The 72089-nt window shown below is 43.2% G+C and overlaps 3 long non-coding RNA genes across 3 annotated transcripts; all 3 read left to right on the forward strand.

Moving 5' to 3' along the window:
• Window positions 1–22810: 22810 nt before the first annotated feature.
• Window positions 22811–26770, forward strand: LOC142733407 (uncharacterized). The gene is made up of 4 exons (XR_012880104.1): window positions 22811–22905; window positions 23627–23732; window positions 25816–25912; window positions 26658–26770. It is a non-coding gene; the product is annotated as an uncharacterized LOC142733407 (long non-coding RNA).
• Window positions 26771–27838: 1068 nt separating this feature from the next.
• Window positions 27839–29845, forward strand: LOC142733516 (uncharacterized). The gene is made up of 3 exons (XR_012880198.1): window positions 27839–27936; window positions 28682–28799; window positions 29793–29845. It is a non-coding gene; the product is annotated as an uncharacterized LOC142733516 (long non-coding RNA).
• A 941-nt stretch (window positions 29846–30786) lies between these two features.
• Window positions 30787–31840, forward strand: LOC142733622 (uncharacterized). The gene is made up of 3 exons (XR_012880227.1): window positions 30787–30896; window positions 31214–31285; window positions 31727–31840. It is a non-coding gene; the product is annotated as an uncharacterized LOC142733622 (long non-coding RNA).
• The last annotated feature ends 40249 nt before the right edge of the window (window positions 31841–72089 follow it).

Consider the following 72089-nt stretch of genomic DNA (forward strand, 5'->3'; position numbering starts at 1 on the left):
GGATTGAAAAATGTTGGGGAATGCAGGGTGTTTCAGTCGTGCGGCATCCTTCTTTAACCCGTTAGTGACCGGCCCATCGTGTTTCTACGTCGGTCACTAACGGGCCTTATTCCGATGCCATAGACTTTTTACGTCGCGGCATCGGAATAAGTATACAGAGCAGGGAGATGTCAAATCTCCCTGCTCTCAGCTGCTAGAGGCAGCTGAGGGCTGGGAGCGTCCCTGCTCTGCCGTGTGAGATCGATATTAGTATCGATCTCACACGTTTAACCCCTCAGATGCGGTGCTCAATAGCTCCCTCTCTCTCCCACCGACACCCGGCGATACGATCGCCGAGTGTCTGTGTCTCTAATGGCAGCCGGGGGTCTAATAAAGGCCCCCAGGTCTGCCTGGAGTGAATGCCTGCTAGATCATGCCGCAGGCATGACCTAGCAGATGCCTGTCCGTGTTAAACGGACAGGCAGTAATACACTGCAATACAAAAGTATTGCAGTGTATTATAAATGCGATCGCAGAATCGCATATTATAGTCCCCTAATGGGACTAGTAAAAAAGTGAAAAAAAAGTTGAATAAAGTTAATAAAAAAAAAATGTGAGAAAAAAATGAAAAACCCAGCTTTTCCCCTAACAAAATGCTTTACTATTAAAAAAACAAAATAAAGTTAAAAAGTTACACATATTTGGTATCGCCGCCTCCGTAACCACCCCGACTATAAATCTATTACATTATTTAACCGGCATGGTGAACGCCGTAAAAAAATTAATAAAAAACTATGGAAAAATTGTTTTCTGTGAATACTGACTTTAAAAAAATTTGATAAAATGTGATCAAAAAGTCGCATCTACTCCAAAATGGTACCAATAAAAACTACAAGTCGTCCTGCAAAAAAAAAGCCCTCATACAACCGCATCGGCGAAAAAATAAAAACGTTACGGCTCTTCAAATATGGAGACACAAAAACAAATAATTTAGAAAAAAAAGTGTTTTTACTGTGTAAAAGTAGTAAAACATACAAAAACTATACAAATTTGGTATCGTTGCAATCGTAACAACCCGCTGAATAAAGTTATTGTGTTATTTATACCACACGGTAAATGGCGTAGATTTAGGACGCAAAAAAGAGTGGCGAAATTTCAGATTTTTTTCTATTCCCCCCCAAAAAAAAGTTAATAAAAGTTAATCAATAAATAATATGTACCTAAAAATGGTGCTATTAAAAAATACAACTTGTCCCGCAAAAAACAAAACCTTATACAGCTATGTCGACGCAAAAATAAAAAGGTTATAGCTCTTGGAATGCGACGATTGAAAAACGTAAAAAATAGCTTGGTCATTAAGGTCCAAAATAGGCTGGTCATTAAGGGGTTAATAAATGCGTCTCTTGAACAACGAGGACGTCACAGGAGAGTTTAAGGGCTTCTTTCCACATAGTAGAGCATTTATATGGGTTATTCAAGCCATTAACATTAATGGAAGCAAATTTAAGCGCCATGTCTATAAGGGCGGGTTCACACATGGCGGAATTGCACTTAAATTCCGCTGCGGACACTCCGCAGCGTTAATCCGCAGCGGAGCCGTTTCTACATTGACTTTCACTTTAATTTAGCAGTGTTCGTTTACACGATGCGTACAATTCCGCTGCGGAGCATAGGCTGCGGAGCGGAATTTGGTGTCCGCAGCATGCTCTGTCTGTTGCGGAGCAGTGGCGGACTCATGGCGGAATTTCTCCATTGACTTCAATGGAGATTCAAAGTTCCGCAATGAAGTCCGCAGCTGTCATGCACATGTCATGTGTGCTGCGGATGCGTCTTGCTTTTTTTACTTGACATTTCTTCATTCTGGCTGGACCTATGTATTTCTAGGTCTACAGCCAGACTGAGGAAGTCAATGGGGCTCCCGTAATGACGGGAGCGTTGCTAGGAGACGTCAGTAAATAGTCACTGTCCAGGGTGCTGAAAGAGTTAAGCGATCGGCAGTAACTGTTTCTGCACCCGGGACAGTGACTACCGATCCCAATATACATGTATCTGTAAAAAAAAATGAAGTTCGTACTTACCGAGAACTCCCTGTTTCTGTCTCCAGTCCGGCCTCCCAGGATGACGTTTCAGTGTAAGTGACGGCTGCAGCCAATCACAGGCCAAGCACAGGCTGCAGCGGTCACATGGACTGGCGCGTCATCCAGGGAGGTCGGGCTGGATGCCGAAGGAGGGACGCGTCATAAAGACAACGGGCGGTAAGTATGAATTTCTTTTACTTTCACTAGGGAAAGTGCTGTCCCTTCTCTCTATCCTGCACTGATAGGGAGAAGGGAAGCACTTTTCCCGCAGTCCGCAGCAGCTAGTCCGCATCAATTTTCTGCACATTTTGTGCAGATCCGCTACAGAATCTGCAACGCAGATTCTGTGCGGCATTGATGCGGACAGTTGCGGAGGAATTCCGCCATGTGTGGTCATGCCCTTAAAAGGTGTGCTGCTGTTTGCGGACACATGAAAATAATCGCACATCAAATTGGCCGTTCAGGTGTACATACCAATGCAGTATAGATATCATCAAGCAAAAAGACATTGTGGAAAAACAAATAGCTACCTTGGCAGGTCTGCAGATACATGTGACAAAGAGGAATAAACCAAAACAAAGTAAGAAAGAACATTAAAGGAAATGTGTCTGGACACTGGCTGTGTTCAGAACGAGGAAGGGGGAAAACAGTCATCTTGAAGACCGATATCGTGAACGGCAGTGCATCCAAATAAGCAAGCCACCTCAACGTCGTGGACGATTGCGTGATCGAACCCTGTGCCATTCATCTGTGACAGGAGGAGGAGCAGCTTTCGGCGTATTCTCCAGTAAAATGACCCGGATATTCCACAAGTGAAGGAGAGATATGCCATCTTGTATGGATTTGATGATGTGTAAGGAGTCGTTCCTGTGGACAAGCAGGCGAACAGGAAATCCCCATCTGTAGAGAATTTTATTATCTCTGTGTGCAGAGGTGTTGGGCGAAAATTGTCGCCTGAGTTGCAGTGTGGCAGCCGAGAGATCCGCATAGACGGAAACCATCAGATATTGTGTGGGAAACGCGTCTTTATTCCTAGATGCAGACATGAACAAGTCCTTAATGTGGTCGAAATGAAAGCGAGCTAGCACATCTCGCGGTACATTGTCGGACAGGTGTTTCGGCTTTGGAAGCCTGTGTGCTCTATCAATGATAAGGTCCCTAGAGGAGCAGTTAGGAAGTAGGGCTTTGATGAAATCCTGTATGTAAGGGGTTAAATCTTTGGTAGCAACGTCTTCAGGAACCCCTCTGAATTTAACATTGTTCCGACGCAATCTATCCTCCAAATCAGCAACCTTAGCTTGTAAATGAGAAAGATCTGTTTCAAGATCATAGTGAGCGTCAATGAGCTCGTTATGTAGTGAGCACCCCCATCTTGGATTCCACATGTTGGACTCTGTCTTCTACTGCCTGAAGTGATTCAGACAGAGGTTTAAGCAGCTGGACAAACCCAGAGTGTATGGGTCAGTGGAGGAGGGTAAAGTAGCGAGAATGTCCCCTGGTGAAGGAGGGTCAGAGGCCACATCGCCATTGTTTCCTACCTGGTCCTCGATGAGGAGAGGAGGGGACTTGCAAGGAACCCATGTTACAGGGCGTCTGGAGCTACAAGGAGAGGAGGGCTGGGACGAAGCGCCACGTGCGTCTGTTCCAAGATGGCGGCTCCGGAGGTCCGGCAAGGAGAAGTTCGCCCGTGCTAGCTGTGCTGGGCTCTGCGGACTTGTTGCTTCTACTGTCGGCGGCAGAGCAGGGACCGAGCTGCTTCTTCGAGGCGGAGCAGAGGTGAGGGAGCATGGTGAGCCCGGGTCGGACGTCAGAAATCCTGCGCGTGTGCTCCCTCCAGCGCCATCTTGTTCAGATGGGCGTCCGTGGGGGAAGTAGAAATCCAGGATTTTAGCCAGTTTGGCCGCCGATTTTTGTCTCCTAGGCATCATGAGTGAAAGGGACCACAATCACGGGCACAGGTAGGTGCAAGCAAGGTGTTTGTCGGTGGTATGTCGCTGTGGGCCGCTGATGCAGAGAGGAGCCGAGCTCTCAAGCAGCCATTCACTCCGGCAGCCAAGCCACGCCCCACTATACTATATTTTTAACCATTCTCCTTTAATCTTTTTTTACTTCAAACATCTCTACATTGGTATAAAATAGAATAAAACAACATTTATTTATGTAATATTAAACTATACACAGTTTTGGCAGTGTAATTATGATTTCATTACAACTTATTTCTTCTTTGCATATGTATCATAAAAAATGGTTTCTGATCTTTAACCCCTTCCCGACATTTGTCGTAAGTATACGTAGTGAAAAGCCAGTGCTTCCCGCAATTCGAAGAAAAACTTACAACAAAGAAGCTGAGTCTGTGCCATCATCTGAGTCTGTGCCATCATCCCCGGGTGTGAGCTGTATGTTACAGCTGACACCCTGATGTAATGGCGGAGACTGAAGTTAGCTCAGATCTCCGCCATTTACTCCTTAAATGCAGCGTTGAAAAGCGACCAATCCCCACCCCACCTACGAGATTGCTGGGGTGCCGATGGCTGCAATGGCAACCGAAGGCCTAATACTGGCTGGAGGGGGGGCCTAAAAGGCTTCTGGTTGCGACAGGAAGATGGCACAGGCTCTGAGGCTGAGCGGCGGGTGTCAGCTGTATGTCACAGCTGACACCCTGCTGTAACGGCAGAGACCGAATCTAGCTTCGATCCCTGCCATTAACCCCTTAGTTGTAGTGATCAAAAGCAGAGGCAGAGCCTAATCGGCTTGCTGTCAGTGAATGACTGACAGTTCTAATACATTGCACTACATATGTAGTGCAATGTTTTAGAATAGACATCATACAATTGGACCTTCCAGTCCCCTAGTGGGAAAAAAAAAAGTGTAGAAAATAATAGTTGTAAAAAATAAAAGTTTCAAGTAATAAAATAAAACAATCATCCTTTTTCCCTCATCAAGTCCTTTATTATTCAAATAAAATAATAAACCATACACATTTGGTATTGCCACGTCAGTAACGGCCTGAACTATAAAAATGTGATGTTACTTATCCTGTGTGGTTAACACCGTAAAAAAAAAAACAATCTAAAAAACAATACCAAAATTGATGTTTTTTGGTCAACTTGCCTTCCAAAAATTGGAATAAAAAGTGAACAAAAAGTCGCATGTATCCAAAAATGATACCTATAAAAACTACAACCTGTCCCACAAAAAACAAGCCCTCATACAGATTCGTTTACAAAAAAATGTAAACATTACATTATTTTTACAAAAGTAATTTTATTGTGCAAAAAGTTGTAAAACATAAAAAAGTGCTATAAATTTGGTATAGTCGGAATTGTACTGACCCACAGAATAATGTTAATATCATTTATAAATGAAAACTAAAAAATTATGCCAGAATTGCAGTTTTTTGGTCACCTTGCCTCCTAAAAAATAGGATAAAAAGTGTTCAAAAATTCGCATGTACCCCAAAATGGTACCAATCAAAATTATAGATCGTCACACAAAAAAAACCAGCCCACATACCACTACGTCTATGAAAAAATTAAATAAGTTAAGCCTCCAATAAGTCATGAAAGAGAAAATATGCAGTTTTGCAGGCCCGAGGGGAACATTTCTTCTTTTTCAAGAGTTGATTTATCAAGGCCCTAAAATTGGGAACCAGGATGGGGAGGGCCCAAACATATCTGGTGGAAGTGAGGGTGCCCGTATTATACCAGGACAATACTTTCCCAGCAAAAATTCCTCAAACTGCAAAGGTGCGGAGTGTGGACCAAAAGGGGAATAAGAAAGTACCGCATTTATCATTGCAACACTGTCCTGTGCATAAAGAATTGTATCACAGCGTAACACACATCCATGGATCATTTTATCATTATACTCTGATGCACTCCGCACAGCTTACATATGCCCCCATATGATAAACCCATTTAACAGGAAAACTCCAAACAAAAGCACTACCAAGCAAAATCCACGCTCCAAAAGCAAATGGCGCTCCCTCCCTTCTAAGCCTTACACTGTGCCCAAACAAAAGTTTACTTCCACATATATGGTATCGCCATACCCGGGAGAACTATTTTAACAATTTTTAGGGTGTGTATCTCCAGTGCCACAAGACGGGCATGATATATATTTGCCACTGAAATGGCATATCTAGTGAAAAATTGCAATTTTTACTTTGCCCCGTCCGCAGTGAAATCATTTATGGAAAATACCTGTGGGGTCAAAATGTTCACTACATCCCTTGATAAATGCCTTGAGGGGTATGGTTTACAAAATGTGGGTCACTTTTGGGGTTTCTTTTATTATTTCACATCAGAATTGTGAATCAATACTTTGTAAGTCGCCAAATTAGGCCTCAATTTCGAATGGTACTCTTTCACTCCTGAGCTGTCGATTGTCCAGGCAAAAGATTAGTGCCACATGTAGGGTGTTTCTAAAACCTGGAAACACAGCATAATTAGAGAGCTGTCTTTTCATGGTGGCACAAGCTGGGCACTAAATATTGGCATATCTATGGAAAAATTGCCATTTTCACTCTGCAACATCAAGTGCACACTAATTTATGCAAAACACCTGCGGGGTTAACATGCTCACTACACCCCTAGGTGAATACCTTGAGGGGTGTAGTTTCCAAAATGAGGTAACTTCTGGGGTGGTTTCCACTGTCTTGGTCCCACAGGAGCTCTACACATGAAACATGGTGCCCAGAAACAAATCCTTCAAAATCTGCACTCCAAAAGCCAAATGATGCTCCTTCCCTTCTGTGCCCTGCCATGTGCCCAAACAGCAGTTTCTGACCACATATGGGATGTTTCCGTACTATAGAGGAGCTGATTTACACATGTTGGGGTGCTTTTTCTACTTTATTTGTTGAGAAAATAAAACATTTTGAGCTAAAGTTGCATCTTATTGAATTTTTTTATATATTTTTTTATTTTTCACTGGCCAATTCTAATAAAAACTATAAAAAACCTGTGGGGTTCAAATGCTCACTGCACCCCTAGATGAATTTCTCAGGGGGTGTAGTTTCCTAAATGGAGTCACTGTAATGGTACCTTAGAGGCTTTGCAAATGGAACATGGTGCCGAGAAACCAATCCAGTAAAATATGCGCTCCAAAAGCCAAATGGTGTGCCTTCCCTTCTGAGCCCTAACAGCAGTTTATAACCACATGTGGGGTATGTCCGTACTCTGGAGAAGTTGCTTTACAAATGTTGGGAGACTTTTTCTTCTTTATTCCTTGAGGAAATTGTTGTTTTTTTTAGCTAAATCGACGTCTTATTGGATAAAATTAAGTTTTTCATTTTCACATCCAAATTCTAATAAAATCTATGAAACATGTTCACTATACCCCTATTTGAATTCCTTGTGGGTGTAGTTTCCAAAATTGGGAATTTTTGGGGGTATTTCCTTTGTTTTGGCATCACAAGACCTCTTGAAACCTGACATGGAGCCTAAAATATATCCTTTAGGTGCTCCTTTACTTCGGAGGCCTGTGCTTTAGGGCATGACCACACGTAGCGCAGTCCGCAGCGGAAATTCGCAGTGTACACGTTTCTCCATTGCCTTCCACAGCTTTTTAGTTGTGTTTGTTTACACTTTGCGAACAATTCCGCTGTGTAGCATAGGCTGCGGCGCGGAATTTGGTGTCCGCAGCATACAATGGTTGTTGCGGACGTGTAGCGGACTTGTTGCGGACTCATTGCGGAATTTCTCCATTGACTTCAATGGAGAGTCAAAATTCCCGCAATGAAGTCTGCAGATGTTATGTAGATGTTATGTGTGCTGCGGAGCATATTGGTTTTACTAACATGACATTTCTTTATTCTGGCTGGACCTATGTATTTCTAGGTCTACAGCCAGACTGAGGAAGTCAATGGGGCTCCCGAAATTACGGGTGACTACGTGTGTGCACCCATAATTACGGGTGACAACGTGTGTGCACCCGTAATTACGGGAGCGTTGCTAGGCAACGTCAGTAAATAGTCACTGTCCAGGGTGCTGAAAGAGTTAAGCGATCGGCAGTAACTGTTTCAGCACACTGGACAGAGACTTCCGATCACAAGATACATCAACCTGTAAAAAAAATCGAAGTTCCTTCTTACTGAGAACTCCCTGCTTCTTCCTCCAGGATGACGTTTCAGTCCAAGTGACGGCTGCAGCCAATCACAGGCTGCAGCGGTCACATGGACTGCCGCGTCATCCAGGGAGGTCGGGCTGGATGGCGAAAGAGGGACGCGTCACCAAGACAACGGCCGGGGTAAGTATGAATTTATTTTTACTTTTACTAGGGAAAGGGCTGTCCCTTCTCTCTATCCTGCACTGATAGAGAGAAGGGAAGCCCTCTTCCCCTCAATACGCAATGGCTAGTCCGCATCAATTTAATGCCCATTATAGGCAAAGCCGCATCATTATCTGCAACGCAGATTCTGTGCGGCATTGATGCGGACAGTGGCGGAAGAAATCCGCCACGTCTGGGCATGCCCTTAGTCTATTAGCACACTAGGGCCACACGGGATATTTCCAAAAACGGCAGAATCTGGGCAATAAATATTGAGTTGCTTTTCTCTGGTAAAACCTTCTGTGTTACAGTCAAAAATGGATTAAATATGAATTTCTGCAAAAAAAATGAAATGTGCTTTAATTCTTGTAAAACGTCTAAAGGCTTAAGACACTTTCTAAATGCTGTTTGAATACATTGAGGGGTGTAGTTTTTACAATGGGGTGACTTTTGTGGACTTTCTAATATATAAGGCCCTCAAAGCCACTTCAGAACTGAACTGGTCCCTGTAAAAATGGCCTTTTGAAGTTTTCTTGAAAATGTGAGAAATTTCTGCTAAAGTTCTAACCTTTGTAACGTCCTAGAAAAATAAAAGGATGTTCAAAAGACAATGCCAATCTAAAGTAAACACATAGGAAATGTTAATTAGCAACTATTTTGTGTGGCATAACTATTTTTTGCCTTATTTTGGTGTTTTTCACAATTAAATACTGAATGTATCGACCACATTTTACCACTAACTTAAAGTACAATGTGTCACCAAGGCAAGCTCAAAATAAGTAATATAATGGAGTTCAGAGAGAGAGAGAACATCCTTTAAGTAAACACACACACACACACACACACACGCACACACGCACACACGCACACATGCACACACATGTACATGTTTGAAATTGTTTTTTTGTATTTTGTAATAAAAATGTGCATCAGTGTATTTGGTGCAACTTCCTTACTTTTATTAGAAATTATGTTTTGAGATACAGCTGCTTTGTATCCTGAATACAGAGTTGCTGAATCTAGTACTGACACCTGTATCCGTCAGGTCCATGGTACTGATGGGTTCTCATGTTAGCGGGTAGCTGTTACCGATCACATCTAAGATCATAATTTAGATGTGATCGATTACAGGTGGATCCTATGTGTCTAAGACCCACAGGACCCATGGACACTGAACCCATCAATCCCGCTGAACTGATGGATACAGATTTCATCGCACGACCTGGTGCAGAGGTGATTTGGAAAGGGCAGCATTCATGGGGTGGCTGTCCGAGAGTGCACTTACAGTGTAATTCCCCCTTTGTACAGCATTCGATTTTTATGACTAAAATTCTGGGCTGATTTTTATCTTTATATGGGTCAGAGCTCTGTTTTTCTCTTACAGAGCTTCAAACACCCTTCACACAGTAATAGGGAGGAATGTATTAAGCACTCTATGTCAGTTTTCTGGCATAGAAAACGTGCAATTTGCGCAAAACTACATTTTTACACAAAAATTTAGCGATCTTTAAGCGGGGACGTACTTAGTGGCAGGAGGGCAGGGACACCTGCAGCCTAGCAAATGTACTACCGTTTACGCTAGAAACTAGTGTTAATTATAGCGCAAATCTACGCCAGCAAATCTATGCCAGATTTGACTTTATGGCGCACAATCAACCAGAGACACGCCTAATTTATAAAGAGTCATGCGCCTCTTAATAAATCAGGTACATCTTACTCCAACATGTTTCAGATTAAGACTGGCATATAAATAAACTCCCCCCATAGAGTTAAACAATAGCATAACCAGCTGCCTGCCGCCACCACTGGGGTGGGGGGGGGGGGGGGGTTAAGATCTTACCGAAGATGGACTTATTATTGTTCAATAGAAGCTGTAAAAATCTTCATGCAGCTGTGGCTGCTGACTGTCAGAAATTTATTTGAACTATATGGCTGTGTGAAGAGAAGCAGGTGACCTGGAGCTCTATAACAGAAAAAAGAAGCTCCAACCGTTTACATATTTACCTGTCTGCGTTCCTGCGCGGTCTATTCTCCCCTCCAGCCACTGCTGCCACAGTGAACAGCCGCTTGGCCAATAGAGAGACAGGATTCAATATTTAAACCTCTGTTACATTGGCCTCAGGGCCAGTTATAAGGTTTATTCCCTAGTTCGGTTCCATTCTACTGTGTTTCCCTACATAGTGATAAAACTCCTGTTCGACCTACTTGCTTTTGCTTCGCCCTTTTGTACCACATACCCGCCTCTGCTACATGACCATTACGGACCCTTGACTTCTTGGCTATGTTACAAATTTTTCCTTCATTAACTTTTCTCTAAATCTGAAATATCCTGAGATGTATGCCGCATCTCGCCAACAAACATGTATGGGAGAAATGAATAGGAGAAGGCTGTAATACTGTGAATCGCCGCTGCAAGTGTGTCCACGATTCACAGTACGGAGCAGGTAAGGAATGAAGGGGAAGCAGTGCTCACATGAGCGCCACTGCCCCTTTAAAACATCTGATTGGCGAGGGTGCTAAGAGTCGCATCCCCATCGATCAGATATTGATGGCCTATCCAGAGGATAGGCCATTAATTTCTTCTAACTGGAAAATGCCCTTAAATTAGCATTATAAACTTTTTAAAAAGGGACATATGTTACTAAAAACTAATTGAATAGTCTTAATATATGAGCGTATGACTGAAATGTAAGTTCCATAATTTATTTAGGGTTTAGCATTAAAGAGCAAAATGTTTTATATATGGATCCAATAAGAAGTCATGTAAAACACATCATTAAAACTTATTAAAATGTCCCGAATTTCTTGTTTTAAATCTGGTCCAAGTTTAAAAAAAAATAAAAAATACAACAATTTAACTATTCAGACATCTTTAAGTCTAAACAGGTCTTCCTCCCGTTGACCAGCAGATGCACTTCATCTATTGAGACAAGAGGTGATCCCTCTTGGACTCTAAAGGCACTAGTAAATTGAAAAAAATAGAGAAAAGTGATTGCAAAGGTTCGCTCACCGCGTTTCCACTGCGTCACTCCATGTGTTAGTTGAGTCCATGTCATAAATGGCAAAGGTGCTCGAAAATATCCCAAGAAGAATCCTGAATCTACAGCAGGTATACAAGGCAATGGAGAAAGAAAAAAAAAATGGTGTATCCAACACTTTTGTAAAAAAAAAATAGCCTTTATTTGGTCAATATAATCATAGCTATGATAAAGAACCCCAGAGGTTTGAAACGCGTAAGCGTGGTCCCAGGATTTTCATTTTAATTGTTCTTATTTGTTGTTAAAATGACCAAATAAAGCCTATTTTTTTTACAAGAGTGCTGGATACACCATTTTTTCTTTCTCCATTGCCTCTAAAGGCACTTACCTATCTCTAAACGGGTGCCCCCTGATCCCATCCTACCTTCTGCTGCTGTCTCTGGGCTAAAGCCGAGCATATTTTGCTACATTGTTTCCAGAACATTCATAGAAATGAAGGCAAGTTACCGAAACAGCGTAGCACAGGGGGCACTATTCTAGGGAAAGGTGTAGCTTCCTTTAGGTGGGACCCGCATCTATCGGACATGGTTTGTTACTTGTTTTTAATATTTATTTCTTGGTTACTTTGCCATTACTGTTCGTCATTTATTGTGCTGGTCTATTTCATTAGTTCTTAATTTGTCTTCTGACTTGCCATTACTGCTTATCTACAATGCACTATCTCATGGTATAGATGTTATGGCCAGTAGCACAGTCAGTATTTTTTCACTGTGTGGACTCTTTTTAATTTTTACTTTTATACTACCATTTGTATTTTTAAATTATATCTCAATGAACATTTTTTTTATTTGAAATGCTTGTTTAAGTTAGGACTTTGGTATTTGACCAGTTATATATTGGGCACATCCCTTTTTGGTGTTATCTATCGGACATTTATGGCATATCCTGTGGACTTGCCATAAATATTCGAGATGGAAATACCCCATTAAGAAACATGTGATAGAGTTCATGAACTACAGATTATAGAATTTCACGACCCTCATCTAGAACCAGAGCACAGAGTGATCCCAGAGTGTCAATGCATTTGTGGCATTGGAAAATTTAACAGTTGCAGCCAAATTCCTCCACAGATTCCACTTGATTGCTAAGGGTGCTATCAGCGGGACACCATGTGATCAGCCTATTTTCAAGTGACCCTTCTAATGAAAAATAAATATTTGTTTTAATAGGTTTTTATTGAATATTTCTTATGAGTAACAGCAATTGTGCCTATAAGGCCACATAAACAACAGAGCAGAACAGAAGGGCCATCATGGTCCAGTATCTAGGATTATTCAGCAAGGAACATATGATGTCAGCGACGTAAATAGAAGTCGATGTCATATATAGGTAAATCAGGGACAGGGGCGTAGCTAGGGGGGGCAGGCGGGGCATGTGCCCCGGGCGCAACTTAGAGGGGGGCACCAGCGCCACCTCCTCCTGCACTATAATTGTACCTGTGTCTATAGGATACAGGTACAAATAGAAGCAATGAATGGCCGGGTACATTCCGTGCCCGGCTATTCAGCGCTTTTGTACCAGTGAAGCGACTGGTACCTTTTGTACCAGTGAAGCTTCCGTCGATGAAAGGCGCTGACTGACTGACAGGGAAAGTCATCCTGCCCAGCCAATCAGCGCCTTTCATAGACGCTTTGTTCAACCCCCAAGAGACCTGCACAGAAGAGAGCAGGTCTCCATTGCTGCCGGCAGGCGTGGGAGCGGGATTAAGGTGAGTTTGAATTGTTTTTTTTTTTTAATTGTAATCAAAAAGTGTGTGACTTTATCTATGGGGGTGGCTTTATCTACAGGGGGGCTTTATTTACAGGGGGGCATTATCTACAGGGGGGCTTTATCTATGTGGGGCTTTATGCTGGGGTGGGCTATCTATGGAGCACCATATACAGGGGTGGGCTATATTTACAGGAGGGCTATATACAGGGGTGGGCTATCTATGGAGCACTATATACAGGGGTGGGCTCTATCTACAGGGGGGGCTATATACTGGGGTGGGATATCTATGGAGCACCATATACAGGGGAGGGCTATATCTACATATCTAAAGGGGGCTATATACAGGGGTGGGCTATCTATGGAGCACTATATACAGGGGTGGGCTCTATCTACAGGGGGGCTATATACTGGGGTGGGCTATCTATGGAGCACCATATACAGGGGTGGGCTATATCTACAGGGGGGCTATATACAGAGGTGGGCTATCTATGGGGCACCATATACAGGGGTGGGCTATATATACGGGTAGGCTATCTATGGAGAACTATATACAGGGGTGGGCTATATCTACAGGGTGGCTATATACAGGGGTGGGCTATCTATGGAGCACCATATACAGGGGTGGGCTATATATACAGGGGGGCTATATACAGGGGTGGGCTATCCATAGAGCACAATATACAGGGGTGGACTATATCTACCGGGGGGCTATATACAGGGGGGTGGGCTATATCTACAGAGGGGGCTATATACAGGGGTGGGCTATCTATGGATCACTATATACAGGGGTGGGCAATATCTATAGGGGAGGCTATATACAGGGGTGGGCTATCTATGGAACACTATATACAGGGGTGGGCTATATCTACAGGGGGGCTATATACAGGGGTGGGCTATATCTACCGGGGGGCTATATACAGGGGTGGGCTATATCTACAGGGGCGCTATATACAGGGGTGGGCTATCTATGGAGCACTATATACAGGGGTGGGCTATATCTATAGGGGGGCTATATACAGGGGTGGGCTATCTATGGAGCACTATATACAGGGGTGAGCTATATCTACCGGGGGCTATATACAGGGGTGGGCTATCTTTGGAGCACTATATACAGGGGTGGGCTATATCTACCGGGGGGCTATATACAGGGGTGGGCTATCTGTGGAGCACTATAGGGGGAGCTATTTGTGGGACACTATATACAGGGGTGGGCTATATGGGGGCACTATCTATGGGGGGCACTATCTACAGGGGGCTCTATGGGGGGCACTATCTATAGGGGGCACTGTGTGTGTGTGTGTGTGTGTGTGTGTGTGTGGGACACAGTGTATGGTGCTATCATAATTAGAGGCGTAGTGTGTGCTATAATGAGAACGTTATCTTTGTTTATAGGTGTAGAAATGTTGGAAAAGTGAGAAGCTGAAGACATCTGAGCAGCAAACTGCAGAAATGGGCTGTGACCGGGAGAAGTCATCATAGAGGTCTGGACCGGATGGAGAAAAATAACTAGAATCTGAGACGTCACCGGTGAGTCACTTAATGTAAACGTTTATTCTGTCTCTAATCAGTACTGTAGTCACTGTATGATCTGCAGCGAGATGATTATGATATGATTTATTTTTTGTGAAACAGCAACTCCCAGCATATCCTTCTCATTGTTCGGGCCATGCTGGGAGCTGCAGTTTTACGCCGTACATACCTATACGGCAGGGGTTGCACTAAATTGAGTTGTATTTGTGCTGGTGTTGTATTTATGTACTGCGCTGGGTTCTGGTGTTGTGTATAGAACTATATTGCTTGTAAAATGTACAAATGTTTTTATGCTAGAGTTACATAAAAAGAAATGTGGAAAAGAAATGACACGTCATTGATTGGTAGAGAAAACAAACAGGGGGAAGGAGATGTCGGGAAAGAGGTGAGGGGGGGCGCCAAACTGAATCTTTGCCCCGGGTGCTGGAGAACCTAGCTACGCCTCTGCTCAGGGAGACATCATATCATATGAAGTGGTACTTAAATGACCAAGAAAAAACAACTAGAGAGAACATACAAGAAAAGAAAGAAAACAAACATAGAAAAAGAAAGGTTGAGAAGACGAAGGAAAGACGATAGGGTAGGGGCTGTCTCCGTCTCTGTCCAGTTCAGGTGGGTGTACGATTGTTCCATTGGTTCCAAATCTTCTTAAAACCTATCTAGAGTATCAGATAAGACATTAGAGAGGTGGTCAAAAAAAGGAATATTTGAAGCGAACAAACAATATTGTAAAATAATATACTGTATTTTTTGGACTATAAGACGCAGTTTTTAGCAAGAATAAATCTTGCTAAAAAGTCCCTGCGTTTTATGGTCCACAGTCAAGGGACCCGGGTCCCCTGACCGCTTCATTACTTACCCCCTACCCAACCCATGACGTTCCGGCACTTCATGGAGCAGGGGGGGATGTTGTATGGAGTGTTTTATAGATGACACGCTGCTCTAACGGCCAGGAGCAGCGATTGAGCTGTTCCTGGCCGTTTAAAGGGGTTGTGCCATAAAACACATGTATCTCCTACGCTGTTTCAGTAACTCAACATGTAACCGAGTGGCCGCTAGTTCTAGTCCCCTTGGCGAATTAATAAAATGTGTAAAAAAAAAAAATATTAAAAGTTTTAAAAAAAAACTTTTCCCTAAGCACAATGTAAACAAAAATGTTTTTATATCACTGCATCCGTAAATGTTAGAATCGTTTTTCAGTCACCTTAGCGCTTAAAAAATAAAATAAAAAGTGATAAAAAATCGTATTTACCAAAAAATGGTGCCAATAAAAACTACAGCTCGTCCCGCAAAAAATAAGCCCTCACACTGCTCAATGGATGAAAAAATATAAAAAAGTTATGGCTCTCAGAATGTGGTGAAACAAAACAAATTTATTGTTTAAGGCCTCATGCACACGACCGTAAAAACACCCGTTATTGCGGGTCGTAATTACGACCCGCAATAACGGGCCCATAGACTTCTGTTAGTCACGGGTACCTTCCCGTTTTCTCACGGGAAGGTGCCCATGCCGTTAAAAAAATAGAACATGTTCTATTTTTTCATTTTACGGGCCGTGCTGCTATGCTTTATAATGGGAGCACGGCTCGCAAAAGCGGCCGGCTGCCCGTGGCCGGCCATGCCCGGCCGTGCTCGTAATTACGAGTCGTATGCATGAGGCCTTACAAACACTTTTTTCTTAGTAAAATATGAAATAATACATTTTATTCTTATTTTCTGTTGTCTAAATGTGTCTTATGGTCAGATCCGTCTTATAGTCCGAGAAATAGGGTATACTGTAAATAAAATGTAAGTGCGTTGTCCAGAATAAAAAAAACCTGGCTGCTTTCTTCCAAAAACCTTCCTTTAACATGAACATTGTTTTCTAGTGTTACAATAAATAGGGTCAATATTAAAAAACAAAAACTGATGTTTTGGGAAAAATAATACAACACAAATTGTAAATTTGAATAAAAAATTAAAGAAAAAATAAATAATGAAGTCAAATCCTAGATGACCCGATTTCTTAGAGAATATTTATAGAATTACTTCCCTAAAAACACTGGCCAAGTATGACTACCAAACAGATGTAGTCATTACCACAAAGCGTTAACTCAAATGACATTAGCTGAAATAGCCCCACAAAGAAATCAATCTTATTCACCGAGCCATTTCATTAAGTTATTTTAACAAGATATTTAGTTAGTATTAAATACATCTAATTTGCTTAATGTAAATTAATGGACTAGTAAGTAATATCTCTAATGGATCTTGAACAGAGCCTTTCAGCGACTCCTACTATTACAGAAGCTTTGTATTACACAGTGCAGATAATGACTCTTACTTACTGTACAATACATTGAATTTTGCCATTTTTTATGCAGTTATGTTAGTTATATTATGCAATAATACAAATCTGGTGACTTTTATAATCCAATTTTTTTTACATAGTATTACTAGTCCATTCATTGCTCAGTAGGGTAGGTCAGTAAAAGGAAAAGGATTCTGTGTATTTTTTTTTTTTAACAGCAATTGTTTCTTCTCAGTTCTGTTCTTATTAAAGGGGTTATCTGGGTTTGTAAAACTGATGGCCTATCCTTAGGATACGCCATCAATATTAGATCGGTGGGGGTCCGACCCTCGGCACTCCCGCCCATCAGCTGTTTAAAGAGGCTGCCGCGCTCGTACGAGAGCCGCAGCCTCTTCATTAATTACATGGTTCTCCTCCTCGTTCGTACATGTGCGGTCCGTTACATTATATTTCCTAAGGATAGGCCATCAATTTTACGAGCGCGGAAAACCCCTTTGAACTTGTCATACCAATAGCAGTTTTTTTAGGAAGAAATGTCTTGACTAGAGAAGAGCAAATCTCTTCAACTGATATACCCACTAAACAGAATGCAATAGGAGCATCGAATGATCATATTCTCTTAAAGCGACTTTCCAAGCAAAAACTAAAACTCTTCTTTTTCTTGGAGGGGATGTGCCCACCTTCACAGTAATACTTCCATTATCCCCACCAATCCGAAGATCCATTGGGGTTCTCAATATGCCACTCCTGCAGCCAAGCTTTACACTCCGGATACGGGCAGCAATTGTAAGACGCTCCTGGAAACCTGTACAAGAACTACATGCATCAGTGCGAAAGAGGTAAGATCATCTTTAGGGGTGGATTGGGCACCATTTCTCTGAGCAAAAGATGTTCAGCTTTTGCCTGGTGGGGTAACTATAAATTTACCAAAAGTAAATTACAACCTGGCAAATTGATTCGCCCCCTGAGCAGTGAACTGGCAAAACTAGAAACAGGTGAAAAAAAGGTTCATCTCTAGTCAGGATATCTCAAAGTCTTGCATTGTAATGGCGTTTTAGCTATATATACTGTATAGCGAAAGAGTGATTGTGACTTTTTAAAGTTTTGTCTAGTATGATATTGTTAAGCTAGAATACAAACTTTTTACTGTTGCTGTTAGTGGTGTACAAACATGAGAGGGCGCCCATAGCGAAGATCCAACTGGACCCCCTACTATGGTTTTCCACCCAGAATATAAGGTGAAAATGCATTAAAAAAAATTGCACTTACACTGCACTGTTGGAATAAGGCCCTATAGAGATTTTCTGTATCCATGGCAAAAGATTAATGAAAATTGTATTTCAAGATATAATCTCATATGTTTATGAAAAAGAACCAGAACTAAAAGTAAAATCCCCAAAGACAGTGGTGAGTATGAATTATATATGTATATACTGTAAATATGTTTACAGTATATATGTTCTAAACGATAGAGGACAGCATTGGGTTTATTTGAGGCGTAGACTGTACATATTCATTTGTGGTATCAGTTTCTCATTCACGAGGGACATTACTTAGTGGTTTGTGGTTGTAAAGTTATCAGCCCTGGAAAGAATCCCTCTGTCTTCTCTAGAGTATAACAATAACACATAGTAGTTTAAAGAAAAAAACAAAAGTTCAACTGGTCCAGTCGGTTTTCTGAGAAATGTAACTAATTTCTTGTTTCCTAAAGCTGAATGCTCTTGTTCTGTTAGAGCTTTTGGACTATGGAAGGAAAACCGAAAAAAATTAAAGTCCGTGACATTTCCAAAGCTTTTAATAATCAAAAATAAGCGCTGTAGAAAATAAGACACTTTAACGCTCGCGAATAGCTTTCAGCTTTCTCTCCCTCTATATTTTTATCTGTTTGACCTTTATTTAGTTACTCCTCTTTAGTGAACCGCAGATCCCTGTGGAGCACAATAACATGTACTGTTTAAATAACCTCTTGCTCATATATAATCACTCTGAGGAGAAAGGCTGCGATTTCATTCAGAACTTTCATAATGTTGCATTGCATGATAATGTTGCGGCATGACTTGTACTTACATTTGCTGATTATTACTACTATTTTAAACATCGGCGTCCTCAAAATCAAATGCCTTGCTTTTCTATTGTTTACTTTTTATCTCTTCATGTCGGTAGCTCTGCATTAGTGCAAAAAGGAAAATTCAAGCTCATGTACAAATTCTATATAAAATGACTACTGAAAAAAAAAAAATTGCAAGGCAATGGCCAGAGAGTGAAAAGGCTGATATATGGACTTAAAAAGCTTTTGTATGTTGTTCTGTTATTTTGGAGGGGACACATAACTTTTAAAGCCTAATAACATGGAACTATCCCTTTAAATCACTCAATCCGTTTTAAGGTAAAGGTCCGTTTACTCTGGCTAGTTATCATTTTGATTCACTCACTTCCAAGTGATTCTAAAGATAATTGGCCAGTGTGAATAAAGGAGAAGATAACACTTAAAAAACATAAATTATTGATCGACCTTGCCACCGTGAAAATTAATATCAGTGGCATTTGTAAATTCAAGTACCGCTAACAGCGACATTTACAGGCAACTGCTCTCGCCAGTGCCATTGCTAGGCGTCAATGATACTCCTTGGATGAGGAGACTTCTCACTGTCAGCAGCAAGGATTGTCCTGTTGGAAATGACCATCAGATCCTCGTCGCATGGCTTTGAATACCACCGCTTGTCCTTTGGTGGATTGTAAAGCAGTTCCATGTAGACTTTAGTCAATAATATCAGAGTGCTTTGTGTATTTCCCAGTATAGTGCATTATGTATCTGTCAAGTGGGGAGACAAAACTCAAAATATGGAAACCTTTGGGATGCTACATCCATGACCCTTGCCAAAGCACATTATATCTCTAACACTGTAATAGGCTGATGACTTGTCCTGTTTCTACAGTGATGGCACAACCAGTTACTGGTTTGGGCTGTTCTACTCAACGTCTAGTGAACATTCCAGCATGTAGTATCAGTAGCATTGTGTAGTGTTGCTCCATTGAGGTTCGTGTGGCTATCCTGTTATTTGTGACTTTTGCACATCGGATTGATATTATTCTCACTTAATAGAGGTTGTATTTTCTTCTGATGTTATATTACATAAATGTATCTACCTTGTATACTACAGTGTTGATCCAGAGGACTGCCCTATGAAGTAGTTAACAATCACTTTATTAATTTCCCAACTTCAATATGGCAAAAAGAAAAAATTCCTAGATCAATATCTCAGCAATCTAAAACAGATGCACCTGTAATGTTACATCTTTCAAGAAAGACATCCAGGCCCCTTTTAAAGTAATTAAAAAATCAATCATGACAACTTCCGATTCCAGAGAATTTCTATGGAACTCCCTGCTCGTACAGTAAAGAAGCCCCCTTTATGCCACACAGAAGGGGATCCCTTTAGTCTTACTAGGGACCGATGCCGAGAAGGCTTTTGATAGGGTCAGGTGGTCCTTTATGCTTGCCACTCTACATACATTTGGTTTTCCTGACAAGTTTATATCTGCAGTTTTCTTTCTATACACTACACCCAAGGCTAATCTACGCTTGAACGGCACAATCTCACCCTCCTTTAGCATAAATAACGGAACAAGGCAGGGCTGCCCCCTCTCCCCAGCCTTATTCATCCTCACCTTAGAAACACTCATTCAGAAACTCATACAGACTACTGATATCTCAGGCATACAACTGGGAAACCACATCCACAAGACAGCTGCTTTTGCAGATGACCTCCTGCTGCTGGTCACTAACCCTAAGCAAGCCTTCCCCTTAATACTGCAAGCTTTTAACTCCTTCGGATATGTGTCAAACTTCAAAATTAATTACTCCAAGTCAGAAGTCCTTAATATTTCAGCGCCGCTGGCGGATATATGCGACGTACAACAACTGGCCCCGTTCCAATGGCCGCAACATAGCATCAAATATCTGGGCGTCCAGCTTACTAAAAAATCCTCCCAACTCTATGCTGCCAATTTCGTCCCCTTACTAAACAAGATTAAAACCCAGTTACATTCCCTGCGGATCCCCTTCCTATCCTGGGTGGGCAGGAAAAACTACCTGAAGACTTACATTCTCCCTCAAATCCTATACGTGCTTCAAACCATGCCCATTTACCTACCTAATACTTTCTTTAACTCCATCAAATCTCTATTCTCCAAATTTCTCTGGAACTCTAAAAAGCCGCGACTAGCACATAGACACCTGATTCTCAAACCCAGCTCCGGGGGTATGGGCCTTCCAGACATTCTAACCTATTATAAAGCCATACACCTTGGTAGGTGGGTTTCCTTGAACAGGACCAGAGACATGTCTCCAACCCTAGTTGCGGAAAGAGCTCTGCTTCCTCCAGGTTTACAAGCTCGACTATGGTGCCCTTTTTTAAAAACGGGACTTACAAACTCCATAAGCCCTACAATTAAAGGCACCGTTTTAGTATCTCAGAAATTCTTCTGCGACTGCACTCCGAGGGAAAAAACACTAGCGCTTACACCCCTACACCTTCTCCCAGTACTCACTAATTGCACAGCTGACCCGGATACCTTCTGGTCTTCTTTACAATACAATACTGTAGTTGATACTTTTGGAGATGGGCATGTCCCCACCTTGCAATCCCTTTTGCCTGCAGATACACACCTGCCCATCCCTTTCTTACACTCCTTAGGTTTCAAAGAAACAAGCAACCTCTTCCTGAAGATGTTTCCGGATATCTCAGAACCCTCCTGGTTGGAGACATATTTGCTACTACCTGCTCTTCCTAAGGGCCTTGTCTCTAAAATATACTCTGGCCTGGTTTTAGATGGCTCTCCTGCCAAACCTAGTTTTCTTCTGGCCTGGGAGAAGGAACTGGAAGTTACCTTCAGTAGGGAAGATACGTCTTTTATTCAAAAGCACGTATTTGGCTTCTCTAGATGCGTTAAAATTCAGGAGAACTCCTTTAAAACCACAACCAGGTGGTACAGAACTCCAGATTTCTTGTACAAAATCAGTCTGATTCCATCCAACCAGTGTTGGAGGTGTAATGCTGGCGTGGGTAGCATATCGCATATCTGGTGGGGCTGCCCCTCGATCAAGCCCTTCTGGGACAAAGTGTCTGACACAATTCAGAAAGTTACAAAACAAACGCTCCCCCTCGGGGCTCCTCTAGTTCTCCTATGGGCTCCATCTCAAAATTTCCGCCCGAAGCGTAATGATCTGATAACTCAAATGATTACAGTGGCTAAACTACTGATCCCACTCCACTGGAAATCGTCCGCACCCCCGACTTTCAGTGAGTGGTTAGACAAGATGGACTCTATTGGCAGGATGGAGGAGCTCTTGAGCTGGGAACTCAGAAAGCATGAGGACTATTTGAAGGTGTGGACTCCGTGGCTGACTTTTCGTGCCTCTCATTCCCTCCCAAACCAGCTTCCCCTTACCCCTTAAACCTTGCATGACATTGGTTTTCTCTCTCTGTATCTCTATCTTATCTCATTTTTTCTCACGTTCTGACATGGGTACCCAGTTTATTGTTCTACTTTAATGTTTACTGTTTCTCATCCTGCATGGTCATTATTGAACAGAACTTCGGCCTGCGTGCCGTAAGATTTATATGCCCGTGATCTGTGTACGGATGCTTTTCTTTCTGTTTATCTTGTCGTATATTTTCAATAAAACAAAGATTTGATAAAAAAAAAAAAAAAAAAAAAAAAAGAAGCCCCCTTTATGATGATGAGGATGATGATGATGAAAACTAATTTCCCCTAGACGTGGTGGATGCCCCCTTATCATGGTTAAGGCTATGAAAAGATAAGACAAATTTCTGTATTGTCCATTGACATATTTATAAATTGTAATCAGTCAACAAACTCAATAACCCCAATTTTGATATCTTTCTGGCTACTGATGTCCATTAATTTACTTTAATTAGTTTGGTTGCATGACTGTTGACCAGATCTACAAATCACTAGTGTGGTCTCACTAGTGATTTGTTTAAAGGTGAGACTATGTTTTCATTATGTACATCTATGCCTGAAGCATGCAATGATTTTTTTTTTTTTTTAGTCAGCAGCTACCTGGCACCAGTTGCTAAAATTCAAGAGAATGACAAGACAACCCCTTTCTGTATGCCATGTTAGGACATCAGCACCCTTCTCTGTTATGCAGAGCAGAGTGGTTCAATGTAAGCCATATAATCCTTTCACCCCCCCCCCCCCCCTGCAGTCGAGGCACTGACACCCATCCCAGGTAATAGCAGCTGATCGCCGGGTGTTTGTTTACTATCCACCAATTTTCACAACCCTTGCCCTGATCCGCTTTTAACCAACCCTCTCATTAAAACTAATGGTTTGGCAAGACCAACTGTCATTAACCCATGCTGACACTGTGCTATTAGTTTATTTTTATTGACATGCAAAAAAAAAATTCCCGGGCTCACTATATGACCCCTTTTAAAATAATGGCACCGCATTTGCTATGCCCCAGTCCTGTGAAAGAGACCCTAAATAGTGGTATTTAATGTTAGGGAACTTTAAATTTTTGAATGGTTTGAAGGACTAGTGTGGCAAAATAAAATCATGCTTTTACAGCATCACTGAATACATGGGAAAAAGAATAACCTGAAATGTTACATTATCTGTCTGTAAACATATATAAAAAAAAACAAAAAAAAAAAAAATACGTTTTTAAAAAATTCTCCCAATTATCTTTTGTCAAACAGACATTCTTAGTGACCTTCTAATCTTATAGAACAGGTGCGACTCCTAAACCTGGATCTGACAAGTACAAAGAGGCCAAAACTAAAAGTTGAAGAAATAAATTAATAGGTAAGTGGCAAGACAAGTCCAAGAAAGCAAATTCTGAAACCGGTATTAGTCAGTGTGTTGTAGACACAGAGAACAAAGGACTCTACAGAAGAAATGAAGCGTAGCTATGAACGCAGACAGAATGCAAGCGCGTGACTGATTATTCAAATGGCCCCATGATTAATTCATTTTGTATTGATGCAAATAATCCTAACAGAGACCTCTGAGAGCTAATGTATTTTCTGTACTGTGGTTTCCTATTGATCTCTTCAAATGGTAGAGGAAAGCTATTTTCATAATATTAATAAAAGGATTACAAAACCAGGTCACATAGAAGAAGAAGGCTGACTCAGCACAAACACAGTTTGCATGGCACAGAATGTGAAAATTAATTCACTTCTGCAAAACTAAATGCAAAGCTACTTCTTGCTGACTTTCTATTGGCATCATGCTGGGCTAATAGAGACCCCTATGTGGGGAAAGATTGCACATTTATTGTCTGAATGTCATGAAATCTCAACCACTCCGATATTATACAATGCATGCATTCACTGAGTAGATTGGAGTTGAAGCAAATCATTCTCTCTATCGCGTTATCAATCGCTTCATAAGAAAATGTGATAAGATATGGACACAAAGTAAAAAGCCTTTAAATGTTCACTTTTCTTTTTTCATTTTATTCACATTGTCAGGATCATTTTCAGCATAAAATGATATATAAACTTATATTATGGGACAAGATTTTGGCCTGGCTCTACAATGCTGTATCTCCTAGCCAAAACCACAGTCACTACAGATTTGTCAGAGCTAAAGAGCTGCATTAGGCCCTGACATCCTTTACTTTATTACGACCGCACTATGTAGGGGCTTTAGCCACTATTGTGATCCTGGTCAGGGTCATCCTTTAGCATGTGCTAAATAGGCCGGCACAAATATTGATGCCACTCATTTGATAATTTTATATATGAAGTTGTTATTTGGTCACTGTAAATTGTTATTATTTGGTCACTTTATAGAGGTTTTACTTGTTTCTGTAGTGTATGGTGACGGCAGCAGCACTGTATAGTATTGTTATTTAGGAAACTGTATGGAAATGTTATCTGGACAATGTATGGCACTGGTATTTGGGCACAAGTCCCTGATACATTTAAAAAAGCCAAGCTTTCCCATTAAAGTTTCCCAAACTATTAAGAAGGGAAGGTCCCAAAAAAGGTGCAGTGTGTTCCAAATGGGGTATAAGAAATGACACCATTCATAAGTAGGACACCTGCCCCAAAAAACCTGGCCTGTGATACAGTGTACCACACATCTACGGATTATTAATTTTACTATTTATTTACCGCATTATTATACCACCTTATTATGCCCTGAAGTACTTCGCGCAGCTTACATATGCCCCACATTATAATTTGAAATACCAGTAAAGCCCCCCATTAAATGACTACTTTTTTTTTAATACCCCTAGATGAATAATATAAGGTATGTAGTTCCAAAATGGGGTCACTTCTCGGTGATTTCCTCTGTACTGGTACCTCAGAGGCTCTGCAAAAGCGACATAGTGTCCAAACGGCAATTTAGAAAATCTGTGCTCCCAAAGTCAAATAAATTGAAGTCCTTTCCATCATACAGCACTTTAAGCCCACACATATGGCATTGCTGTACCCTGGAGAACCTGTTTTACAATCTATATAGGGTGTGTCTCCAGTGGCACAAGCTGGGCATAACATATTGGGCTCTAAAATACCATATCTGTGGAAAAATTGCAATTTTCACTTTGCACCATCCGCTGTGCATTAATTTCTGGAAAACACCTTTGAGATTAAAATGTTTGCTACACCCCTTGCCAAATGCATTGAGTGGTGTAGTTTATAAAATGGGGTCACTTTTTTTTAGAGTGCCTTTTATTATTTCACCTCTGAGCCTCTGCAATTGTGTGCCAATGCTGTGTAAAGCTACAAACTAGGCCTCAAATGCATATGGTGCTCTTTCACTCTTGAGCCCTGTTGTACTGTATGTCAAAGCAAAAGATTAGGGCCACATATACTGTAGAGTGTTTATAAAGCAAGAAACGCAGCGTAATGAATAGAGAGCTTTCTTTTCACAGTGGCACAAGCTGGGACCAACTTTTCAGGCACTGAATGGCAGATCTATCGAAAACTTGCAATTTTCACTCCGCATCATCCATTGTGCACTAATTTCTGGTAAATACCTGTGGTTTTTAAATGCTCACTATACCCCTAGATGATAACATTGAGGGTAGTTTCCAGAATGAGGTCACTTCTGGAGGTTTGTACTGGTACCTCAGATGCGACTTGGCACTCGAAACCCATTTTGATTCAAAAGCCAAATGGTGCTATTTCCATTCTCAGCCCTACCATGGGCCCAAAGAGCAGTTTACAACCACATAAGGGGTATTGCCGTACTCGGGAGAAATTGCGCAGCAAATTTTGGGGTTTCTCCTATAATTCTTGTGAGTATAAAATAATTTTAGCTAAATCTACATATTATAGGGAAAAAAAATATTTTTTATTTTGATGCCCCATTTCTAATAAATTCTATGAGACACCTGTGGGGTAAAAATTCTCCCTAAATGCTTGATAAAGACCCTTAGGGGTAGAAACTTTGCTGTCCCACTAATAAGGTACTATCCTTACTGGCTACTGTCTATTATTTTCTGCATTATATCTGTATTCTCTCTTCAGATCTTGGCCCTGTTCTTGACTTCATCTTTGCCCAGCTCTTCCCTTTAGTCTGCCTGGTATTTGTGGTTCGTCTTATTTTGACTCTGGCTTGTCCCTGACCTCTCTCTTGTCTTTGTCCCTGGTTACCTTGCCCCTCTTATACATTTCTCCCAGTTTGACCTCTGGCTTGCCTTGACTACGATTCCTGCCTGCCTACCTGGTGAGAACTTCGGCTCTGCACCTGACTTTGCCATTTTCCTTACAGTATCTCTGTCACCAATTTGAGGCTATTCTGGGGACCGTGACCTGAGGCTCTGTCAGGAAGTCTATATGACCATCAAGCAGATTTCTACAACCGCTGAAAGAGAAGTCCTGGAAACTGGGTAATTCTTTTAACATTACTTACATATATTTTTTAAATCTGTAGTGTATGAGAAATAGATAAATGAAGGATAAATGAATGGTATTTGGGCACAAGTCCCTGATACATTTAAAAAAGCCAAGCTTTCCCATTAAAGTTTCCCAAACTATTAAGAAGGGAAGGTCCCAAAAAAGGTGCAGTGTGTTCCAAATGGGGTATAAGAAATGACACCATTCATAAGTAGGACACCTGCCCCAAAAAACCTGGCCTGTGATACAGTGTACCACACATCTACGGATTATTAATTTTACTATTTATTTACCGCATTATTATACCACCTTATTATGCCCTGAAGTACTTCGCGCAGCTTACATATGCCCCACATTATAATTTGAAATACCAGTAAAGCCCCCCATTAAATGACTACTTTTTTTTTAATACCCCTAGATGAATAATATAAGGTATGTAGTTCCAAAATGGGGTCACTTCTCGGTGATTTCCTCTGTACTGGTACCTCAGAGGCTCTGCAAAAGCGACATAGTGTCCAAACGGCAATTTAGAAAATCTGTGCTCCCAAAGTCAAATAAATTGAAGTCCTTTCCATCATACAGCACTTTAAGCCCACACATATGGCATTGCTGTACCCTGGAGAACCTGTTTTACAATCTATATAGGGTGTGTCTCCAGTGGCACAAGCTGGGCATAACATATTGGGCTCTAAAATACCATATCTGTGGAAAAATTGCAATTTTCACTTTGCACCATCCGCTGTGCATTAATTTCTGGAAAACACCTTTGAGATTAAAATGTTTGCTACACCCCTTGCCAAATGCATTGAGTGGTGTAGTTTATAAAATGGGGTCACTTTTTTTTAGAGTGCCTTTTATTATTTCACCTCTGAGCCTCTGCAATTGTGTGCCAATGCTGTGTAAAGCTACAAACTAGGCCTCAAATGCATATGGTGCTCTTTCACTCTTGAGCCCTGTTGTACTGTATGTCAAAGCAAAAGATTAGGGCCACATATACTGTAGAGTGTTTATAAAGCAAGAAACGCAGCGTAATGAATAGAGAGCTTTCTTTTCACAGTGGCACAAGCTGGGACCAACTTTTCAGGCACTGAATGGCAGATCTATCGAAAACTTGCAATTTTCACTCCGCATCATCCATTGTGCACTAATTTCTGGTAAATACCTGTGGTTTTTAAATGCTCACTATACCCCTAGATGATAACATTGAGGGTAGTTTCCAGAATGAGGTCACTTCTGGAGGTTTGTACTGGTACCTCAGATGCGACTTGGCACTCGAAACCCATTTTGATTCAAAAGCCAAATGGTGCTATTTCCATTCTCAGCCCTACCATGGGCCCAAAGAGCAGTTTACAACCACATAAGGGGTATTGCCGTACTCGGGAGAAATTGCGCAGCAAATTTTGGGGTTTCTCCTATAATTCTTGTGAGTATAAAATAATTTTAGCTAAATCTACATATTATAGGGAAAAAAAATATTTTTTATTTTGATGCCCCATTTCTAATAAATTCTATGAGACACCTGTGGGGTAAAAATTCTCCCTAAATGCTTGATAAAGACCCTTAGGGGTAGAAACTTTGCTGTCCCACTAATAAGGTACTATCCTTACTGGCTACTGTCTATTATTTTCTGCATTATATCTGTATTCTCTCTTCAGATCTTGGCCCTGTTCTTGACTTCATCTTTGCCCAGCTCTTCCCTTTAGTCTGCCTGGTATTTGTGGTTCGTCTTATTTTGACTCTGGCTTGTCCCTGACCTCTCTCTTGTCTTTGTCCCTGGTTACCTTGCCCCTCTTATACATTTCTCCCAGTTTGACCTCTGGCTTGCCTTGACTACGATTCCTGCCTGCCTACCTGGTGAGAACTTCGGCTCTGCACCTGACTTTGCCATTTTCCTTACAGTATCTCTGTCACCAATTTGAGGCTATTCTGGGGACCGTGACCTGAGGCTCTGTCAGGAAGTCTATATGACCATCAAGCAGATTTCTACAACCGCTGAAAGAGAAGTCCTGGAAACTGGGTAATTCTTTTAACATTACTTACATATATTTTTTAAATCTGTAGTGTATGAGAAATAGATAAATGATTATATCTGTGTTTTCAAACTGAATAATTACGCCTTATCCAAAATTGTATCCAAATATAACAAGGGTGTGGATGCGATTGAGGAAACAAAATTTAGACGTAAATTACGTATTTCCCATGTAAATAAAAAGTATGCAAATTCTGCTCCTTTTCTATTACTAGAGATTAAAAGTGACCTTTGTTTTGAGGACACAGACTTATAGATAAGGGAATATTATTTGCCATTATTATTTCTCTTCGTATATTCTGGATGTCCTGCTTCTTCACATCATTGGACTTGATTTTCAATACTTTTCTTGGAGTCCTAGACAAGTTAAGTGAATATTTCTTGATAAAAACGTCTAGCAGTACTAGTAACCAACATTCACCTATTTTACATTGCCCCAATTACTTTCTATATAGCAAAAATGGGCTAAATGCTTAAAGCCTCCTAAGTAAAAGGATCTTTATGTATGTGTAGAGTGGCATGTCACCCTTAAAGATGACCCCCAAATTCAATGTAAAGACTTATTAACACAAATGTAGCAGAGCTGAATTGATCAAATTTGTAATTTACCTGCGATGAGGTATTCATTAACCTTCAGTTCCAAGGACAACCATACATAACACATATTGTATCATGATGAGTTGCGCCAAATACCAAACTCCATGGTGCTTCACCTTTTTCCTAAGTGCATTATTTTTGCTGTGCTAGATGTCTCTTAGATTGTCAGAGCTGACTTTCTGCTACTTCTTCCTACCTGTGCATCAGCCTATAATCTAGTGACAGAAGAGCGTGATTTCAATAAAAAAGGCTATTCTGGGAATTGTTATTTATACAGTTTGATATTATATTAGTGCAGCGTTGAATGTATACATATCATATACAGTGTATTTCGGTGCTTTATTGTTTTGTAATTAATAATTTTGGATTTCCTTCACTTACTAGGGAGATGCCCAAATAAACAAAGTGAGTTCTTATAAATACAGTTGTAAGAAAAATTAAGTGAACTCTTTGTAATTAACTGTATTTCTACATTGATCACTAATAAAATGTGGTCTGATTGTTATCAAAGTCACAACTATAGACAAACACAATCTAACTAAACTAATAACTCACATACAATTCTAGTGTTTATATCTTTTCTTAAGCATATTGAGTAAACACCCACAGTGCAGGGAGAAAAAGTAAGTGAACATCTGTGTTAACGACTTTTCCAAGAGCTAATTGGCTCAATTAATGAGATGAGATCAGAAGTGTGGGTTTCACAGGTGCTTTGCCCATTAAATAAATGCACACAAAGCCTGGTCACTGACAAATCTGTTCTTCTTAATAAAGATTGGTTAGTGTAAACCAAGCCTCAAGGCAAAAAGCTTTTAGACGACCTATGAAGATGTGTTATAAAGACACATAAAGATGGAAAAGGATACAAAAGCATTGCTAAAGATCTGGATATACATCAATCCACAGTTAGATAAATTGTCTACAAATGGAGACTGTATTACATGTTAATATATTACATATAAAGGGCCTCGTGTACTAATACGAGTAAAGACAGAGACTAGAAGTTTCCCTAAAGCCACCAATCAGATCACTACTTTTATTTTCTATCCTGTGCTGGACATATGAAAGCAGGAATTTGATTGGCTGCTATGGATGTTTGTCTGCACCGCTAGGTGTTGTGCTCTATAGAGGCCTCGAACCCTACTGGGGCAGCACAGAGATTTCTGTCAATGTAATTCTCCGATACAGCCATCAAGATAGAGACACCGACATAATGTAATAATAAAGAAACACTGAGAATTAGGCGTTCACTGGGTCTGATAATGAAAACTTCCAGTACTATGTTCTTGCATTTATTAGGTGTAGATAGGTGTGGTAAGTACATTTTATACTTTTTGGCTTGTTGTCTTTATTGTTTTCTATAACATTGTAGGGTTATAAAACAAGTGCATTTCCCCAGGTTTAATGGTGCATTACAGTTATGCCAACTGTAAGACCTGCAACGAGGAAAAGGTTGCCTACGCCTGGGGTCCCCCCAAAAAAATCATGGTATAGTAATAAATTAAATATTTATATAGTTAGCCAAAACTACTAGGATTTTAGGATTGATTACTATTATTACAATACATCAATGTATTTACAACATTGGTGTGTATGTAAATTGTATTTAGACAATATGTTTATTGTGATGTCAGAATATGTCACATTATTACACAGCGATGAGCAGCACTACATATGCACTACACACTGCGATCTGCTAGGAATTGTGTTCCTCGGCCCAGTCCTGATCAGCACATGATTTTAATATTTATATTATAAAACGTCTAATGCTTCACTCATATTTAATTTCTTTCTTCTTTTATCAGATTTGAATATCAGACTTTTCTGCTCTCCCTGCAGAGACCACAAGTCTCACCTGGCAGAGACTGTAATATGTGGTAGGTGAGAACATATTATATAACCAGTCACTTATAAGTTATAATGTAAAAGCTACATCTGCACTACATTCTACAAGAGTGCAAATTTTGATCAGATGCCAGAGATTAAACTTCAACGAGTTGTCTCAAAATGACAACCCCTTTTATAAATGAAGTCATTCTGGTGAGTAGCGGAGGGAGAGAGTGTCTCTCCACTCTGGCTAATAGAAGGGTTTTACCCGCTTGTTATGACTATATCACCTATTAGAGCATTTGGGAAGTGCAGGGACAGAATAGCTACAAAGTATTTTTTGAAACTTTTTTATTTATCTAGAAATGTAAAATTTAAAGAAGATGAAGATCTCATTTTGGACTGTAGTTATGAATGGTATGCCAAACGGGTAGATTCACATAAAAACATGTTCATTGAGGTTCTAACAATTCTCCATATTATCTCTGCAGCATTTTGAAATCGAACCAAAAATGACGAGGAGCCCTATCTAAAACTCAAAGGCACACAGATGGGAAGATTCCGACCTGTACATACCGAAAGTCTAACCTCTGGTGTGCCAGTCAGCAACATAATATATAATGTGACAGTTAAAGGGGTTGTCCTACAAAACACATGTATCCCCTATCCACAGGATAGGAGAACGGGGGACCAAAAGTCCCCGAAGTGCTCCATGAGAAGCATGGGACTTTCGTGGTCCTGAGGACGCAGATACAATTGAATGTGACTGTCGCTAGCACCGGGGGCCCCTCCGGTGCTAGCGGCGCACCAGGCATGAGGGGGCCCAATCCATGGGCAGGCTGGTACGGGCCCCCTCATGCCTCGGACCCTGTGGCAGCTGCGGGCAGGAAGTCCTAAGAGGATTGGGGCCCCGGGCAGTTGCCAAGATTTATCAAAAGAAACCCACAAACCCCTTCAATTAATGCATTTCTTTACATTATATGAATATTAAACCCATTTCTACAAATTAAATGTTGGGGACAGCGCTCCATGATAAAATGTTGGGCCCCATACAATTCAATGATCAGGGCCCCCTTGCGCTCATTACAAATATAACCTTTTTTTATCCGGATAAATGGGGTTTGCAAATTCTATGATATACAAAGAATCTATAGCCCCCCACTACTGACACAGAATTTTCCGCCGACACAAGGCATCTAGGCTAGGGCTCCAAATTGGCACCTGCTGGTTTATGAGTTACAGAAAAATTGCAGCAATACTTCCCTAAGGGTATGTGTGCACACAAAGTAAAAAACATCTCAAAATACGGAGCTGTTTTCAAGGGAAAACAGCTCCTGATTTTCAGACGTTTTTTAACCCCTTAATGACAGGCCATTTTGCGCGTTAATGACCAAGGATTATTTTTTGTTTTTTCACGGTCGCATTCCAAGAGTCGTAACTTTTTTTTTACTCCGTGGACATAGCCGTATAAGGGCTTGTTTTTTGCAGGACGAGTTGTATTTTGTAATTGTACCATTTTAGATGCTTAAAATATATCGATTAACTTTTATTAACTTTATTTTAGGAGAGAATTGAAAATAAGCAGCTATTCCAGCATTGATTTTCACGTTATAAATTTACGCCGTTTACTATGCAGCGTAAATAACATGTTAACTTTATTCTATGGGTCGGCATGATTACGGGGATACCAAATATGTAAAGGTTTTATATGTTTTCCTACGTTTGCACAATAAAAACCCTTTTAGAAAAAAATTACTTGTTTTTGCATCGCCGCATTCCAAGAGACATAATTTTTTTATTTTTCCGTCAAGGTGGCCATATGTGGGCTTGATTTGTGCGGGCCAAGGTGTAGTTTTCATTAGTACTATTTTGGGGTACATAGGACTTATAGATTAACTTTTATTTAATTTTTTATGGGGGGAATGGGAGAAAAGAGAAATTTGCTTTTTGCGTTTTTTTTGGACACCGTTCATTCGGCGGTTTAATTAATGTGTTTATTTTATTTTTCAAGTTGTTACGATCGCGGTGATACCATATATGTGTACGTGTTATTTGTTTTGCCACTTTTACTAAATAAAACCACTTTTTGGGCAAACATTTTTTATTTGATTTTGACTGTAAATTATTATTTTTTTTTTCACAAACTTTATTTAAGGCCTCATACACAACACCCGTAGCCATGTGCACGGCTGTGATTTTCGGGTCGGCCGCGAGCCGCCCGCAAATCGCGGGCCATGCACATGGCCGCGGCCGTTATTTTCAATGAGCCCGGACTGCAGAAGACGGCCGTAATAAGGCATGTCCGTTCTTTCTGCGGTGCGGGCTCCCGAGCCATGCATGGACCGTAAAAACTACGGTCGTGTGCATGGCCCCCATAGAAATGAATGGGGCCGCAATTCTCCCGTGGATTTTCGGGGGAATTGTGGCCGCAAAAGCACGTTCGTGTGCATGGGGCCTAACTGCTTTACATTTATTTTTTTAGTCCCACCAGGGGACTTCACTATGCGATCTGCCGATCGCATATATAATGCTTTGGTATAGTTAGTATACCAAAGCATTATTGCCTGTCAGTGTAAAACTGACAGGCAATCTATTAGGCCATGCCTCGGCCATGGCCTAACAGGCATTTGCTGAAGACAGACCTGGGGGTCTTTGTTAGGCCCCCGGCTGCCATGGAAACCCGACAGCGACCCGCGATTTCTTTGCGGGGGCACCGATGGGGTGACAGAGGGAGCTCCCTCCCTCTGTCAAACACATTAGATGTCGCTGTCGCTATTGACAGCGGCATTTAATGGGTTAAACTGACGGAATCGGAGCGCGCTTCGATACCGGCAGTTGCAGCAGGAGCCAGGCTGTGTATAATAGCCGTGCTCCTGCCGTTGATCGCGTGTGTACACTGTCAGTACCCGCGCGATCACAGGACGGATATATCCGTCCTCCTGCGCGAACTAGCAGCTGCAGAGGACGGATATATCCGTCCTTCGGCGTTAAGAGGTTGATCAAACTCGCGTTTTTCGCAGCATTATTTACGGCCATTTTTGCAGCTGTTTTTCTATAGAGTCAATGAAAAACGGCTCCAAAAACGGCTGAAGAAGTGACATACACTTCTTTTTTACGTCTGCGTAAAAAACGCCCTGTCGGAACAGAACGCTGTTTTTCCCATTGAAATCAATGGGCAGATGTTTGGAGGAGTTCTGCTTCTGATTTTTCAGCCGTTTTTTGGGCTGTTTACTGCCCGAAAAACGTCTGAAAACACGTTTTTGTGGTGCTATTTATGGCGCAGCCAGATGTTACATTAAGGTCAGTTGTAAAATACAATATAAAAAGCACTACATACACTGCGTTTTTGTTTGTGGTATTTTTCTGTCCTTTTTGTGGTCAGTAGGGTTTTATTCCAAACACAGCATGCTCTGAATATAGCATTTTTTCTGTTGTTTTTTTCCCTAGGCTTCCCTATAGGACTTCAAAAAAGTCAGAAAAAAAAGCATGTACAACATTACACTTAATGAAAAATGCCACCAAAACACTACTAGACACCATAAAAAAACACTTTAACATTTTAACAAACACTGACATTTTAAAATGCATTCTTTATGTAGTTTAACATAGCAGTAAAAAAAAAATCTGTGTGTAAAAAAACGCCCCGTCGGAACCGAACGCCATTTTTCCCATTGAAATCAATGTTTGGAAGCGTTCTGCTTCAGATCTTTCAGCCGTTTTTCGGCCGTTTACGGCCCGAAAAACGGCCGAAAATAATACGTGTGAACATACCCTAAGGATTTATTCTCACATAGCAGTTGAGGTGTGGTTGAAAACCGCATTTTAAAAAAACACATGGAGTTTTACTGCAGTTTTGCGATGCGGTAAATGGCCATCCATTATTTTTCAGGTGAAACACATTTATTTTATAAGTTTCACCTGTGAAAACTATGTGGCTAATTACTGCATCACTAAATTATGACAAATTGTTATAAAACCATGTGCGTTTTTTTAACTGCACATCAACAGCTACGTATAAATACCCTAAGGGAACAAAATAATGAACCCTTCAATCCCCATACAAAAACTATAACTAAATTTCTTCCCCACATAACATTTACAGCATAGCCCCCTTACTCCACACAAAACTATGAGGGTATGTGCACACACACTAATTACGTCCATAATTGACGGACGTATTTCGGCCGCAAGTACCGGACCGAACACAGTGCAGGGAGCCGGGCTCCTAGCATCATACTTATGTACGATGCTAGGAGTCCCTGCCTCTCCGTGGAACTACTGTCCCGTACTGAAAACATGATTACAGTACGGGACAGTTGTCCTGCAGCGAGGCAGGGACTCCTAGCATCGTACATAAGTATGATGCTAGGAGCCCGGCACCCTGCACTGTGTTCGGTCCGGTACTTGCGGCCGAAATACGTCCGTCAATTACGAACGTAATTAGTGTGTGTGCACATACCCTTGGGCAGCATGCACACTTCCGTTGGCCGTTATACGGCCGCTGAAGGTTCCGTGAAACACGGACCGCGCACGGATGGCTTCCGTGTGCAGTCCCTTGTTTCACGGACCAAATCAATGAAAAGGCCGAGACTGTTCCGTCAAAAACGGACGGGAGTAAGACCTGTCCTATTTTTTACGGAACAGCCGCACGGTTCCGTTAAGACAATGTGTGCATGGCCCCATTGAAATGAATGTGTCAGGGCGCTATCAGTTAAAACAATGGATAGCACCCTAACGTAAAAAACTGAAGTGGGCATGAAGAACACACTAGGCGTAAACACTGCGGATTTTCCCCAACTTATTTCATTGTGGCAAATCAACAGCATAATACAGTAGCAGCAGTGTGGATGAGATTTGAACAAATCTCATCCACACACAACGGAAAAAAACTGCCTAAAAAAAAAAGGTTCATAAATTGACCTGCGGTGGTAAGGGGAGGTAAAACTCACAACAAAGAGCTATGTGTTGCGACTTTTGCGGCAGAAACGCTGCAATCCCAACACAAAAATCACAGATGGAAAAAAAATAAGGTATTTTTTATTTGAAGTGAATAAAAAAAGTTTATACTTACTCCGGTCGTAGTCCTAGCGGAACGATTCTCTCTTCTGAGCGCAGCCCACCCACCTCATCCCATGCGACTGCTGTAGCCAATAAAAGGCTGCAGTAGTCACATGGATTATAGCTTCATCCCAGGAGGCCGGGCCACACTCAAAAGAGAGGGACACATCACCATGACTACAGCCGTGGGTAAGTATAATTAATTTTTTTTTTGTCTGCAGGATTTCCACAGCGGACATACCACCCAAAAAAACGCACCACTATTTGATATTGGTATTCCCTGCGGCTTCCAAGAAAGATACGCTGTGTACTTTTAAGCACCGTACTTGCCCAGAGTGTTCCTACCCTAAGGGTCTCGCCCAGTGGCGGATTAAGTAGACCATAGGCCCTGGGCTGTTACCCAAAGACCCAACTTCGCCACTGCCACCCTGTTACTATTGTTAACACTTCCTTTTTGTCCAGGCATTAACAAATGGGTGTTACGACTCCCCTTGTCAAAAGGCTGTGTCCCTACATACTGACAGTCTCCAACCATCTCTGACAGTATCGCACTCTGTAGGGACACATTCTCCTGACAAGGGGAATAGTAACACTCATTTCTCTATCAGTCCTAGACTGCACAAAGACTTTTTGTGAAATACAAGGATTTCCTATAATAAACATGTCAGGAGAGATGACAGATTCTCTATAAATCTAGTGACTCACGTTGTTTTTTTTCCTCTTTTCTACTCCATCCGGTCCAGACTTCATGATGACTTGTCCCGGCCATGACCCATTTCTGCACAATTTGGCACTCAGATGTCTTCGGCTCCTTACTTTTCCAACATTTCCACACCTATAAACAAAGATAAAATTATCATGGTGCTACACACTGTGCCCTTAAATATAATAGCACTAAACACTGCGCCCCAGAATAAAATAGTACCAAATGCTTTGCCCCTAAATATTATAGCACCATAGACTGCGCCCCTGAATATAATTGTCTCAAACACTGTAAAGTAAAGTACCACATACACACAGTGCCCCGAGTAGATAGCGCCACACACAGCCCCCTGAACATAGCGCCACACAAAGCCTCTGTAGATAGCATCACACACACATCCCCCAGTAGATCGCGCCACACCCCCCCCCTATAGATAGCGCCACACCCACTGTGAGTAGCGCCACCCTCTGTAGAGAGCGCCGCACACATCCCCCTGTGGATAGCGCCACCCCCCTGTGGATAGCACCACACACCCCCTGTAGAGAGCGCCACACACATCCCCCTGTGGATAGCACCACCCCCCTGTGGATAGCACCCCCCCGTGGGTAGCCCCACTCACATCCCCCTGTAGATAGCATTACACGCACCCCTACCTATAGATAGCACCACACACATCCCCCTGTAGATAGCGCCGCCCCCTGCAGATAGTGCCAAACCCCCTGCAGATAGCGCCACACGCAGCCCCTGTAGATAGCACCACACATACCCGCTGTAGATAGCATCACAGAGCCCCCTGTAGATAGTGCCACACACAGCCCCCTGTAGATAGCTTCATACAAAGACCCCTGTAGATAGCGCCACACACAGCCCCCTGTAGATAGAGCCACACACAGCCCCCTGTAGATAGAGACACACACAGCCCCCTGTAGATAGAGCCACACACTGCCCCCTGTAGATAGCGCCACACAAAGACCGCTGTAAATAGCGCTACACAGCCCTCCCCCTATTTAAATAGCACCACACTGCCCCTGTAGATAGCGCTACACACAGACCGCTGTAAATAGCGTCACACAGCCCTCTCCCTCTTGGATATAGTGCCACACAGCCCCCCTTATATATAGTGCTACACAGCAATCCCCCCTTAGATATAGTGATACACAGCACTCCCCCTTCTATATAGTGCTATACAGCAATCCCCCCTTGTATATAGCGCCGCATAGCACCACCCCTCCTTGTATATAGTGCTACACAGCGCCTCCCCCCCTTGGACCTGCAGCTCTTGTAATTGCTCAGTATAATGTCCCCCACAGCTGCCCCTACAGTATAATGTCCCCCATAGCTGTCCCCACAGTATATTGTCACCGATAGCTGCCCCATACAGTATAATGCCCCACATAGAATATAATGCCCAATATGGCTGCCCCATACACTATAATGCCCCATACAGTATAATGCCCCATACAGTATAATGCCCCCATAGCTGCTCCATACTGTATAATGCTCTCCATAGCTGCCTCATATTGTATTATGCTCTCATAGCTATCCCATACTGTATAATGCTCTCCATAGTTTGCCCATACTCTATAATGCCCCCTATAGCTGCCCCATAAAGTTTAATGCCCTAAATAGCTGATCCATAAAGTATAATCCCCCTTATAGCTGCCCCATACAGTATAATGCCCTGATAGCTGCCACACAATATAATGCCCTCAATAGCTGCCCCATACAGTATAATGTTCCCCTTAGCTGTCCTATACAGTATAATGCCTCCATATGTATGTACCTAATAGAAAAATAATAACAAAATTACTTACCTATCCCCGTTCACAGGACGGGTTGAGGATGCTTCTCCTCCTCTGCACTGTCCCATGAGTGACTCAGTGCAGACAGGCTTGATGATGTCACTATACCGTGCCTGCCTGTGCCGAGCCGCTCACGGCAGAGTGAACGCTGGCGTGAGGCTCAGTTGGATGCGGGACCAGCACGGTCAGCACTGTGTGGCAACGGGGGCCCTGTGACCCACAGGCTTAGGGGTCCGGTCTCAATTGCGACCGTTGCGACCCCTATAGCTACACCACTCTCCACAGCGGCAGCTAGCGGTTCGGGTGGTTCTGGAAGCCTCGGGCTCTGGGCAGCCGCCCGAACCGCCCATATGATCCGCCATTGGTCTTGCCACACATTATGGTTTGGCAGTGGTTTTCGGCCAATTGCTTTATAACCATGCTATTGGCCACAGTTTTGTGAAAATTGTTGCAAAAAAAATACAACCGTAACCTACGGATGTAGCCATCTTTAACTTGATTCTGATAACTTGCTGCAATGTGATATCAGACAACAAAAGCCATTGAAAAGTCATTGAAAAAGTCAAGATAAGAGATCTAGCCATTGTTTATTTAATGCGTTAAAAGTCAAGGTAAAGATGGCTACATCTGTATGAATAGATGCTAAATATGTCCCCACACACATAGCATTCACAGCCAAGTCCCCGTATCCCCACACAAAACTATATATTAAGAAGTCCCCTTATACCTCCACACATCATTTACAGTCAATTCCTCCCTCCCCCACAAAAAATGTATACAGAATCCCCCACACAACTTTTACAGTAAAGTCCCCCCTTCCACACAAAAAGGATTTATACAGAATCCCCTCCCTCACACATAAGACTTATAGTCAAGTTCCCCCTCCAACACAAAATCGATTTATAAAGAATCTTTTCCCCTACGCATAGCACTTACAGCTCCCCCTACCTGCACAGCACATAAACAACAACGCAACTTACCAATCCTGAGCTCCGTGGAGGAATCTTCTTGTTGTCATCGGCCTCATACAAGTTGCAGGCAGGCAGGAGAGCTGTGTGTAAGGCTGCTCCTCCCCAGCCCTTTCTTCCTCCATCCTCTCTGCTTGTCTGCTAGGTAAATAGATGTGGCAAACCCTTCAACACAATCCATGGTAATCACTTGTACAGGCAGAGTGTGTGACCACTGGCCGGTGGCATTATATGACGTCCTATCTGTTGTACAATGCAGCTGCCCAGAGCGCACACACTCTGCCTGTGCAGGGGAACACCATGGATTACGTTAAACTGCTCCAGCTTCTGTCCCCAACACTTCCCTGCTCTGCCCAAACTTTTCTTTTATAAATTTTATGGCAAAGGGCGGCCACAGCCCTAAACTTCTACATGTCCCCTAGCCCAGTAGCCCTGGCTGGTATTGGGTATGTAACATTTATAAGATACTCTTAGAATTAATAACAAAAAACAGTTATGTACTTGTACCTGAGCTAAACAAATCTTATCAGATTTCTATTTGATATCAATTATTGATCAGGAGATTCAGTTTTGATACTACTTTAGTTTTATGCAGTTCTCGGGATTGATCCATTTAGGTTCTGTTCAAACTGGAATTTCTCCCTACTTTTTTCTTGTCCCTTTATTTTACAGAAAAATGTTAGTTCAATAGGATGCTTGAGCAGAGGCGTAGCTAGGCTCTCCAGCACCCGGGGCAAAGATTCAGATTGGCGCCCCCCCCCCAACTTATTTCCCGACATCTCCTTCCCCCTCGCCATGTTTTCTATCCCTACCAATCAATGAGATGTAATTTTTTGTTCACAATTTTTTTAATATAACTTGAGTATAAAAGCATTTCTACATTTGACAAGTTCTATAATGTAATTAACATAAAAATAAATTAAAAGAAAATAAATTAGAGGCCACACACAGCCCCCTGTAGATAGCGCCACACAGCCCCCCTCTTGTAGATAGCGCCACACAGCCCCCCTCTTGTAGATAGTGCCACACACAGCCCCCAGTAAATAGTGCCACACACAGCCCCCCTTGTAGATAGTGCCACATTACAAACAGATAGTGCCCATTTACAAAGGGGCAGCGTCCTGCTGCCTCTTTGTAAATAGCGCCACACCCCCCCCCCTTTTAAATAGCGCCACACTGTGAACAGACCGGTGAGCGGTAGCCTACCGATACCACTCTCCGCTCTGCCTGGTGTGACTTACCGGAGGAGCCGAGGAGGTCATTCGGCGCAGGCAGCGGCGGAGTTCCTTCTGACTAGGGTTGGTGACAGCCAGGGCCGGCCTTCGCTTGGATGGCGCCCTTTGCGGGACTCTCTATTGCCGCCCCCTACACAAACCAAAAATTAACCACATATATAGACACGCTGGAACATATATACTGTACATACATAAAGACAGATATTTAGACATACAGGTAAATATACATACACACATCTGGAATATATACATACAGGTAAATATATAGACGTACAGACACATATACACACACACACACACACACACACCGGCAGATAAATACACAGACAGGGACATATACAAATACATAAAAGGCACAAATATACAAGCACAAAGACACATTCACAAACAGACCCATATATACCCACACAGTCACATATATACCCAGTACAGATAATGTAGTAGATGTTGCCTGCAGTCCTATGTAACAACACAGATAACACAGTGAATGCTCTCTAAATACAGATAGTAGTGTTACCTGCAGTCCTATGTAACACCACAGATAACACATTGTAGCAGAGCTGAGATTGTAATTTAGCACTATGTGTTATCTGTGGTGTTACATAGGACTGCAGGCAACAGCTACTACATTATCTGTACTCAGAGAGTTATCACTGTGCTATCTGTGGTGTTACTTAATTGAAAGGGGGGCCCGGCAACTGCCGCGACTTGCCTTTGGTAGAAAAAAACAGGCCCCTGCAATGGGGCCTGTTCTTTTCACCAAAACAATGTCGTGAGCTGCGGGCCCCCCTCTCGTAAAACACCAACGTGAGGTGCGGGCCCCCCTCTCTTAAAACACCGCCCGCTTGCGCGCGCGCGCTGGACCGCAAACGCGCGCGCATGAAGGTCCGCAGGCACGCGCCCGCGCGCGAACGACCGGGCGTGCCAGCGCGCAACCTGCTCGTGCCCGCACCACAAGAACATCCCCGAACATCCCCGGCGCACAGACTACTTACCTGCTGGCCCGCCTCCGCCTCCTCCTCCTCCTTCTCCGCCTCCTCCTTCTCCGCCTCCTCCTCCGCCTTCTCCGCCTCCCTCAAGAGCGTAGCTACGTAAGGAGAGGGGGAGGAGTCCAGTTGTTGCGCGGTGGCAGGAGTTCGTCGATCAATTTTCTGGAGCCTGGAGGTGAAGGACGACATCTGGACCGAAGACATCGCCTGACGAGGACTGGAGTGGGAGCAGTTCTTCTGACACAGTGAGTAAAATGTCTCAAAGTGGACAAACTGCCTATTTAGAGACCGGCAGCAGCTCCAGGAGCGACATCATAAGGGTAGGAACACACTAGGCGGATATGCTGAGTAAAACTACACAGCTTATCCGCCCCGGTAGCCGCAGGGAATTCCGACAGCAAAACCGCACCAAATAGTGGCGCAGGTTTCGTGACGCATGTCCGCTGCGGGAATCCTGCAGGGAAAAAAAAAAGTTTAGACTTGCCCTGGCCGTAGTTTAGGTGACGCGTCTCTCTCTTTTGAACGTAGCCCCGCCTCCTGGGATGACGCTGTAGACCATGTGACCGCTGCAGCGGTCACATAGGATGAAACGTCATGACATGAGGCCGGGCTGCGCTAAGAATAGAGGATCGCGTCACCAGGACTACGGCCGGGGTAAGTCTAAACTTTTTTATAAATTTAAAAAAGTACCTTTTTTTTTTCTCATTTGTGATTTTTGCGGTAGAACCGCAGCATTTCCGCAACAGAGGAGCAGCGATTCCACAGAATAAATTGACATGCTGCGGCTTAAAAAGCCACACTGCAGGTACATTTTTTTTGCAGTGTGTGAATGAGATTTGTTCAAATCTCACCCACTCTGCTTCGACTGTGATACGCTGCGGATTATCCACAATAAAATGTGTTGCATAAAATCCGCTGTGTTCATGCCTAGTGTGTTCCTACCCTAAGGCCGGATTCACACGAGCGTGTGCTTTTTGCGCGCGCAAAAACGTGGCGTTTTGCGCATGCAAAAGGTCCATAACAGCTCCGTGTGTCAGCAGCGTATGATGCGTGGCTGCGTGATTTTCGCGCAGCCGCCATCATTATGACACACTGTTTGTATGTTTGTAGCACGTGGTGCTTTTCTGTTTTCATTCATAGTTTATACTGCTGCGGAAGTGCTGGGCGTGATTTTCACGCACCCATTGACTTCAATGGGTGCGTGATGCTCGAACAATGCACAAATATCGGACATGTCGTGAGTTTTACGCAGCGGACACACGCTGCGTGAATCTCACGGACAGTCTGCACGGCCCCATAGAGTAACATAGGTCCGTGCGAGGCGTGTGAAAATAACGCACGTTGCACGGATGTATTACACGTTCGTCTGAATAAGCCCTAACAATAAGGCCCTGTTCACAGAGTTTTTGGGCCTTGATATTGACTCGGACACTGCGTCAGAATCAGCACCAAACAACTTCCAAAACCGCCTCCCATTGATTTAATCTGAAATCAATGGGAGCCAGTCGCGGAAAAAAGAAAGAGCAGCACGTCCTTTCTTGCCGCGGTTCTGCCTCTGACCTCCCATCGAAATCAATGGGAGGCAGAAAATGCATTTTTCCCTGCGTTTTTTGTCTGCTGTCCTCAATCGCCGCAGGCAAAAAACGCGGCAAGATAGTGTGGGCAGGTCAAAATCTGCCTCAAAATTCGGTGCGCGGTTCCAGGCGGTCGCGGGTGCGCATGCGCGGGAGTTTGCGGGTGCGCGCGATCGGTCTCACGGGCGGCGGTGTTTGACGGCCCCCATGACGAACCCCATGCTACCCAGGGCCGCCATCAGGGGGGTATTATGGGTACTGATGTGAGAGGCCCGGCCAAACCTAATTGAAAGGGGGGCCCGCAGCTCACGACATTCTTTTGGTGAAAAAAACGGGCCCCATTGCAGAGGCCTGTTTTTTTTCTACCAAAGGCAAGTCGCGGCAGTTTGCCGGCCCCCCTTTCAATTAGGTTTGGCCGGGCCTCTCACATCAGTACCCCTAATACCCCCCCTGATGGCGGCCCTGGGTACCATGATATAGTGCTGGACGAAGTACCGTTAACAGGCGGTGCCACGGTAGGGGGGCCCAGAAAATTTAGCTGTAGGGGGCCCTGAAATTCCTGATGGCGGCCCTGACTGCAGGTAATACTACTACATTATCTGTACTCAGAGAGATATGACTGTGTTATCTGTGGTGTTACACAGGACTGCAGGTAACAGCTACTATATTATCTGTACTGTGTAGCAGAGCTGAGATTGTAATTTAGCACACAGTACAGATAATGTAGTAGATGTTCCCTGCAGTCCTATGTAACATCACAGATAACAGTCATATCTCTCTGAGTACAGATAATGTAGTAGATGTAAGAGACAAACAAATGCAGAGACACAGACACACACTGTAACATTTACACATACAAACACAGAGACACACATTAGGGTATGTGCACACACACTAATTACGTCCGTAATTGACGGACGTATTTCGGCCGCAAGTACCGGACCGAACACACTGCAGGGAGCCGGGCTCCTAGCATCATAGTGATGTACGATGCTAGGAGTCCCTGCCTCGCTGCCGGACAACTGTCCCGTACTGTAATCATGTTTTCAGTACGGGACAGTAGTTCCACGTAGAGGCAGGGACTCCTAGCATCGTACATAAGTATGATGCTAGGAGCCCGGCTCCCTGCACTGTGTTCGGTCCGGTACTTGCGGCCGAAATACGTCCGTCAATTACGGACGTAATTAGTGTGTGTGCACATACCCTTACACACAGACACTCGCCATGTCTCCTTGCTGACAGGTCAGGACGGACTGTGTGTGGGCGGAGCTTCCTCTTCTGCTTCTCGGCAGAGCACAGGCAGATGCAGGAAGGCTGCAGCACGGGAGTGGACCTGTCCCCTGACCTGAGTCATCTGACCTCATGTCACTGACGTGAGGTCAGGTGACTGGACTGGTCCACTCCCTGGCCGTCACAGACCCCAGTCGGAACGCCGTAATGTCCTGGCTCTTCCTAAGCTGCTGCAGGTGTCCCACATACGGGGCGCCTGTCAGCAGCGATCAGCTGCTCTTCGGCGCCCCCCTATCAGTATCCTCCAGGCTGCGCCCGGGGCACATGCCCCGCCTGCCCCCCCCTAGCTACGCCCCTGGCTTGAGCCATCAGTTGACTTGAGTTAGCCTCTATTCTGTCAGGTTTTCATTGCCCCAGTTAGAATATCATAGCCTGCTTATTATTTAACCCAAATATAAAAAAAACACATAAACTGACAGATCCCATTAAAGTTAATGAGATATATAAACAATTGCATTGCAAATGCTTCTATAGGGAGCAGTAATCCAGAACAACAGGAAATATTCACAGGAGACTGATAAGCAGCTAAAGTATAGAGAAAACATAAGATCTCTGCACAAGTTCCATTCAGAGCTTACATGTAAATAGCAGTATTCTATAAGATAAAAGTATCAAAAGAGCTTCTGGAAAAAGAGCCAGTATAGAGACAAAAGGTCAAGCACAAGCCTCCTCTATTTTCAACAAAAAACAACAAAAAATTCCCCCTCAAAAAACATATAAACATCCTCCAGAACACTTCTCTACAAAAAATATCTCCTTAATCCCCCTACAAAGGAAAAAAAAAAATCTCAAAATCATATCCCAAAAAATTCCCCCCAAAAATCTTCCCTTCCATATTCTTCCCTACTCTACTCCGCAAGAAAAAAAAAAAAAGAAATTGACTGCAGAATTTATTTATTTATTTATTTTCCACTCCTTAGTAGGCATAGGGGGTGCAGAGATGTCTGCCCAAAGGTCCGTCTGCAAAATAAGAAGACACCGCATTATAAGTTGCACATGGTGGGGGCTCTGGTAACAATTTTGTATTGGGCCCTGGATCTTGAAGTTACGCCTCTATGTTTGGTTGTGTGCAGGGGCGTAACTAGGAAAGACTGGGCCCCATAGCAAACTTTTGACTGGGGCCCCCCCTCTGCTGGGTATCACACAACCCCCCCTTGTAGATAGTGCCTCCCTATAGATTCCACCACACAGCGCCCCCCTATTGATAGCACCATACACAGCCCCCTGTAGATAACATCTGACAGCCCCAATCCCCCCTGTAGATAACGCCATACAGCCCCCTGTATATAACGCCATACAGCCCCCATGTAGATAATGGCAAACAGCCCCCCTGTAGATAACGCCATACAGACCTCCCTGTAGATAACGTCATAAAGACCCCCTGTAGATAACACCATACAGAACCCCCCCTGTAGATAACACCATACAGAACCCCCCACGTAGATAATGCCATACAGACCCCCTCGTAGATAACGCCATATAGCCCCTCCAAAAAACGGCCTATAGTTTGTCCTACAAAAGAGATGTATCCCCTAGCCACAGGATAGGGGATACATGTGTGATCGCTGGCAGCGATAAGGAGAACGGGGGACCGAAAGTCCCCCCAAGTTCTCCATGACAAACCTCGGACTTCCGGAGTCTGCTCAGTTCAATAAAAATGAAAGGTGCGCTGGTCACGCATGCGCACAAGCGCGACCAGTGCAGAATTAATTTCTATGGAGCTGCAGACAGACCCCGGAAGTCCGAGGTCTGTCATGGAGAACTTCGGGGAACTTTCGGTCCCCCGTTCTCCTTATCAATGGGCGTCCCAGCGATCACACATGCATCCCCTATCCTGTGGATAGGGGATGCATGTCTTTTGTAGGAACAACCCCTTTAGTGGCGTCACGCTGTAGCAGCCATAGCGGCTGCTAGCGGAGCCTCTGGCCATGGGGGGGGGGCGTAGCGGCGGGTGGCACGAGCCCCCACATGCTGCGGGCCCCGTAGCAGCCGCTACGGCTTCTATATCGGTAGTTACGCCACTGGTTGTGTGAATGCCTGCAATTGCTAATTTAGATTCTGAAACTCATGGGCGACAGGTGCCTACATAATTGAGCATTTTCACTATAAAGAGCTACAGAATTAGTCATCACATTTTAAATATTAGGTAATGTATTAATTACTGTGCATCCTTGGCTTAACAAAACCACATCTAATTTCACTAATAATAAAAAATGTATTCAAAGATTACACCAGAAAAAAAAGAAACCGATCAGCCCCTTAAAGGCTATGTTCATAAACTTAGATGTGACCATTTGTAGCTAGATTATTCATGTCAGAGACACGTAGGAACAGCGTTTAGCCAAGCCATCAGTCCTGCTGACCTGACGGAATCAGCTTTGACAGCAAGGTACACAGAAGCTGTATCTAAAAAAGCACCAGAAAAAAAGAAACAGATCAGCCCCTTAAACCCTTACCGCACCAGGACGCACCGGTACGTCCTTTATTGCAGTGCTTTAACGCACCGGGACGTACCGGTTCGTCCTGGCTAAAAAATGTCACCCTGTCAAAGGACAAGGGGACAGAACTGTGCCGTCAACTGTTTATGAAAGTTGATCGGAACAGTAAGACCGCAGGGGACCAATCACAGCGGTCTCCTGCCGGCGATCGCTGTGATTGGTCAGTCACAGCTCCATGACGTGGTGTATGTGATAGAGCTGGCTCAAAAGCTGAGCCAGCGATATCACCGCCGATTATTAGCTGTCCGACACCCCACTGCAACGGCCAGGACCAGAGCTAGGCTCCGATCCGGCCGATTAACTCCTTAGATGCATCGATCAACGCGATCGATGCATAGAAGTGTCTTGTAGCCTGTCGGCAACCACGATGGTTGCCACGGGCGCGGGTGTCAGCTGTTTGTCACAGCTGACATCGTGCTCCAACGGCCAGGACCGCAGCTAGGCTCCGATCCGGCCGATTAACCCCTTAGATGCAGCTATCGCTGCATCTAAGTGATTAGATCGCACCCTATGGTTGCTAATGACAACCATCGGCACCCGCGGGTGTTCCGATGGTTACTATTGCAACCGTAGCCTAACAATCGCTTCCTAGTACGGAAGCCTATTAGGCCCCGCCGGGAGGCGAAGCCTAATAGGCTTGCTGTCAGTGAATAGCTGACAGCTCTAATACAATGCACTATGTAGGTAGTGCAGTGTATTAGAATAGCGATCAGGGATTCATGCCTTCAAGTTCCCTAGTGGGACACAAAAAAAGTTAAAACAAGTTAATAAAAATGTTGTAAAATAGTAAAAAAAAAATAAGTTTCATGTTAAAAAACACTATAAGGCTATGTTCACACGGAGTATTTTGGGGGAGGAATATCTGCCTCAAAGTTCCAAACGGAATTTTGAGGCAGATATTCCTCCCCCAAAATACTCCGTGTGAACAGCAATTATCGCGCCGTTTTTCGCCCGCGGCCATTGAGCGCCGCGGGCATAAAACAGCGAGATATACGCTTTCTCCTGCCTCCCATTGAAGTCAATGGGAGGTCGGAGGCGGAAGCGCCCGAATATAGGGCATGTCGCTTCTTTTTCCCGCGAGGCAGTTTTACTGCTCGCGGGAAAAAGACGCCGACGCCTCCCATTGAAATCAATGGGAGGCGTTCTCGGGCCGTTTCTGCCGAGTTTTGCGACGCGGTTTCCGCGTCAAAAAACTCGGCAAAAGACCCCGTGTGAACATAGCCTAACAGCCTTTTTTCCTATAATGTCTTTTATTATAGGAAAAACCAAAAAACATAAAAAAAGTACACATATGTGGTATCCCCGCATCCGTAACGACCCAAACTATAAAAATATCATGTTATTTTACCCGTACGGTGAACACCATAGAAAAATTTAATAAAAAGCTATTCCAGAATCGCTGTTTGTTAGTCACTACCCCTCGCAAAACAGAATAAAAAAAGGGATCTAAAAGTTGCATGTACCCCAAAATTACAATATTAAAAACTGCAGCCCGTCCCGCAAAAAACAAGCCCTCCCACAGCTTTTTGGACGGAAAAATAAAAAAGTATTGGCTCTCAGAATTACAGGTTTTTGGTCACCTTGCTTGCCAAAAAAATGAAATACAAAGTGATCAAAAAGTCGCAAGTACCCCAAAATAGTACCAATGAAATCTACAGATTGTCCCGCAACAAGCCCTCACACGGCTCCAGTGGAGAAAAAATAAAGAAGTTCTGGCTCTCAGAATATGGTGATGCAAAATGTGCAGAGTGTTCCAAAAGCGGATAAGATCTGGCACCATTTATCAGTGCGACACCGGCCAGCCACACATCTATGAAATATTATTTATTTACCCAATTATTATACCCTCTTATTATACCCTGATGTTCTCTGCCCAGCTTACATATGCCCCCACATCATAAACTGAAATGCCAGCAAAACCCCAAACAAAACTATTACTAAGCAAAATCTGCGCTCCAAAAGCCAAATGGCGCTCCCTCCCTTCTGAGCCCTGCAGCGTGCCCAAGCAGCAGTTTACGTTCACATATATGGCATCGCCATACCCGGGAGAACCCGCTTAACAGTTTGAGGTATTTGTCTTCAGTGGCACGAACTGGGCACAAAATTTTGTGCACTAAAATGCCATATACCTGTAGAAATTTGCAATTTTCACTTTGCACCATCCACTGAGCATTCATTTCTAATAGAAAAAACTTTCTAATATATAAGGCCCTCAAAGCCACTTCAGAACTGAACTGGTCCCTGTAAAAATAGCCTTTTGAAATTTTCTTGAAAATGCGAGAAATTGCAGCTAAAGTTTTAAGCCTTGTAACGTCCTAGAAAAATAAAAGGACGTTCAAAAAATGATGCAAACATAAAGTAGACATATAGGAAATGTTAACTAGTAAATATTTTGTATGGTATTACGATCTGTTTTACAAGCAGATACATTACAATTTAGAAAAATTAAGATTTTTGCAAATGTTCTCTAAATTTTGGTGTTGTTTACAAATAAATATTGAATTTAACGACCAAATTATTTCAGTATCATAAAGTACAACATGTCACGAGAAAACAATCTCAGAATCGCTTGTATAGGCAAAAGCATTCTGGAGTTATTACCACATAAACTAACACGTCAGTTTTGCAAAAATCGGCTGTGTCCACAAGGCCAAAACAGGCGTAGACACTAAGGGGTTAAAGGCTATGTTCATAAACTTAGATGTGACCATTTTTAGCTAGATTATTCATGTCAGAGACACGTAGTAACAGCGTTTAGCCAAGCCATCAGTCCTGCTGACCTGACGGAATCAGCTTTGACAGCAAGGTACACAGAAGCTGTATCTAAAAAAAGCAACATTTTTTTTTATAAAAAAAATAATATTTCAAAGTTGCTTCAAATCACCTAAAACATTGTTTTATTTAAAAAAAATTAGATCAAATGTGTACACGGCCTTTAAGTGTTGTGAGTGGGGAATAAGTGTTCGGGTATGTGCACAGACAAACTCAAAAACGTCTGAAAATACAAAGCGGTTTTCAAGGGAAAACAGCTCCTGATTTTCAGACGTTTTTTAAGCCCCTCGTGATTTCCGCAGTGTTTTTTTCGGCTGTTTTTGGAGCTGTTTTTCTATAGAGTCTATGAAAAACTGCTCCAAATATGGCTGAAGAAGTGAAATGCACTTCTTTTTTGCGGCCATTTTTTTACGTGGCCGTTTTGAAAAACGGCCGCAATAAAACACGGCCCGTCAGAACAGAATGCCGTTTTTCCCATTGAAATCAATGGGCAGATGTTTGGAGGCGTTCTGCTTCCGATTTTTCAGCCGTTTTTCGGGCCGTTTATGGCCCGAAAAACGGCTGAAAACACTCCGTGTAAACATACATTGTCAGTTTTCATACACAGGATAATATGCCATATATATCATATTACAAAGTAAGCAAAAATAAAAATCATCAATAAAAGAAAATTATTTTATCGGACTAAAATAAAAAGGAACAAACATTCACAAAAGCTAAATTAAGAATATTAGGTATCCCCATAACCATAACAATCCGTTCAATAAATAAGTAACACTATTTTTTGGTAAATGACATAGCAGCAAAAAAAAAAAAATCTGAGCAAATATAGTTTTTTTCTGCATTTTCCCCATATTCTGAACGTGTAAAAATGTAACACTAATATATGTGTACATCAAAATGACGCCCTAACATAATACAATTGCCATAATTACAATTTGCCACAAAAAGATCTCATGCAGACATGTCAGAGTAAAAATAAACATTTTAATATGGTCAGAATGTAGACAGGCAAAATCAAAATATTATTTGAGTCCTGAAGGCTAAAACTGACCAAATCCGGAATGGCTTAATATTGTCTTAAATAACAAACAAAAAAACAAAACACGCTTCCATTTTATTTAACCCCTTGGAGACCCAGTCACTTTTGGCCTCATGGACACAGCCTATTTTTTCAAATCTAACATGGGTCACTTTATGTGGTAATGACTTAGGTATGCTTTTACTTATCCAAGCGATTCTGATATTGTTTTCTCGTGACATATTGTACTTTATATTAGTGAAAAAATGTGATTGATAAATTCAATATTTATTTGTGAAAAACACCAAAATGTTGAGCAAATTTGGAAAAATTTGCATTTTTATAAATTTTAATGCATCTGCTTGTAAGACAGATAGTAGTACCACATAGTGGTACTAGTTACTAGGTTACATTTCTCATATGTCTACTTTATGTTTGATTCATTTTTTGAACATCCTTTTATTTTTCTAGGGTGTTACAAGGCTCAGAAATTTAGCAGCAATTTCTCCCATTTTCAAGAAAATTTCAAAAGGCTATTTTTTCAAGGACCAATTCGGCTCTGAAGTGGCTTTGAGGGCCTTATATATTAGAAAGTTCCCATAAATCACCCCATTGTAAAAACTGCACCCCTCAAAGTATTCAAAACATCATTAAGTAAGTGTCTTAACCCTTTAGGCATTTCACAGGAATTAAAGCAAAGTGGAGGTGAAATGTACAAATAAATTTTTTTTTGCCGAAATTCATTTGTAATAATTTTTTTCCTGTAACACAGAAGGTTTTACCAGAGAAACACAACTCAATATTTATTGCCCAGATTCTGCAGTTTTTAGAAATATCCCACATGTGGCCCTAGTGTGCTAATAGACAGAAATACAAGCCTCAGAAGCAAAGGAGCACCTAGAGGACTTTCAGGCCTCCTTTGTATTAGAAAATATTTTAGGCACCATGTCAGGTTTGAAAAGATCTTGTGGTGTCAAAACATGGGAAAACCCTTAAAAAGACACCATTTTGGAAACTACACCACCAAGGAATTAATCTAGGGGTATAGTAAGCATTTTGATCCCACAGTTTTTTTGCAAAATTTCTTTGAAGCCATAAAAATGAAAATCTAAATTTTTTCAAATAAAACATACAATGTTTTTATTTTTACAAGGAATAAAGGCGGAAAAGCACCCCAACATTTGTAAATCAATTTCTCCCGATTACGGAAATACCCCATATGTAGTCATAAACTTATGTTCGAACAAACGGCAGCCCTCAGAAGGGAAGAAGCACCATTTGGCTTTTGGAGCTCAAATTTTGCTATAATGGCTTTCGGTGCCATGTTGCATTTTCAAAGCCCCCGAGGGACAAAAACTGTGAAACCCCCCAAAAGTTACCCCATTTTGGAAACTACACCCCTTATGGAATTTATCTAGGGGTATAGTGAGCATTTTGACTCCACAGATTTTTTGCAGAATTAATTGGAAGTAGGCTGTGAAAATGAAAATCTAAATGTTTTCCCATGAAATGTAGATTTAGCTTAGATTTTTTTCATTTTTACAATGGTAAATGAGAAAAAGCACCCCAATATTTTTAAAGCAATTTCTCCTGAGCACGGAAATAAACTATATATGGACATAAGTTGCTGTTTGCAACCCACGGCAGGGCTTAGAAGGGAAGGAGCATTATTTGGCTTATGGAACTCAAATTTAGCTGGAATAGTTTGCGGCGCCAAGTCACATTTGCAAAGCCCCTGCGGGACCAAATCAGTGGAAACTCCCCAAAAGTGACCCCATTTGGGAAACTACACCACTGAAGGAATTTATTGAGGGGTATTGTAAACATTTTGACCCCACTGTTTTTTTGCAGAATTTAGTGTAATTATGCTTGAAATTGAAAATTACATTTTTTTCGGATAAAACATGGAAATTCTAAATTTTTACAAGGAATAAAGGAGAAAATGCACCCTAACATTTGAAAAGCAATTTCTCCTGATTACGGCAATATCCCATGTGTGGTAATAAACTGCTTTTTGGACACTCAGAAGGGAAGGAACGACATTTGGCTTTTAAAGCTCAAGTTTTGCTGGAATAGTTTTTGGGTGTCCTGCGCATTTGCAAAGCCCCTGAGGGACCAAAACAGTGGAAAGCCCCCAAAAATTACCCCATTTTGGAAACTAAAGCCCTCAAGGAATTTATTGAGGGGTACAGTAAGCATTTAGACCCCACATGTTTTTTTCTTAGTGGAATTAGGCCGTGAAAATGAATATCAAAATTTTTTACAATAAAATGTAGATTTTTTTTTATAAGTGATAAAGAAGAAAAAGCACCCCAACATTTGTAAAGCAATTACTCCCGAGTACGGAAATACCCCACATGTGGTCATAAACTGCTGCTTGGACACACGGCAGGGCTCGGAAAGGCAGGAGCAGTATTTGGCATTCAGATTTTGCTGATTTGATTTTTGGGCACCATGTCGCATTTGCAAAACCCTGAGATACCAGAGTACAGTGGAAGCCCCCAAGAAGTGACCCCATTTTTGAAACTACACCCCTGAGGGCATTTATCATTTGCCTGGACAAATGACAGGGCTCAGAAGTGCAGAACAACATGCTCATGTGAGGCTTATTTTGGTGATTTTCACAGCATTGACCCACAATTGCAGGGCTCTGCGGTCAAATATTAAAACAAATCCCCAAGTAGTGACCCCTATCTTCGAAACTACACCCCATAGGGTATATTAAGGGGTGTAGTGAGCATTTTGACCCCACGTGTTATTTTCATTACAAATGAATGCATAGCGGATGGCGCAAAGTAAAAATTTAAATTTTCCACTGAGTTGTCATTTTAGTGCACAATATGTTGTGCTCAGTTTTTGCGACTGAAGACAAATACCTCATAAAATGTTAAGCAGGTTCTCCAATGTATGGCGATGTCATATATGTGGACGTAAACTGCTGTTTGGGCACACTGTAAGGTTCAGTAGGAAGGGAACGCCATTTGGCTTTTGGAGCGCAGATTTTGCTTGGTAGTTTTTCTGTTTGGGGATTTGCTGGTATTTCAGTTTATAATGTGGGAGCATATGTAAGCTGTTCGGAGTACATCAGGGCATATGTAAGCTATGCGGAGTACATCAGGGCGTAATAAGAGGGTATAATAATGCGGTAAATAAATAATAATCTGCAGATGTGTGGCCAGTTAAATGGTGCCCAATTTTATCCGCTTTTGGAACATTCTGCACATTTTGTGTCACCAGAACTTTTTTATGTTTTCTCCACCGGAGCTGTGTGAGGGCTTATATTTTCATTGGTACCATTTTAGGGTACATGCGATTTTTTTTAATCACTTTTTATTCCATTTCTGGAAGATTTTTGTTCTTTTTTTTGTTTTACAGTGCTCACTGTGGGCTATAAATGCCATTTTACTTTATTTCGTGGGTCGATACGATTACGACGCTACCATATGTATATAGGTTTTTTATGTTTTACAGTGTTTGCATAATAAAATCACTTTTGTGTTTAATAATTTTTTTTGTGTCACCATATTCTGAGAGCCATAACTTTTTCATTTTTCATCAAAAAAGTGCGGTGTTCACCGTGCAGGAAAAATAACATTATAGTTTTACAGTTTGGGTCGTTACGGATGCAGTGATACCAAATATGCATACTTTTTTTTTACCTTTTCCTTTTTTTCCTATAATAAAAGACTTATTAACAAAAAAAAACCCTGCCTTTTTTCCTATAACTTGAAAATTTTATTTTTACACTTTTATTCAACATTTTTATTAACTTTTTGTTTTGTCCCACTAGGGGACTTGAAGACCTGCACTTTTATTCTTTACTGTAATACATTGCACTATCCACGTAATGCAATGCATTAGAGCTGTCAGTTATTCACTGACAGTAAGCCAATTAGGCCCGCCTCTGGGCAGGGCCTAATTGGCTTCCATACATGGCAGACCAGAAGGCCATTATTAGGCCTACAGTTGCCATAGCAACGATCGGCAATGCTGCGCATCGCAGCGATGCCGATCAGCTAAAATACACTAAGATGCCGCGATCGCTTTTTATCTGAGCCCGCACCATCATCATTGCGTACTATTACGTTGCTGTGCCTTAAGACCTTGGCGACAGCAACGTAATAGTACTTGACATGTCGCCAAGGGGTTTTAATATGAAATCACATGAATGACAACAAAGACACTCAATTTGGACATTGTGAGTGGTATGTGTTGACATTGGACAAGTAATATATGAGGCTCATGGATTGAATAAATGCATAATGTCAGTGATGGTACAAGCTCCCTTGGTGCCCAAGGCAGTTCCATCATGTGCCCACGCCCCCTCCCCACCTTTGGTTCATTGAACTTTTTTTTTTTTTTTAAAGATTATCACAATATTACATTACCAAAAAACTTTTATAATATAAACTATACCTACACCCCCACCCACCCCTATGGAGAGGAGACAGCCTGGAGGAGTTCCTGAAGTTCAGCATCATAACGGTTTGATAGACAATGGTTTTATAAAACAATTTTTAGGAAGATCATTGTCTGCTTTTTTAGTTTCTTTTCAAATTCATACATTTTGGCCCCAGCTCTTCTTCATTGGTGCCCTAAGTTTTTGCCTACTCCTTCTAACTCTCCACCCATCCCTGGGAGCAGCAGTTGCCAAAACAGTTCTGGGCCGATTCTAGCTTTTCTGCCTCTTGAGGCAAAAATTTAAATGCCACCCCCCCACAGATCTTGATGAACATCCCCCCCGGCTGTTCTTCATCACTAGAAGCTTGCTGAACTGTTGCGGATGCACCGTTGGCTTGTACTCCCCTGGCATGTCCAGTGCAGCGATGAAGCTGGGCAGAGTACACCTCCCTGCACCGTGCGTGCCCAAGTAGTACAAGGCAATGGCGCATCTGAGAAAGTTGGAGGGGCCTACTAGTGATGTATAACAGCCAGGGGGATATCAATCAAGCATGGAAAAGTGGGTTTGGAGTCAGGACTATGTGACTCTTCAGGATAGTGGCACCGACCCATGACCCTTTAATGAGTAATTAGCATATAGTGTGCGCCGTTTTAAAAGTTGATTTTATAGATTTTGCTACAGCTGAAAAAACATACAAGGGAATGTTTGGAAATATTGTCAGGTCATATATTACTGCATGGTGGCGGTTCAAGTGGTTAAAACAACCTGACAGGTTCTTATTAAATATACAATGAATTGAAAACAATTCCATTTGCCCTGCTATTTTGTTATTATAAATATATACTATATAATTACAGCTCCAGAACCAAGCTCTGACATATATACAGTACCAGAATCAAGTTCAGTATATAAATACAACACCAGAACCAAGCTCAGTATATAAATACAGCAACAGAACCAAGCTCAGTACATAAATGCAAAACCAGAACCAAGCTCAGTACATATATAGAGCACCAGAAACAAGCTCAGTACATAAATATACAGCACCAGCACAAATACAGCTAAATTTAGTGCAACCCCTACCGTATCCTACACTGTGTGACACACGCACGCACGCACACACACAGTGACCAATGTAGATAGTGCACCCTATAGATCCCCCTGTAGACAGTGCCTGCCCATATAGCCCCCCTGTAGAGAGTGCCCCACAAAGTGCCCCCCTGCAGACAGTGTCCCACATAAAACCCCCTGTAGACTGTGCCCCACATAGTGCCCCCTGTAGACAGTGCTCCACATACATAGATCCCCTTATAGAACTTCCTGTAGATGGGGCCCTCTATAGAGCCCCCTGTAGATTGTTCCCCCATAGTGCCCCCTTTAGATAGTTGCCTACAAAGAACCCCCTGAAATCCATTATTAGCCCATACCCACTGCCACTAGGGGTACCGGGAAAACCCGGGCACAATCCAGAACCCTCTGAAGTGATGGTCGTCCACTGGGGCGGCCGCAGGCTGGTATCATTAGGCTCAGAAAGCCCAAAACGATGGGCCTGCACACCCTGGTAATGCTAGTCTGCTGTTAGTATGTTCTATCTGGCTGGTTATGAAAAACGGGGTAGTAGTATTTAAAAAGAAAAAATAATCAACACATTAAAAATATTTGATTAAAATAAATCACACAACAAAAGCCATTGAAAATCAATTAAAAAATTCAAGCTAAAGTTGACACTGTGTATTTAACCCCTTAAAGACGCAGCCTAGTTTTGGCCTTAAGGCTCAGAGCCCATTTTTCAAATCTGACATATTTCACTTTATGTGGTAATAACGTCGGAATGCTTAAACCTACCCAAGCGATTCTGAGATTGTTTTCTCGTGACACATTGGGCTTCATGTTCGTGGTAAAATTTGGTCGATATATTCAGTGTTTATTGGTGAAAAATTGCAAAATGTAGAGAAAATTTTGAAAAAATTGCATTTTTCAGAATTTAAATGCATCTGCTTGTAAAACAGACGGTTATACCACCCAAAATAGTTACTAGTTCACATTTCCCATATGTCTACTTTAGATTGGCATTGTTTTTTGAACATTCTTTTATTTTTCTTGGACGTTACAAGGCTTAGAACATAAACAGCAATTTCTCATATTTTTAAGAAAATTTCAAAAGCCTTTTTTTTAAGGTACCTCTTGAGTTCTGAAGTGGCTTTGTGGGGCCTATGTATTAGAAACCCTGATAAAACACACCATTTTAAAAACTAGACCCCTCAAAGTATTCAAAACAGCAGTTAGAAAGTTTTTTAACCCTTCAGGCATTTCACAGGAATTAAAGCAAAGTGGAGGTGAAATTTGCAAATTTCATTTTTCTTGCTGAATTTCAATTTTATTCATTTTTTTTTCTGTAACACAGAAGGTTTTACCAGAGAAACACTACTAAATATGTATTGTCCAGATTCTGCAGTTTTTAGAAATGTCCCACATGTGGCCCTACTGCGCTCGTGGACTAAAACACAAGCCCTAGAAGCAAAGAAGCACCTAGTGCATTTTGAGTCCTCTTTTTTATTAGAATATATTTTAGGCAGCATGCCAGGTTTGAAGAGGTGTTGAGGTGTCAAAACAGTAGGAATCCCCCAATAGTGACCCCATTTTGGAAACTACACCCCTCAAGGAATTCATTTAGGGTTGTTGTTACCATTTTGACCGCACAGTTTTTTAACAGCACGTATTTGAATTGGGCTCTGAAATGAAAAAAATGTCATTTTTTCCAATAAAATGTCATTTGTGATCAAAATTTCTTATTTTCACAGGGAACAAAATACCCCATTTTGTTGCCCAATTTGTCCTTAGTGTGGCAATACCCCATTTGTGGTGATAAACTGCCGTTTGGGCCCATGGGAGGGCTCAGAAGGAAAGGAGCGCTATATGTTTGTTGGAGTCCAGATTTTGTTGGATTGGTTTTCGGGTGCCATGTCGCATTTGCAGAGCCTCAGAGGTATCAAAGCAATGGAAACCCACCAGAAGTGACCCCATTTTGGAAACTACACCCCTCAAGGAATTCATTTATGGTTGTTGTTAGCATTTTGACCACACAGTTTTTTCACAGCACCTATTTCAATTGGGCTGTGACATAAAAAAAATGTCATTTTTTCCAATAAGATGTAATTTTTTACCAAAATTTCTTATTTTCACAGGGAACAAAATACTCAATTTTGTTGCCCAATTTCTCCTGAGTGCATCAATACCCCATTTGTGGCAATAAACTGCCGTTTGGGCCCATGGGAGGCCTCAGAAGGGAAGGAGCGCTGTGTGTTCTTTGGAGTACAGATTTTGCTGGTTTGGTTTTCGGGTGCCATGTCGCATTTGCAGAGCCCCAGAGGTATCAAAGCAATGGAAACCCACCAGAAGTGACCCCATTTTGGAAACTACACCCCTCAAGGAATTCATTTATGGGTAATGTGACCATTTAGACTCCATAGTTTCTTCACAGAACTTATTTGAATTGGGCTGGGAATTAAAAAAAATATATTTTTTCCAATAATATGTCATTTTAGCTCAAAAATTCTTATTTTCACAAGAAATAAAATACTCCATTTTGTTGCCCAATTTGTCCTGAGTGCGGCAATACCCCATTTGTGGTGATAAACTGCCGTTTGGGCCCATGGGAGGACTCAGAAGGAAAGGAGCGCTGTGTGTTCTTTGGAGTACAGATTTTGCTGGATTGGTTTTCGGGTGCCATGTCGCATTTGCAGAGCCCCAGAGGTATCAAAGCAATAGAAACCCACCACAAACGACCCCATTTTGGAAACTACACCCCTCAAGGAATTCATTTATGGGTGTTGTGACCATTTTGACCCCATAGTTTTTTCACAGAACTTATTTTAATTGGGCTGGGAATGAAAACTAAATTATTTTTTTCAAATAATATGTAGTTTTGGCTGAAAATTTCTTATTTTCACAAGAAACAAAATACCCCATTCTGTTGCGCAATTTGTTCTGAGTGCCGCAATACTCCATTTGTTGTTATAAACTGCCGTTTGGGCCCATGAGAGGGCTCAGAAGGAAAGGACCACCATTTGGCCTACTGGGGATTTTCTAGTGCGAAGTCATGTATGCAGAAGCCCCTGAGGTACCAGTACAGTTGAAACCCGCAAGAAGTGACCCCGTTTTAAAAACTACACCCTTAAGGCATTCATCTAGAGGTGTAGTGAGCATTTTGACCGGAGACCTACACCCCATAAACTGTAATGTGGGTTCTCCCGGGTATGGCAATACCCTACATGTGGCTGTTATCAGCTGCCTGGGCACACAGCAGGGCTCAGAGGGGAAAGACGAGGGGGGATAAGCTGTGTGGAGTGCATCAGGGTAAGTAAAATTGGGGTAAATTATAAACCAAGGGATGTATGATAAATTTTAAAACACTTTCATACAGAGCTCTGGTTATTCGGGACACGTGTCACATTGATACATTGTGTCATCCATTATCGCCCTCTTATAGCAGACTTTGCACCTCTTTTGACTTTTTCCCTTCTTGCCAGTTTGGGGAACTTCTCCTGGAAAGTGTTGCCCTGGTACGATGCGTGTGGGCTCGCTTCCAGAAGTACTGGATGCCCCCCCTTCTTGGTCCCTAAAGATTAGGTTCTTGATAATCACCTCTTGAAATTCAAGGAAAGTTCCCGTCTGGCCTGCACATCGACGTAGCATGTACGCATTGTACAATGCCATCTGTATAATGTGCCCGGCCAGCTTCTTATACCACACCGCATGGCGCTGTAGGGCTTCAGGGCTTGATCTTACAAGTCCACACCTCCCATGTACCTATTGTAGTCCAGGATACAGTCTGGTTTGGGGGTGGCCTTTCCTTCATATATCCTAAACCTGTAGGTATACCCTGATGCACTCTCGCAGCTTATACATCTTCACGCCATACCTTGCCCTCTTACCCGGCAGGTACTCGCGGAATTGAACCCTCCCTTTAAAATGTACCAGGGACTCATCAATAGAAATACACTTCTCTGGGGTGTATGCTTGGGAAAACCGGGCACTGGAACGGTCTAATAGGGGTCTCCGTTTATACAAACGGTCAAAACTGGGGTCATCTCGGGGTGGGCACGGCTTATTATCAGTATAATGTAAGAAGCGAAGTATTGCCTCATTTATTTATTTTTTTAGGTTCCAGTTCAGTTCAGAAGTTGCTTTGAGGGGCCCATATATTAGAAACCCCTATCAAATACCCTATTTTAGAAACTAGACCCCTCAAAGTATTCACAACAGCATTTAGAAAGTTTATGAACCCTTTAGGTGTTTCACAAAAATTTAGAGCAAAGTAGAGGTGAAATTTACATTTTTTTTTTGTCAGAAAATCCTCTTTATACCATTTTTTTTTTATAACACAAAAGGATTTATCAGTGAAACGCACTCAATACTTATTGCCCAGATTCTGCAGTTTTGAGAAATATCCCACATGTGGCCCTAGTGCGGTAATGGACTGAAGCGCCGGCCTCCGAAGCAAAGGAGCACCTAGTGGATTTTGAGCCCTCCTTTTTATTAGGCACCATGTCCGGTTTGAAGAGGTCTTGTGGTGCCAAAACATTGGGAACCCCCCAAAAGTGACCCCAATTTGGAAACTAGACCCCTTGAGGAATCCATTGTAGTTTTCATGGGGTGCATGCGGCTTTTTGATCAGTTTTTATTCTATTTTTAGGTGGCGTGGTGACTAAAAAACAGCAATTGTACGATTGTTTTTTTTTTCCTTTTTTTTTACAGCGTTCACCGTGCGCTATAAATGACATATTCACTTTATTCTGCGGGGCGATACGATTACGGCGATACCAGATGTTTATAGTTTTTTTTTATGTCTTATGGCGTTTGCACAATAAAATACGTTTTGTAAACAATCATTCACTTTTTGTGTTACCTTATTCTAAGAGCCAGAACTTTTTTATTTTTCAATCAATAAAGCCGTGCGAGGACTTATTTTTTGCGTAACGAACTGTAGTTTCGATCAGTACCATTTTTAAGTACATGCGACTTTTTGATCTCTTTTTATTCCATTTTTTGGGAGGTGAAGTGACCAAACAATTGTGATTCTGGTACGGTTTATTATTATTTTATTTTACGGCGTTCATCGTGCGGGATAAATAATTAAATAATTTTGTAGTTCAGGCCGTTACGGACGCGGCGATACCAATTATGTATAGCTTATTTGTTTGTTTATATATTTTTATTAATAATAAAGGACTGATAAGGGAAAAAGGGGGATTTTTACTTTTATTACTTTTAAATCTTTTATTTTCTTATTTTTACACATCTTTTTTTAACTTTTTTTTAACTTTATTACTTTGTCCCACTAGGGGACATGAGGGCAGGAGGCCCTGATCGCTATTCTAATACACTGCACTACATGCGTAGTGCAGTGTATTAGAACTGTCAGCTACTCACTGACAGCAAGCATAGTGGGTCCTGACGTTGTCAGGACCCACTAGGCTTCCGTCTATGGCATAGCCGGACGCCATTGTTTGGTGTCCGGTTGCCATAGTCACCATCGCCGGCCGCTATCGCGTAGCAGGCCGGCGATGGCAGCTTAACCCCTAAAAAGCCGCGATCTCTATAGAAAGCGGCTTTTAAGGGGTTAATCAGCGGGGACACAGCGATCGGTCCCCGCTGTAGGAGCTGTGACAGCTGCTGAACAAGACAGCAGCGTCACAGCTCCTGTATGTGTCGGGAGGACGGCCGAAATGGCCGTTACTCCCAAGACGTACTATTACGGCATGGAGCGCGAACGATACAGCTGCCATGACGTAATAGTACGTCAAGGAGCGGGAAGGGGTTAATGAGTTTAAAGTAAAGATATAGATGGCTACATCTGTACATAAATAAAGGCACATATTCAGACGTGTCAGACAAAAATAATAATGATATATATATATATATATATACACATACACACACACAAACAGGCACATAAATATACACATACTGGAACATATATAATTACATAAAGGCACATATATAAACACGCAGGCACATGTATACACGCACAGAAACACATGTACACATACAGACCTATATATATATATATATATATATATATATATATATACCCATGCAGGCACACATATACATAGTATAGATAATGTAGTAGACCTTGCCTGCAGTTTAATGTAACACCTCAGATAACACGCAGTGATAACTTTGTGAGTACTGATAACCACTTCCCGCTTTGGCCACTTTTGACCTTCCTGACAGAGCCTCATTTTTCAAATCTGACATGTTTCACTTTATGTGGTAATAACTTTGGAATGCGGTCGCGGCCGTCAGGGGGTAAGTAGGAACTACAAGCCACGTCCACGAACGTTACAGTATCCCCCCTCTTACGTCCCATCTACTTGCGACCAGAGAGAGAAAGGAATTTCTTAATGAGGGTAGAAGCATCAAGGTTCTCTTCTGGCTCCTTGGACGTTTCCACAGGAACAAACCATTTGCAATCCACTAAATAAAAACTCCTTCCTCCTACTTTCTTGTAGTCCAGGATCTCCTTTACCTCAAACACATCGGAAGAACCGCTGGGAGCAACGGCAGGACTAGGAGCTTTACTGTAGCGGTTCAACACCACAGGTTTCAGGAGGGACACATGAAAGGAGTTGGGGATTTTGAGGGTAGGATGCAGCCTAAAGCTTATAGGAGACAGGGTTAGTCTGTTATAGAATCTCAAAAGGACCGAGGAACCTGGGAGCAAATTTGTACGAAGGAACCTTGAAGCAAATATTTCTTAAGGACAGCTAGATTTTGGTACCCGGAAGTAACTGAGGCGGCTCTCCTCTTCTTGAATCCGCATTTCGCTTCATGCAATCGACTCCCAGAATAGAGGACCGAGTCTCTTGCCGAATTTGTAGAAAGTCCCCAAATGCAGAGTCAGATGCAGGTACCTGGGATGTAGCTAAAACAGGAAGAGGGATTCATGGATGTTGGCCGTAGATAATGTAGAACGGTGTGGAAGCAGTGGACCCACTTGTGTGGTTGTTATATGAGAACTCGGCCCATGGAAGAAACTGTACCCAGTCATCATGCTGCATGGAGATGAAGTGTCGTAGATAATTCTCCATGATTTAATTAATCCTCTGGACTTGCCCATTGGACTGTTTATGGTAGGCTGAGGAAAAGTCCAATTTCACATCCAAGAGTCTACAGAGGGCTCTCCAGAATCTTGAGGTGAACTGTACCCCCCGATCAGATACGATATGGAGGGGCAAGCCATACAAGCGGAAGATATGCTGGATGAAGAGATTAGCCAGTTGAGGAGCAGAAAGTAGGCTGGTCAGTGGGATAAAGTGTGCCATCTTCAAGAACCGGTCACCACCACCCAGACAGTATTGCATCCTGCTGAGAGAGGAAGATAAGTCCATTGCAATATGCTGCCAGGGAGCATTGGCTACAGGCAGAGGTTGGTGCAGACCGGCAGGCTTGGAGTGAACAACCTTGTTATACGCACAGACAGTGCAGGAAGAGACAAAGTCCCCAATATCTTTGGGCAGCGTGGGTCACCAGGAATGACGAGCAATCAGATTTTGAGTCTTACGAACACCCGCGTGCCCCGCCAGTTTGGAGCTGTGTACCCAGTGAAGAATTCTTCTGTCTGCCAACTGAACTAAAGTCCTCCCCGGAGGAATGTCTCTAACTTGCAGGGGAGTAGCAGAAACAATTCATGACGTGTCTATGATACATTGAGGGATCTTCAGAGTGTCCTCTGTTTAAAACGACATGGATAGGGCATCGGCACTCACATTTTTGTCAGCGGGGCGGTAGTGGAGCAAAAACTTGAAACGGGTGAAGAATTGTCAGTGATGAGAAATTTGAGATAAACTGCAGGTAGAAGCCAGCAAATCCCAGAAAATGCTGTATGGACTACAGACCCTGAGGACGTGGCCATTCCAGGATGTACCTCATTTTCTCAGGATCCATCTTGAGATACTGGTCCAAGATGATGTAGCCCAGGAAGGGTAGGGAATTTTTTTCAAAAACGCACTTCTCCAACTTGGCATACAGGCGATTCTATCTTAATCGCAACAGAACCTGATGGACATGCCTCCGATGTATCATCGGATCTGGGGAGAAGATCAAAATGTCATCGCGATAGACAACCACACAAACATAGAGGAGATCTCAGAAGATATCATTCACAAATTCCTGGAAGACCGGTGGAGCGTTACACAGAACGAAATTCATCACCAGGTATTCATAGTGCCCGTCTCGAGGGTTAAATGCTGTCTTTCACTCGTCACCTTGACGGATTCGGATCAAGTTGTAGGCCCCACACAAGTCTAGTTTATAGAAGATCCTGGCTCCTCGTATACGATCAAACAATTCAGAAATCAGTGGCAAAGGGTATTTATTTTTTACCGTGATCTGGTTGAGACCATGGTAGTCAATGCAGGGTCGAAGAGATGCATCTTTTTACTTTACAGAGAAAAAAACGGCCCCGGCCGGGAGGAGGATTTTCGTATGAAACCCCTCTTCAAATCTTCCTTGATATAGGATGACATAGACTGAGTCTCTGGCAAAGAGAGATGATATACCCATCCACTGGGAGTTGAAGCATTCGGAACCAGTTCAATCGGACAGTCGTAAGACTGGTGCGGACGAAGCATCTCAGCCTCCTTCTTGTTGAAGACGTCTGCAAACTGAGGAAAAATGAGTAGGTAATCCCGCTAATGACGGAGGCAGAGGAGACTGGGCAGGACGGCTCTGTAACAGGCAGCGGTGGAGACATTTTGAGCACCATTGGAGAACTTCTCCGGAATTCCAGTCCAGGACTGGGGCATGAAACTGGAACCAAGGCAGACCCAGTAACACAGGATTTACGGCTTTGGGCAAGATGAGGAACACAATTTGCTCAATGTGAAGAGCTCCAAATTGGAGCTTCAGTGTCATGGTCTCAGACACAATAGGATCCGGCAAAGGAAGTCCATTCACCGAGGCAACAGCCAGGGGTGTCTTTAAGGAAAATGTCGGCAACTGGAGCTGATCCACTAGGTCCTGGTGGATAAAGTTTGCCTCGGACCCGGAGTCCAGGTGCGTTTTTTCACCGGACACTAAGGTTACGGGAATGGACAATTTGGGAGAAAGTTTACTACTTAGTCCTTCTCCACCTAGGGTTATCTCTCTAACCAATCCTAGGCGCTGGAGTTTTTTGGCTTTTGGGGACACAGACACACTAAACGGCCTCCAAGGCCACAATACACAGTCGTGAAGTGCGTTTGCGTTGATTTTCCTGTACAGACAGCTTGAGGCAGTCTACATGCCTGGGCTCCTCTGGTGGAACCGCAGATGAGGACAGCCGAGGTAGCTGGAATGTAGGAGCCAGCCTAGGAAATCTTCTGACCCGGCGGACCTCTTAAGACCATTCCTAGATCCTCATGTCAATTCGGGTGGCAAGAAGTATGAGGTCATCTAGGGTAGAAGGCAGATCTCAAGCGGTAAGCTCGTCTTTAATATCAGATTATAGACCTTGCTAGAATCTAGCCACCAAGGCCTCATTGTTCTAGGTCAGCTCTGCTACCAGGGTAAGAAACAGAATGGCATACTCGCCCACAGAGGTGTCTTTCTGGTGAAGGGTCAGCAGGGATGCAGCTGCCTTATAGACTAGCTCAGGTTCCTCAAATACTGTGCGGAAAGACTGTAGGAAACGCTGTAAATCACGGGTCTCTGGTCCCTGACGTTCCCAGATAGGGTTCGCCTATGCCAGGGCCTTGCCAGAAAGAAGAGAGACTATGAAAGTGATCCTTGCCTCATCAGAAGGAAATGCTCTGGCATGTAGACTGAAGTTCATCTGACATTCCCCTGCAGGTCTTTGCGTCTCCGTCGTAGCGGGGAGGTAGTGGCAGAGAGAATTGGAAATCGGTACTGCCAGGAGGTGTAGCAAGGGGAATAGCAGGAGCAATAGGAGCAGGTGTCGTGAAGGCTGCAGCTTGCGTATTCAGCCGATGTGCAATAGCGTTCACCACCAGGAGGAGGTGGTCCTGTCGTGACCGAAGGTCTCGCTTATCCGCCTGCATGACCTGTGATGTCGTCAAGGGCTTGAGTTGACCAGCGGAGCCCATGGCTTGAGCGTACTGTCACGATCTATGGGTATGTGGACCCACAAGGCCACACCGCCGTTGCGGAGTAGCAGCTGGCCAAACAACAGTGTACCAAGTCTCTACAAAGTCCAAGCACAAGGGTACCAGTAATAGTTCAGTCAGTAGCAAGGCTAGGCACAGATGGTACTTTGACGGCAGGTGATGCAAAACATGGCAAGGTGTACCAGGCGTGGCAGATGACACCAGACGTGGTGTATGACAGCAGGTGTAACAGACGGCACAACACGACTCCCACACTAGAGAGGGCACAGGAACAAACACAGCATGGGATACAGGATACAGGTAGCAGGGCACGGGAACACTGGGAACAGGACACGACTAAGGGACCATTTGAAAGACTAACATAGGAATTCAAACAACGCTCAGACAAGGAGTGGAAGGGCAGATCCCCTCTTATAATGCAGAGTGATTAGGGCTAATTAGTAACTTTATTCATGTGCGTGCGCTGGCCCTTTAAGGCCGGGTATGAGTGTGCGTACGCCAGAAGCCGCTGCAGAGCGGAGCAGCAGTGAGTGCTGGTATCTCCTAGGAAGCAGATGCCGGCTACCACAATGAGGTCTGCGGTCGCGGCCGTCGGGGGTGAGGGGGGCGGGGGGGGCGGGGGTAAGTAGGAACGATGAGCCGTGGACGTTACATATCTGAGTACAGATAATGTAGTAGCTGTTACCTGCAGTTATATGTAACACCACATATAACACAGTGATAACTCTCTGAGTACAGATAATGTAGTGGATGCACACACACACACACAGAAATATATACCTATACAGACACATATTGTCACGGTCATAGGGTATGTGGACCCACTAGGCCGTAGCGGGGAGGCCGCTGACCAGGTCACAGTCTACACGAAAGTCAATAGCAGATAGCAACCCTTGTGTACCTTAGCGAGAGAGGAACTTTTTAATAAGAGCAGGAGCACTGAGGTTCTCTTCTGGCTTCCAGGACCTCTCCTCAGGACCAAACCCTCTCCAGTCCACCAAATAGAAAGTCCTTCCTCCTATCCTTTTGCAGTCCAGGATCTCCTTTACCTTGAATACATCTGAAGGAACGCTGGGAGCAACTGTGGAACTAGAAGTCTTGCTGTAGTGGTTCAGGTCCACTGGTTTCAGGAGGGACATATGGAAGGAGTTGGGGATTCTGAGGGTAGGAGGCAGCCGCATCTTATAGGAGACAGGGTTGATTTGTTGCAGAATCTCGAAAGTACCAAGGAACCTGGGAGCAAACTTGTATGAGGGTACCTTCAAGTGAATGTTTCGAGAGGACAGCCAGACTTTAGTCCCCAGAAGATACTGAGGCGGCTCTCTTCTCCTAGTATCTGCCTTTCGCTTCATGCGATCTACTGCCAGCAAAATAGAGGACCGGGTCTGTTGTCAGATTTGCAGGAAGTCCCCATATGCAGAGTCAGCAGTGGGTACCTGAGATGAAGTCGACACAGGAAGACGGACTCTAGGATGTTGACTGTATACAATGTGAAATGGAGTGGAAGTGGTGGACTCACTTGTGTGATTGTTGTATGAGAACTTGGCCCATGGAAGAAGCTGTACCCAGTTATCGTGCTGTGAAGAGATGAAGTGGCGGAGATAATTCTCCATGATCTGGTTGATCCTCTCAACTTGTCCATTGGACTGGGGGTGATAGGCTGAGGAAAAGTCCAAACTCACCTCCAGGAGTATACAGAGGGCTCTCCAGAACTTTGAGGTAAACTGAACCCCCCGGTCGGACACAATGTGAAGAGGCAAACCATGCAAGCGAAAGATGTGTTGAATGAAGAGACTCGCCAGTAGGGAAGCAGAAGGTAGGCCGGTCAGCGGGATAAAATGTGCCATCTTAGAGAACCGGTCCACCACCACCCAGATGGTGTTGCATCCTGCTGAGGGAGAAAGGTCTGTGACGAAGTCCATTGCAATGTGCTGCCAAGGGGCATTGGGTACGGGCAGAGGTTGAAGCAGGCTGGCAGGCTTGGAGTGAGTAACTTTGTTAGAGGCACACACCGTGCAAGAAGAGACAAAGTCCAGAACATCTTTAGGTAGCGTGGGCCACCAGAAGTGATGAGCAATCAGGTCTTGGGTTTGACGGACACCAGCGTGCCCAGCCAGTTTAGAACTGTGTCCCCAGCGGAGAATTCTTCTCCTGTCTGCCAACCGAACAAAAGTTCTCCCCGGAGGGATGTCTCTAATCTGCAGAGGATTAGCGGTGACAATGCAGGACGTGTCTATGATAATATGAAGGGACTCCACCGTGTCTTCCGTCTCAAACGATCTGGACAGGGCATTGGCCCTCATATTCTTGTCAGCGGGACGGTAGTGGAGCAGAAACTGGAAACGAGTGAAGAAAGCGACCACCTGGCTTGACGAGGATTCAGTCTTTGAGCGGACTGAAGGTAGGTAAGGTTCTTGTGGTCGGTGTAGATCAAGATGGGGTGAGCTGCGCCTTCTAGAAGATGTCACCACTCCTCCAGAGCCAATTTGATGGCCAGTAGCTCCCGATCTCCAATAGAGTAATTGCGCTCAGCAGAAGAAAAAAGTCTTGAGAAGTAGCCACATACTACTGCCTTTCCTTTGGAGCTCCTCTGGAATAGAAGTGCACCTGCACCAACAGAGGAAGCGTCCACTTCCAGTGAGAACTGCCGAGATACGTCAGGGTGATGGAGGATCGAAGCTGAAGTGAAGGCTTTCTTGAGGCTAATGAATGCAGACTCTGCCTCTAGAATCCACACCTTGGCGTTCACACCCTTCTTGGTAAGGGTAGAGATGGGAGCCGTCAGAGATGAAAAGTTCCTAATAAACTGCCGATAGAAATTGGCGAATCCCAGGAACCGTTGTATGGCCCTTAGGCCTTGAGGACGTGGCCATTCCAGGACAGACTTTAGTTTCTCATGGTCCATCTTAAGACCTTGATCTGAGATGACGTAGCCCAGGAAGGGCAAAGACTTCTTTTCAAAGACGCACTTCTCCAACTTGGCATATAAGCGATTCACTCTTAGTCGCAGAAGAACTTGACGGACATGCCTCCGATGGGTCTTCGGATCTGTGGAGAAAATCAAAATATCATCGAGATAAACTACAACACACATATAGAGGAGATCTCGGAAAATATCATTGACGAATTCCTGAAATACTGCGGGAGCGTTACACAGTCCGAAGGGCATCACTAGGTATTCGTAGTGCCCATCGCGGGTGTTAAATGCTGCCTTCCATTTGTCACCCCGGCGAATCCGGATTAGATTATAAGCCCCCCGCAGATCTAGCTTAGAAAATTTTTGGGCTCCTCGTATGCGATCAAACAGCTCAGATATAAGTGGCAATGGGTATTTGTTCTTGACCGTGATCTGGTTGAGACCACGGTAGTCAATGCAGGGTCGAAGAGATCCATCTCTCTTCTTAACGAAGAAGAAGCCTGCCCCAGCCGGAGAGGAAGATTTTCGAATAAAACCCCTCTCCAAGTTCTCCTTGATATAGGCTGACATAGATAAAGTCTCTTGCAAGGAGAGAGGATGTGCATTAGGAACCAGTTCAATGGGGCAGTCATAATTCCGATATGGAGGCAACGTCTCAGCCTCTCGTTTGCAGAAGACATGTAGGCGGAGCCATGGCAGACCCAGCAGGATAGGATTGATAGCCTTAGGTAGTACCAGGAAGGTGATCTGTTCTGAGGGAAGAGCTCCGACCCGTAGTGTCAACGGCTCCGTGATGAGCATAATCGGATCGGGCAATGGTAGACCATTCACAGAGGCAACAGACAGGGGTCTCTCCAGACGGACTGTGGGTAGACGTAAACGATCCACTAGATCCTGCTGGATGAAATCAGCAGCCGCTCCAGAGTCAAGATAGGCGGAAGAAGGATGTGACGTTTCTCCGGAGACGATGGCCACAGGAATCGATAATCTGGAAGAGGTTTTAACGTTTGGAGACGTTCCACCTAGAGTTGCCTCTCCAACCAACCCTAGGTTCTGGAGTTTCCCAGTCTCTGTGGGCATTGGCGCACAAAATGACTCTTAAGGCCACAATGCATACATAGTCCAGAGGAGCGTCTGCGCTGCGTCTCCTGTTCAGATAACCGGACTCTGTCTACCTGCATGGGTTCTACAGGTAGCACACTAGGGGAAGACAATAGTGGTCTCTGGACCGAGGGTGCTGGTCTGTGGACCCGGCTCTCCTGTCGAACCTCTTGAATGCGCTCCTGGATTCTCATATCAACCCGGGTGGCTAACAGGATGAGGGCATCCAAGGTAGAAGGAAGGTCACGGGCCGCCAGTTCGTCCTTGATGTGAGAGGACAGTCCCTGCCAGAAGGTTGCCACCAGTGCCTCAATGTTCCATGCCAGCTTGGCTGCTAGGGTATGGAAGGAGATGGCATACTTCCCTACTGTGGAGCCCTCTTGCTTGAGGGTCAACAGAGTGACTGCGGCAGAGCATGTTCGACCCGGCTCCTCGAACACGGCACTAAAGGACTGCAGGAACAAGGCTAGGTCCGAGGATGCAGGTCCTTGTTGCTCCAAGATTGGGTTCGCCCATGCGAGGGCCTTGCCAGCGAGGAGGGAGATAATAATTGCCACTTTGGCCTCCTCGGAGGGGACGAGATGAGGCCGTAGCCTAAAATGAACCGTGCATTGATTAAGAAATCCTCTACATGCTCTGGGATCACCGTCGTAGCGAGAAGGAAGAGGCAGAGGAACTGTGGATCCGGAACAAACAGGAGGAGCAATGGGCAGTGACACAGCAACAGCCTCAGGAGGAAAAACCGGGGGGTGGAACAGTGAGTAGATCCAGGCGGAGCAGGATAGAATTCACAGCCTCAGGGAGTTGATCCTGACGTGTGCGTAGGTCATGCATCTCCGTCTGTATCTTCTGGACTGCGGTCTTGGGCTGGCCAGCGGGTTCCATGGCCTGAGCGTACTGTCACGGTCACAGGGTATGTTGACCCACTAGGCCGCTGACCAGGTCACAGTCTACACGAAAGTCAATAGCAGATAGCAACGCTTGGGTACCTGAACTAGTCCAGACGGTGGCTGTGGGTTCAGCACGGATGGAGGCCGGTGTGGCAGGTAGTGCCAGACGTGGTGGGCAGTTTCCGATGTGGCAGAAGACACTGGACATGGCAGAAGACACTGGACATGGCAGAAGACACTGGACGTGGCAGAAGACACTGGACGTGGCAAAAGACACTGGACATGGCAAACGACAGCAGGTGCAGTAGACACGACTCCAATACTGGTAGGCACAGGAACAAGAACAATACGGGATACAGGAACGGGTAACAGGGCCCGGGTAACAACTGGAACGGGGAAACACTAAGGGACCATTTGCAAGACAGACTGGGATAGACTAACAACGCTCAGGCAAGAATCAGAAGGCCTGGGGCCTTCCTATAGACCTGGAAATCATGGAACTTGATGATGATGACGATTTCCT

The sequence above is a fragment of the Rhinoderma darwinii genome, chromosome 1 (genome assembly GCF_050947455.1).
Source record: "Rhinoderma darwinii isolate aRhiDar2 chromosome 1, aRhiDar2.hap1, whole genome shotgun sequence".
In the NCBI taxonomy this organism is placed as follows: domain Eukaryota; kingdom Metazoa; phylum Chordata; class Amphibia; order Anura; family Rhinodermatidae; genus Rhinoderma; species Rhinoderma darwinii.